Source organism: Simochromis diagramma, unplaced genomic scaffold, assembly GCF_900408965.1.
Source record: "Simochromis diagramma unplaced genomic scaffold, fSimDia1.1 OVJJ01000704.1, whole genome shotgun sequence".
Taxonomy (NCBI): Eukaryota; Metazoa; Chordata; class Actinopteri; order Cichliformes; family Cichlidae; genus Simochromis; species Simochromis diagramma.
The window spans coordinates 1-67144 of NW_024387497.1; the positions used below are offsets into that span (position 1 = coordinate 1).

At 41.4% G+C, this 67144-nt stretch overlaps 2 protein-coding genes and 3 long non-coding RNA genes across 5 annotated transcripts; 2 read left to right on the top strand and 3 right to left on the bottom strand.

Moving 5' to 3' along the window:
• Positions 1–19199: 19199 nt before the first annotated feature.
• LOC120725661 lies at positions 19200–20524 on the bottom strand. The gene is made up of 3 exons (XM_040018640.1): positions 20236–20524; positions 19679–20146; positions 19200–19211 (listed from the first exon to the last, which is right to left on the bottom strand). Exons 1-3 carry the CDS (start codon positions 20419–20421, stop codon positions 19200–19202), a joined length of 666 nt encoding a protein of 221 aa, XP_039874574.1. The 5' UTR covers positions 20422–20524.
• Positions 20525–24346: 3822 nt separating this feature from the next.
• Positions 24347–27798, bottom strand: LOC120725657. Its single transcript, XM_040018638.1, has 2 exons — positions 27711–27798; positions 24347–27024 (listed from the first exon to the last, which is right to left on the bottom strand). The coding sequence occupies exon 2, from the start codon at positions 27020–27022 to the stop codon at positions 25349–25351; it is 1674 nt and encodes a 557-aa protein (XP_039874572.1). The 5' UTR covers positions 27023–27024; positions 27711–27798; the 3' UTR covers positions 24347–25348.
• Positions 27799–29282: 1484 nt separating this feature from the next.
• LOC120725660 lies at positions 29283–41091 on the top strand. The gene is made up of 3 exons (XR_005694169.1): positions 29283–29294; positions 36015–36018; positions 40719–41091. It is a non-coding gene; the product is annotated as an uncharacterized LOC120725660 (long non-coding RNA).
• On the bottom strand, positions 40283–43600 carry LOC120725659. The gene is made up of 3 exons (XR_005694168.1): positions 43554–43600; positions 42815–42947; positions 40283–40933 (listed from the first exon to the last, which is right to left on the bottom strand). It is a non-coding gene; the product is annotated as an uncharacterized LOC120725659 (long non-coding RNA).
• Positions 43601–46094: 2494 nt separating this feature from the next.
• LOC120725658 lies at positions 46095–50062 on the top strand. Its single transcript, XR_005694167.1, has 2 exons — positions 46095–46388; positions 48505–50062. It is a non-coding gene; the product is annotated as an uncharacterized LOC120725658 (long non-coding RNA).
• Positions 50063–67144: the final 17082 nt, after the last annotated feature.

Below are 67144 nucleotides of genomic sequence, written 5' to 3' on the forward strand. Positions count from 1 at the left end.
GCTCCCTGAATGAAAGCAGAACCACCACACTGACATGTTGGTTCTCCAAGCCCTCTGCCCAGTCCAGAGTGAACTTCTGCACTGAGAAGGTTTTTCCAACACCAGCCACGCCGTTGGTCAGAACCACTCTGATGGGTCTCTGTTGGTCAGGTAAGGCTTTAAAGATGTCCTGGCACCTGATTGGAGCGTCATGGAGGGCATCCATCTTGGAAGCTGTCTCCAGCTGCCTCACCTCATGTTGGGTATGAACCTCTTCACTCTGTCCCTCTGTGATGTAGAGCTCAGTGTAGATCCTGTTGAGGAGGGTTCTACTTCCTGTTTCATCACTTCCTTCAGTCACACGTTCACATCTCCTCCTCAGACTGATCTCATGTTCATCTAAAACCTCCTGCAGACCAACATCTGCTGAAAGAAAGAAAAACAATGAGACTAAAGGCAAGGCAAATTTATTTGTATAGCACAATTCAACAACAAGGTGATTCAAAGTGCTTTACAGAGACATTAGAAACAAAAACAAATAAAAAGCATGATTTAAAATTGATTAAAACAAGCAAACAAACTAACTAACTAAATACACACATTTCACACCTGTTCGCGCGATCTGAACCCTTATCGTAAGGGGAGCTACCAGTCCTTCTGTGGACGAGCTACTTTCTATTTTAAATTCCCTGAATTTAAAATACTCTCTAGACCCAGTCTAGACCCAGTTGGGGAGCTACCCAGAGCTCTAATCCCACACCTGTTCGCGCGATCTGAACCCTTATCGTAAGGGGAGCTACCAGTCCTTCTGTGGACGAGCTACTTTCTATTTTAAATTCCCTGAATTTAAAATATTCTCTAGACCCAGTCTAGACCCAGTTGGGGAGCTACCCAGAGCTCTGAACCCTTATCGTAAGGGGAGCTACCAGTCCTTCTGTGGACGAGCTACTTTCTATTTTAAATTCCCTGAATTTAAAATACTCTCTAGACCCAGTCTAGACCCAGCTGGGGAGCTACCCAGAGCTCTAGACTAAAGAGAAAGAAAACTCTTCAATGTCTGAACAACACAAGAAGTCCAGTTTTCAGAAATGAGTCCATCAGCAGACAGATGTTCAGTCTTACTTTGTACACAGCTGCTCTGACTGGCTGTCTGCAGTCCAGCTCTGCTTCTGGATCTTTCTCCACACTGGGGACAGGAGGAGTCTCCTGGTGAAGCAGACTGGTCCCAGTATGAGGAGATGCACTGTTTGCAGAACCAGTGTCCACAGCTGGTAGAGACTGGATCCTTCAGGACGTCCTGACACAAAGCACAGCAGGACAGCTGCTCCTCCTCACAAACACCACTCCTCTTCCTCTCTCTGTGAACACATTTCTTTATCACTAAAACATTTACTGTCAGTGAAAAACATCCAGATGTGACCAAACTGCAGTTCCTCACAGTTCCTTTGATTTCATCAACACTAATGAGCTGCTCTTCCTGTCTGCCTGTCTCATTAAACACTGAGTGATGAATACAAACTCAACACTTCCTGCAGACTTCCTGACTTCACAATAAAAGCTTTCCATCAGAGAGAGACAGTTATGACTTTCACTGTTTTACAGCCGCTGTGTGCAGATTATCTGGGTCAGTTCACTCTGAAGCAGCTTAGAAGTGTCCGTGTAGAGCCGTGGTCTGACACACAGAGACTTCTGATTTTCCCTATTTAAATAAACATGATGAAGATGAGCAGGTTTCTCTTCTAGTATAAACTCTGTGTCTCTCTGGCTGGCTCATGACGGCTTTTCAGGTTTTATGTTTTGCTCTCTCCTGCTAGCGTTTTGTACGGTGGCTGGGAAGTGCAAATCGCAACAAATTAAAAAACCGCAAAAAATTTAAAAAAAAAGCCCACAACAAAATACAAAAAGCCCACAACAAATTACAAAAAGCCCACAACAAAATACAAAAAGCCCACAACAAATTACAAAAAGCCCACAACAAATTACAAAAAGCCCACAACAAAATACAAAAAGCCCACAACAAATTACAAAAAGCCCACAACAAAATACAAAAAGCCCACAACAAAATACAAAAAGCCCACAACAAAAAAAAAACCCCACAACAAAATACAAAAAGCCCACAACAAAATACAAAAAGCCCACAACAAAATACAAAAAGCCCACAACAAATTACAAAAAGCCCACAACAAAATACAAAAAGCCCACAACAAATTACAAAAAGCCCACAACAAAATACAAAAAGCCCACAACAAAATACAAAAAGCCCACAACAAATTACAAAAACCCCACAACAAAATACAAAAACCCCACAACAAAATACAAAAAGCCCACAACAAAATACAAAAACCCCACAACAAAATACAAAAACCCCACAACAAATTACAAAAACCCCACAACAAAATACAAAAACCCCACAACAAATTACAAAAACCCCACAACAAATTACAAAAAGCCCACAACAAAATACAAAAAGCCCACAACAAATTACAAAAAGCCCACAACAAAATACAAAAAGCCCACAACAAATTACAAAAAGCCCACAACAAAATACAAAAAGCCCACAACAAATTACAAAAAGCCCACAACAAATTAAAAATCCTTGACGGAAAGGGATTGTCTGAAATACCGGAAGTGATGTCACGGGGGTGGGCGTGGAAAGGATTTTGGCCCGATCCGCCATTTTGGGGGTCTAAGTGAAAAAGGAGCGAAAGCATAGCCATGGTTCGTTCTTGCTGTGTAGTCCGCTGCAATGTTCGATCGCACGACCGGCAAGAGAATAAGCTTGAAAAGGGTTTGTCTTTTCATTCTTTTCCAACCTGGAAGCACTATGAGGCAGCTCGTGTGTTACCAAACGAAGGCGTCTAGCCTGGATAGCAGCTGTGAGACGAGCTGATATCCTGTTCTCTTCCATCTCCAAATATCTGTTGGTGCTCCAGAAATTTTCATTCCGGTAAGTTCTAAATATGTTCATATCACTCTTTATAGCATATTAGTTTTATTTTCGATGCACTCTGAGGTCATAGCAAATTAGAAAAAAACATCCTACTGAGTGATTTTGCAGAACTACCTTCTATTTATAGACTTGCTAATTATTTGGCATTATTGCAGCAAACCAGCCTATGAAATGGATGACATCGTGACTGGGTTCCAGCGCTACACAAGGGACCTGCTTCAAACATACCACCATGCCAATCAGATTACTTCTTCCATGTGAGGGTGAAGAGGTGACGCTTCTGGATAAGATGGTGAAGGTTTGCTGCGTTTTGGTGAACAGTGTGATAATAAAACCAGGGGAGAATGAAACTTGCTCCTGTTAAATATTCTTAAGTCTTGTGCTGTATAAATAGCAGTAATTTTTCAAAAGATAAATTGAAGAAATTGATAGTAAATAAAGTAACGTTAGTAGTGGGTGATATCGTGTAAATGCTGTCATGATTTTGTGTAAACATTTTGTCCTTTATAAACTATAAATGACATGGATTCTACATTGTAACTGATGTGATGTTCTATAAAGTGGTTTTAATAAAAAAAGAGCAAAAATTAGTTTGTTTCTTTATTCAACTTTTGAACAGTGGGATTCAGTCAGTACAAAATCAGTAAATGCAAATTATTTACATGGCAGTGCACTTCAGGCATAAATCTAGATCCCTATATAAAACATTATGGGTCATTCCCACAACCCACAGCTTTACTGTGCTCCAGCAAAGATTCCAATAGCAGTGACAACTCCTCCACAGTAGCAGGTGGGATTTTTCTTTTTTGAGGACGGCTCCTTTTACCTGTCAATATGGATGGTCTGTTTATGTTTTGATCCAGAGCCGTTTTTGGGCAGCTGAAGAGGAGAAGTCTATCTTATGGCCAACCTCTGGCTGTATCTTGGTGATATTACCCAGCAAATCCCAGTATGCAGGTTCATCTGTAACAGTCCTTGTGCCACGGATCTGCACTGTTGCTTCTACATTAAACAGAAGAGCAGCGCCATGGATGCAGGTCTCCACGACTCCGGCCATACAGGTGCAGTGGGCGGCTTCAACCTTCCCTGTGATGCTCACAATGACCCATGGATGCAATGCTGGTTCATTTAGTCTTTGAGAGTGCAGTACCTGAAACATACAAAGTTAATTTAAAGACAAGGACTCTAATGAGCCAAGGCCGACATAAATGTGTTTTATCTACTTTCAAATCCATTTTATCATAATGTAACAAAGTATTTAGAAAGTTAGCACATACATGTAATTGTTCATTTTTTTTATGTATCCATCTATAGAACGCTGCATGTTATATTCCAAACCTGCCTGTTCTCTTTCAGAAACCTGCCTTCAGAAAATGAACCTAAAGTATGTAATGCAAGGATGTGATCACTTTCAAGATGGAGAAAGCATAAAGTTTGACTTTAGGTGACAATTATGGACACGTAATATGATAAGGAGATTCTGCAGGTCATTAATCAATGTATTATAGTAAAAAAATTATTTTTTGTGACACAGGACACAAACATGGAAGCAAGATGTATAATTAGGATTATTTATAATAAATATGAATAAATAATTGCAATTTCTTTAACCATTGAGAATAACTAAATCCTTCAGGACAATGTCACATCAATGCACTGAACTCACTATGGCTACGTTCACACTGCAGGTCTTAATGCTCAATTCTGATATTTTTTTTATTTAAATCTGATTTTGTGTCTGCTTGTTCACACTACAAATAAAATGTGACAGCAAACGCAGTCCTTTGTGAACCCTCAAAGTGGCCCGCATACGCAAAAGCAGACGTCACACACAACACGCTCTGTTTAGACCCAGACCAAACAGTATTGTTTGACTGCTGGCCCTTAATATAAAGACTTGTTTCAGACTTTACGTTGTCCAATTTTGCTTTAAGTTATTTTGTTATTTATATATGGCCTAATAATTATCCTTATTGTTGTTTTAGAGAGGAACGGTGCTTCAAAGGATAGTTGCAGATTTCTGTCAGAATCTGCAGATTATACAGTATAAATAAAATGTTCACGTTGTCTTCCCAACAGTTTCACTAACATCTGCACGGGATGCACACGAAGCGCTCGTGTGTTCTCAATGTCTTCTCCAGCGCTGATAATTGGCATATGTTTTGTGTCAGTGAAATAAAAGACGGATTTAATGCGACATGACCATTCAAACAGCAGTCGCTTTCTAAAACATCAGATATGTATCGGATTAAGTACCACATACGAAAGTGACTCAGATCGGATTTGAAAATATCGGATTTGTGCTGTTTTTACACCGTCATACCATGATTGGATATGGGTCGCATACGGTCAAAAAAGTCGGATTTGATGCGCTTTCGCGTGCAGTGTGAATGTAGCCAGAGCCTCCGCATGTTCTCACTCTAATTTGCATCTCATGAATGAATTTATGATTGCACTAATTTGAATGTTCGGGAGAAAATCAAACGCATTTTACTCACAGTACCCTACAAACATCACTGGGGTTTAGTTTTCTGTCTTCATTTATGTTGGAAGTGATAGCAGAGCTGTACATTTGAATTTGTTTCCAAAATCCCTCATTTAGATGGAAGCTAGCGAGCTAACTTCCTGCTAATTTCTAACTCTGTTAAATGTCATATATTCCGTTTCGTTTTCATGGTTGCCTGGATGATAAACTCAATTGTTACACATGGTCGAGCAGAACGCTGATCATTTTATTACAGATGAAAGACTTTAGATAGTTTTTCAACTCTCAGTGATGCCACAGTGATCCTGTGATTTATGGACGTGCAGCTGAGTTTGAGCCCAGACACGGCTAGTGACGTCAGACTTAAAGACCGGATAAAGAGTGATATGAACATATCTATAACTTACGGGAATGAAAATGTCTGGAGCACACCAACAGATATTTGGAGATGGAAGAGAACTGGATATCAGCTCATCTCACAGCTGCTATCCAGACTAGACGCATTCTTTTGGTAACATCCGATACATGAGCTGCCTCATGTTGCTTCCAGGTGGGGAAAGAATGAAAAGATAAACCATTTTCAACCTTATTCCCTTGCCGGTCGTGCGATCTAAGTTTACAACCGACCGCACAGCAAGTACGAACCATAGCTGGTGTTATCCGTGTACTTTCGCTCTTTCGCTAGCGCTTTGTTCGGCCCAGAAATGTGGCGCCTCAACCAAAAACCCTGGCCACGCCCCCTCTTGTTAACATCACGCTTGTGTCACTTCCGGTATTTCAGACAATCCCTTTCCGTCAAGGATTTTTAATTTGTTGTGGGCTTTTTGTAATTTGTTGTGGGCTTTTTGTATTTTGTTGTGGGCTTTTTGTATTTTGTTGTGGGCTTTTTGTAATTTGTTGTGGGCTTTTTGTATTTTGTTGTGGGCTTTTTGTAATTTGTTGTGGGCTTTTTGTATTTTGTTGTGGGCTTTTTGTAATTTGTTGTGGGCTTTTTGTATTTTGTTGTGGGCTTTTTGTATTTTGTTGTGGGCTTTTTGTAATTTGTTGTGGGCTTTTTGTATTTTGTTGTGGGCTTTTTGTAATTTGTTGTGGTTTTTTTTTAATTTGTTGCGGTTTTTTAATTTGTTGCGATTTGCACTTCCCAGCCACCGTAGTTTTGCCTGCCTGGGTGGAGCTTGTAATGGCCTCTCGCTCTTGGTCCACACAGTTATGATGATTAGACCACCTGTTGCTGATTCACCTGGGCTTACTGGTAACCATTTAACGCTGCGGCATGGAGCAGTTTGTCGCTGGGACATTGACCCTCCTGTGTTCATGATCTCAGCTCCTTGCTAAGAAATCTCTCTCTAAATTCACCAGTTGGGTTAACTTTGTGTATACTTTGAGTAAATATTTCCCCGGACCTGGTTACAGACGCTTACCTGTGACTCCCGTGTGTGGCTGTGTGAGTGGAGAGCAGGACAAGAGTGACTGAAGAGGAGTGAGTGTGGACTCCCTTCCCTCTTTTCCCTGGAGCCCTGGACCCCCTCCCCAACTCACTGTACATATATAGAGCACTGTGGTTCACCCCTTTGGTGAATAAGCTGTCACCTTTTTGTTTGTCAGAACTCAGTCTGTGCTTGAGTTCCTCTGTTAGCCATGACATTTTGTTGGTTCTCTCTCTTCAGGTCCCTGTAAGTGTTTGATCGGCCTTTCTAAAACATTATATTTATTCTGCTTTGATTGTTTTGTGTGCTGAGGGACATTGTTGCATATCCTGATACTTTCAGAAAGTTGGAGAGCTCTCCTGGCTTGCTTAGTCTTTGCTCTGTACTGCAGTACTTGCACTGGTTTCACTGGACAAGTCTGCATGTGAATCTACAACTGATCTGACATTGTGGCACAAACACAGTAAACAAACACTACGAGCACCTTGTTTCATGTGCAGTGGCTTTCTTCTCATTCTGTTACTGAACACTGTATGAAAAGCCTCTCACTGCCAGCATCCTTCCAGCCCCACGACAACAAGACCAACTCACATCTTCACAACACCAAGAATTTTTCCCCTTTTCTTTGGAGAAACTGAGAAGCCAATAGGATTGTAGCTCAAACGTGCCCACAGTCCTGCTTCATCACTGCTCACTCCTACCTGTGTTGGTGCTCAGTGGACACTCATAGCCTGCTGCTAGCATGAATGCTAAATGTGCTGCTGTGGATGATCAGCAGAAAAAGATGTTGTCAGTTTGACTGTTTGCTGTATTTAAAGTGTTTTTCTCAGTTCATCTGTATTCAAAGTGCATTCGGGGCTTTAGCTGACAGCTCTTTGTGCTAACAAACTAAACTCTTGTAGTTTAAGCCAACAGACTTTACCAAACACAAAGCCTGCTGCTGCCTCCATGGGTTAGCTTGTGTGACTGGTGTTTACACCAATGAAATCTAAATCACACTAATGTGTCCTCCAAGGTGTTTGGTGGGAGCATTGAGTGAAACATAAGAGCTGTGGTAAAATAACAAACTGGGCTGTGAGAGCAACTGAAGTGATAAAAATACTGTTTAAAGATAAAAAACACTTTGATGTTCTCTCACCTAACAAAGTCCAAACCCTGTGAACTATTTTAGCTTTAATAATTGTGGATTCAGGTATCCTGAACCCATCTTTGGACATTTGTAATTAAATATTTTAAAACTCCATCAAAGACTCCTGATGTGGCTGTTTGGAGAAGGAAAAGAGGGACAAAGTGGAGCGTCGAGCTGAGACTTCATTCACTGCAAACCTACAGTTATGTTTTCTTATTTCTGCTGTTTGCATGTTCACAGCTGAAATAAAGCTGCCTCTTTGACTTCATCCTGTTGTGTTTGGGTCCAATCCTGCCTGCCACACAGCGCTACAGGACAAAGTCTAATATTTTTTATCTTTTTATTGAATCTTTGGTTATATTTATCCAGGAAAACACAAACATGTAAAGGAGTCATCACAGATCTCTGACCTCGTTGGTCCAGGTTCACTACTGAAGTCTGGAGGTTGATGTATGGACCAGTCACTCCTCACAGACGGACAGCTGGATCCTGCAGACTGTGACCTCTGACCTCTGCAGACACAAACATGTTTTATTCAATGATCAATTCTCTGATAAAGTGATTGAAGCAGCTGTGATCACACAGACTGCAGATAATGCAGCTGTTTCCTGTCAGTAACAGTCCTCTTAGATTAGAGTTCAGCTTTTTACAGGAAAACAAATGTCCCTGAATGCAACAGTGAGACACAGTCTGCCTGTGTGGCTGTGATAGCTGCCGTTAGGAGCGCTCATGTGTTTGCAGTTAGACGAGGAGATGTTACCATCATGGACACGTTAACAAATCCTGCAGCATCACGTGGCACAAACACTTTGTGTTCCTGTCATCTGCAAGCAACAGGAAGTTCATTAATAAAGGCGGGATGGAGACGTGACTGTGATGGTTCTCCTTCATCCAGCTGTTACACACATCTGGGCTCACACGACGAGCCTTTGTCTAATACAGCAGCTGCTCTCTGAACACTTTTCTGAAGAGGAGCTGCACAAACCTTTGTTTGCTTTCTAGAGCAGCGTATCAAAGTCAAACTACCCACTGCTAGCAGCTGTTTCTATCAGTTTATCAGTTTAGGACCCAGATGTGTGAGGTCTGGATCCTAGATTTACACCTCTGATTAAAATAAATAGTTAAAAACAGCCAACTGTGTCCAAATGTGTCTTAAACCAGATAAACTGACAGTTACAGGTGAGCCTGTGTGTCCTTGGAGACACTGCTCTGCTACAGAGATGCATTTTAGAAACCAGGAAACATCAAAATCATTTAAATCAGAGAGTTCATGTTACTAACAGCTCACCTCTCTGCAGCAGAGACGTTAAACTCAATGATGACATCTTTAGACCAGTCACTCTTGAAGGACACAGAGCTGGGTGGAGGTCCAGGTTGGTTCCTGTGAATAATGATGGAGCAGTGATGTGAGTGCTGAGCTGTGACATGGAGAAGAGTCATGGACAGTTAGAGATGGTCATCTCACCTCTGAGCTTTGGTCTGGCTCTCATGTTCCCCACACAGAGTGCTTTTAGAGGGAGGGACTCCCTCCTCTCTGTCCTCACACTGATCCATGCTGCTCTATTCACATCAGCTCACACACACTTTCTACCTTCACCTGCAGAGGAAACACAAATCATTCATGTGCACATCAACTGAGAGCTGCAGAGGTCGTGTCTGATGTGTTGGACTAACATCCATCTGAGACGCAGCTTTCATCAGTTCACTACAAAAAGTGTCACAGAGCCGAGTTCAGCCTCCAAATCCTCCATTACTGTAGTCCTACAAAGCAGCAGGTCAAACATGGCTGCAGAGAGCAGCTTTATGTCAGTAACAATGTCCAGGACCGAGCTGACTGCTTACAGAGTTCATACTCTAACTGCTAGCTGCTCTGCTAGCTAAGCTAACTCAGTAACAGTGACTCTGACAGCAGTTACTGTGGAACAGCGGCCGAGCTCAGGACACATTCAGTGTGTTTAGTCTGAGTCCTGGACTCTGATTCAATGGATTCAATCCAGCTCAGAGTTTCATGTCTTCATCAGAATAAAATACATCTACTAATATAACAGAAGTAATGCTCTGAATGCAGGACTGTAATGGAGGATAAATAAGGTTTTTACAGCCTGAAAGAAACATTCAGTTCATATATTTGTAGACAGTGAAGCAGTTTTTAATACTGCAGCTGTTTCCTTCACCTGTGTGTGTGTGAGCCACACCTTCATGTGCTGCTTTAGAAATATGTGGTCTGACTGCTCAGACTGAGTCTAGAAGGAAAGTTCACACGCTGGAGAAAGTTTTGTTCCTGACTTTGTCAGAGTTCGGCTCCAAAGACAAAGAAGACGGAGCTCACAGTCTGTAGATGGTCCTCAGTGTGTGTGTGAAGCCAAGAAAGCACACAGGAGTGTGTTTATGTCAGCAAATCAGTGTGTGTGAAGAGTCTGAGGGAGTGTGTGAATGAGACTAAACACTGAAACCAACAGTCCAAGAAAAGCGTCTGGATTTCTTTAAGTTTAACTTAAAGAAATCCAGACGCTTTTCTTTTTGTCTCCATAATGTCTCCATAATGCTGCAATGTTATCTGCCCCAGAAACACACTGTGCAGAAGCTCTGATGGTGACACAGAAAAGTCAAAGTGGAGATACTTCTGTCCACCTTTGATTAGACTCATTATAAAAAGGAAAACAAAGTTTTAACACAGTCATATTTCCAGTTCACTGACTTACATTTATTCCATGGACACTCACTCTAACCTGAACCACAGCTACAACCCAACATTGTTGAGGCCTCATCTCCTCCTTTCCTGACTGTAGAGGTTAAATATGCAACAACCAACAAATAAAAGAATTTGGTTCATTTCAAAGAAATTCACACGGTGACCAAGTAAAGTAACCGTAGTAAAGGAGACAACATCCCGTTGATGGTGGGATTATTTGAAAGATTTGCTTTAGTCACGTCACCAAATGCAGTTGAACCACCCGTGGATCCATGTTTGACCATTCTACCACTTTGAGCTCTGCTTTTCAATCATTTTATTATTATCATCATTCATTTATTCATTCTTTGGAGGGGGGCTATTTCCTAATGCCGCCCTAATAAGGTGATGTTCAAGGGGAAATATAACAGAAACTCTTTCAGTGTTATTCATTAATAAATTAACAGATAAACTGTGAAGAAGAAAAAAAGTGAGATTTAAAGGAGAGAGTGAGAAACTTGATCATCATCCTCATAATACATGTTTATCAGTATCTGCTGTGACCATACTGCAGTAATAACTACAAGTCTACATTTCTGTGACTGTTGATCAATCACAGCAGGAATCTGAGCTCATCTCTGCACACAGAGCAGCTTCAGCTCTGGGATAAACTGCTCGCTTCACGTCCTTCTCAGCTCACAGAAACTCGTCCTGATATTTTCCTTTAACATTTGATGGTATCTGGAATAGTTGGCAGTAATAAGGATGATTTTCTGTAAAATAATATTGATATGACCCGGGAATTATTCGTAGATGAGCGTTAGATTAGTTTGATGGGTTAACTCAGAGAGCTGAAGATATGGTGGACATGCTGACCTCGCTCCGTGGTGTACAGGGCCGTTTACCCTCATGATTAATATTCACAATAAAAAAATGAGGCGAACATCATGAAGTCTGTGTGTGTTTCATAGTGTCGAACCACCTTTGTACAGTTAAACCTAACAGTTACTAGATGACGGAAACACCAACGTTATTTCTTTTATGCGTTTATCAGGTCACGCTGATTATTGAACAAAAACCCAAACATCAGATGTTAATCGAACTTTTTTGCTCTCTCTCCTCCTTAAACATGTTTTTAATGTTAGTTATAATTCAGAATTGGCGACTGGAACAGGTAGGACACATACGAACATCAGGAAATAAAAACTCGATAAATATAACCTCAGTAAATGAAGTCAGTGTCAGCGGGGGTTGTTACAGCTGTGTACCGGGGCCTGTGCTTTGTCGGTGGTAATTACAGCTCGATTGCTTGCGAGGCGAGCGGGTCTGTCCCACTCTTTGCCGTGAGACTGGGCTGGGCAGACATCTCCAAAATCATTGAAGCACTTTTGCAAAGAAGCTGTATCTTGACAAACCGACCAGACATCTGAAGATTAAACCGCTACATTTTCGGCTAAAAAAATATTAAAACGGTATTTGGTGAGACACAAACAGGGTTTTTCAAAGTTCAGTTCTGTTAGTTTCCACATGGCAGTTGTTGGTGTGCAGTAACGCCTTCTAAAGACAATGGCCACCAGGCCAAAGCAATGGTTCTGACTCGATCAGCGTTAACCCCGCCCCCTGGGTTTGATGGGTGAGGTTGACAGATAAAATAAATTTATGGTGAGACCTGAAGGAGTCAACTGTGCCAAAATGAATTAATTAAATACACCATTAAATAATTATTTAAATGTGGCAATAATTAATTAAAACATGAAATAAATAATTAATTAATTAATTAAATGTGTCAAAAAAGTATTTATTTAATTAATTATTTTCCATTTTAATTAATTATTTCTAATTTATTAGAAGACATAGCATAAATTTTCACTGCTATGCAGATGACACCCAGCTCTATCTGTCCATGAAGCCAGATAACACACACCAATGAGTTAAACTGCAGGAATGTCTTAAATTCAAGCCCTGATGGTATAAAATATCTGCTTATGCTTTGATTAGTTGAAGATCAATTGCTGTCTGCGTACGGAGTGATCTTCCCACGCGTGTATTCATTAAAATCAATTGTTTGACCAAGCTCTTCTGGACCATGGTTGTTTGTACTCGCCTTCCTCAATATTTGAACCTTAACATTTGGGGGCTTCGTCCGGTGGTTGAGAAGGGAGAGAGTGTGTAGACGGAGAAATTCGGTGGTCCGTGGTGGTCAGACAGGCAGGCGTGACCCGGCAACCAAACTGAATGGACAGGCGCCTTTATAAAAGAGGTAGGCACAGACCTGTTGATTTTATCCGAAGTGTGCTGAATTGGATGATAAAATTAAATGTCTACTCAGTAAAAATTGCTGGTAAATGTCTGTTTGGATTTTGGTGAAGTTCTCATGAGGTTTGTCAGTTGAAATAAGGATAATGAAGTGTATAAGTAACAGTACTGGGTTGGAGTCCCAAGGAAAAGGAAAACAGTGAAAGTGAGTTCGAGGCTCACGTAGGATTTAGGAAATTTGGTCATTCTGTGGGTTAGAGTCCCGTTGGTCATCAGGTCAGACCTTTGTTGGTCATTTTGTGGGTTAGAGTCCCCATTGTCCATCAGGTTAGATCTGCCTCAGTCATACACTTGTTTTGGGTGTTGACTGTTGTTTCAAAGTAGTATAAATTATTCGAGAACGCCAGTTGGACTGGTAGGAAGCGCATTTCTCGGAGGTAACGCTCCCTACTTGCCTTAGACGTAGGGCATTTTTCTGTGAGGAGAACAGGGATAGTACGGTTGGCAACCGGGGAGAACTTGGGAACATCCAAAATAGCTAGGAGTTAGAGTCTCCTTACCGTTTGGAACGGTAGTCTGCGCTTTTTTGGCCAGCAGAAACCGGGTTTCGGGCGGGAAACCTTAACTTAAAACTTCGGGGAAAGCCTTGGCTGGGTAATGCCAAAAATAGAGCTTCAGGCAAAGTTTGGGTTGGTTGACGCTTTTAAATTGTGTTAGGGCTGTAGAAATCAGGCCACGGTCCGGGACCGAGACTGGTGAATTGAGTGCAAAAAAGTTGGACTTTATCCGCTGGGCGGTTAATTTTAAATTTGTCGAAATTCGGTAGGTGTTAAAAGGGCTAAAAAATCTGTGCAGTTGTAATTATAAGACGTCTTTGTAATATAAAATAAGTGAGTTTGGTGTGAGAGGAGGCTGTGTGTCGAGTCAGCAATGCACTGACTGCCTGCTGCTATTTTTAGAAGGTGTGTGTGAAAATGCAAATTAGTAAGCAGTGAACTGCTTAAACCATAGTTGGTTTTACAAATACTGCTGCAAACATTGTTGAATGCGTGTGTTTAAGACGCCATCTATGTTTATTAGAGGGCTATAAATAAAGTTTTGAGTTGCCGTAGTGGATGTATAGTAATTGACTGAGTTTGGATGTAGATATATAAATATATTGAGTGCATTGTATATACTTAAGACTAACATATTACTTTCAGTAGTAACCTCTCTCCAGCAATAGTTGCTGGTGTGTTTTATTTTTTCAATTTCTTGTGTGTGCTGTGAGAATTAATAGAGGTTTCAATTGTTTTTCTTTGACTTGCTCTTTCTGATTATGAAAAGCATGTCTAAAATGTTCTTAGGAAAGCGTATTTTGAGTTATATTCCTGAACTCCTGCCACAGTTTAAGTGTGTGAATGCTGTGAGTAGTAGGTTTTGAGTGATTGGGTGTGATTTGTACAAAATAATAAATAATGATAACACTATGAAAGTTGATAGTAGAGTGAGTGCAGAAGTGGAAGTGTGAGAGAAAAGGCGGTGTGTGTGAGACGATTTGACAAGCGCAAACAATTTAGTATATTTAAAAGTGTGTGTGTGTGAAATAAGGGTGCATTGTTTTAGATCAAGACTTAGTAAAACAAGAGTTTGATTAGCCTGTAAAAAACAGGAGAGATAGAAACAGAAAATATGGCTCTGAGCAGCTGCATGGGTAACAGGAAATGGTCTGTGTGACAGGAACTTTGCATGCCCATAAAAGGAGACTCACTGTGACAAGTGAGCACCCAGAGAGAAAAACAGAAGAGACAGACTCTAGGCAGATGAAGCAAATGGAGGTTTTAAGAAAATAAATGAAAATGATATTAATTGTATGCTTTAGTGTGTCAATACAGGTTACAAATAAATAAAGGTGGACTTTTCTCAACCTGGAATTTTGAGTACAGCGGCAAAACCATAGATTAACAGAATTGGGAGGAAAACAGGCCAGATTTTGGCTTAAAATGTTACAGCTTGACCTCCCACTTTGTCCCGATCCTGAGAAGAAGCTCAAAGTACAGTTAATCTCCTGATGAAGACCAACAGAACATCGTGGACTTGAAGAATTAACAGCAGGCAAAAGGCAGTGCAACTGAAACCACACTGACGACACCAGCAGCAGCATGGAAGAAAAGCACTGGACACTGATTTTCAGATATGCCATGCTTGGAGTAATCTTGAAAGAGACGACTGAAAGGATCAACAGAGAAGAAGAAATCACGTGATGAAACATGCACGGTGAACTGGAGGCTGGTAAGAACAGTGTGACATAACTGTTTAAAGGCACTAAATGTGATATTTTGCCAGGCTGGGACTTAATCTAAAAGGAAAATACTGAAAAGAAACAGAGAAGAAACAGATTGTGTTTGCTGGAGATTTCAAGACAACAAAGGACACAGGGGCCAGTGGGAAGGTGAAGCCCAGAGGAGTTCGAGTGACTGTAGGGTATAATTGGGTTGAAATTGAAGCCTGAACTCATGATGGTTTAGAGATGTCCACCAGACCACAACAAAGAGGTAAACAAAAATAGAAAACACACAAATACACAAATTGTTACATGTGAAATTATTTTTGGTAAGAATCAGAAGTGAGATAGTTCGAATTAAGAAATCAGGGAAAAGATGCATGAATTAAACCTGATTATAACATACAGAGGCAATGAAGAAAGCAGCTTACACTCACTGAACATTAACATACATAGAAACCACAATGAAGACATGCTTACACTTATACACATGACACAAGTTGGTATTTCTGACCAGAGAGAGGGAAACGGGTAGTTTAAGTACTCATGATAATAATGAAAATGTCTTAGTTGTGTTATTTTCAGGGGCAAAGCAGACCTGGACCAATTCTCCACATGCAGCGGTCGGAAGAAACGTATAGGTTAACATGACTGGACATGGTAAGGCAAGTTTCTGGTTGAATTGTTCACAGCGCCATGTGTCCCTGAACCTGACAAGCAAACTCCGACCTATGTCTGAGGACCAGGAAGGCTGTTATTTCAGGTGGGAACTTAAAATTTGGGTTAGCAAATTTTGGGAAAGAGAAAACTGACTGTTTAAGTGGAGAATTGTGCAGGAGTCTGAAACACTGCAAACAGCAACATATGCAAATTCACATACACTAGCAGAAAATGCATTAACCTTACAAGGACAATCATGAAGATTAATGCATAGACATTGATTAAACCTGGCTAAGAACACAAACATACGCAATAAAGATCAGCTTGCTATTTGTATGAGTGATAGAATGGTGTGAATGTTTAATAAAATATACTTGAGTTTGAAGTTGAGGAATAACTCAAAGAAGCTATATGACAAAGGGAGTGAGTTATGAAAAAAAGAAAAAGTGATTGAAGTAGTTTTAAAAGAGTGACTTAGGAGTGCCCTGGTACTGAGTGATCAAAACCAGTGATCACTGTAGAAAGAAATAAAATAATTTAATAATGTGGTAATGTTTAAACATGTATTTCTCTTGTTACGGCAACTTGTTGAGAGATGACTCAGTATGCAAATTAGCTGGAGTGAGTGGTGACGAAGAAGCTTCCTGTGTGTGTGACTGAGGCTTTCAGGGGAGGAAGCATAGCAGACTGTTCAGAAGTGCAGATTTGGATAGGAAATTTATAGTTTAGTGATGATATGTTGTCGTAAGGGGGTTATATCTTATGCTGAATCTAAGTACGTTAAAGTGCATAAAGGGGGCGATTGTTGTGTGCAAATTATTTGGTTGTAACAAGACCTTCGGTGTATTGAGGAGGTGAAATTATGTGAGTTGACCTGGGAGTGTCAGGACTCTGGTGGCAAAACTTTTGTGTGCTTAAGATTTTTGAGGTTGTTGTGGTGATGGGTTGATTCTGTCAGTTAGGTTCAGGTTGTTTTTGCTTTTGTTTTTAATAGAAGGAGTTTTAGTAAACATGGACATGTCTAAGAGGGGCCCATTATTTTTGTAACAGTGCACTTAGAGAAAACCTGTCAGGTGATTTCGTTTTGTGTCTTGCTGAGCTAATAATCAGCTCTCTTTTTCTCATCTTTGTTCTAAGCAGGCCTGGAACAGTGAATAACTGCGCTGACAAATTCTCGGGAAGAGCAAATATAAGGTGGGCTTTCCAGATTACAACTGGCTGAGGAGAAAGCTACCTGTGGGGACCTGATCAGGTTGTAAGTCCCTGTCTAAAAGGATTGTAGCGATTCAATCCAGTCCAAAAGCATAAAGAAATATTTTCCTATGGAAAATCAAACAAATGAATGAGCTCATTTTGCTGAGGGTGGAGAATCTGATTACTTGCGTGGGAGGCTCCACTATTAGCAAAAAATATGGTGTGAATGCATGTGAGTGAATGTGGGTGATTGGATGAAGGTGGGGATGAATAAATGTGGACAAACAATATGCCAGAAAAAGAAGGGTATACTTTGCTTTGCTTTGATTTTGCCATAAGCAGGAGGAGTGGAAGGCTTAATTCTGGGGATGATGATTTTGGGTTGCTGATGTTTGCTTTGAGAAAATTTCTGTTTTATTGACTGGGGTTAGATTATTGTATTATAGTATATTGTTGGGAGAATGCCAAATGCTAAAGGGGAAACATTTTTGATATCACTCATGTTACCATTAACTGAAGAAACACATGACTGATAACTGTTCTGTTTTAAGTTTATTTTTATGACATAGATTGGATCATGAGTGGGGAAAACTGAGCATTTTTAGTTTTGACACATGAAATGTGTCAAAAAAGGGGGGAATTTAAGGTTTAATTTGAAATGGGTTTTAGGATCATTTTATGACTTTTGGGGTTTTTGATCATTTAGATATGGTAAAACTGAAGCAGAGATTGTTATTTTTATGTTAGGTTAAAGGATTAAAGTGAACTGAATCCTGTTTAGAAGATACAATGCCAGTGTTTTAAAGCTGTATACAAATCTTAGAGGGAAATTGTGGGACACGTTGACAAAAAGATACACAGCAAATCCAGCATGTCCAAATTAACACTGTCGGATTTGATTTCAACACTATTAAAGTGTCTATATGGGTCCACACCAGAGAGTGTTAATTTAACTCTTTTTGGAGAGTTGGTACGTTAACTCTGATTTAGTGTTAAACACCAAATCTGTCTGGAGTTGATAATTTAACACTTGGTGTTAAGAGTTTATATATTAACTCTCAAAGAGTATTTTAGTTTAACTACGTAAGAGTTATCTTCTAATTCATTCTAAAAAGCGGGAATTTTACTGTTCTGAACTTCTAGAAATTTCTTTTGGAAATAAACATTTACTAAAAAGATGCAATGGTTTTTGAAAAACATTTATTCTGAACTGTGCACCACAATTTCAAAACATTTTCTGAAAGATGTAACAGTGTACATGTTCTCACTTTCAGTAGAATTTTGTTTATCAAAAGGTCTGACATAGGTGAGCTGGTAAATGCAAATAACAGCATTCTCATCACTTATTTCTTCAATACAATATGCATGTCCTTCATTCATCACTTTGTGGAACTTCAACGCACTTCTGCTCTCCCCCATATTCCATCTTCACAAGCATATCCTGTGCGGAGATTGAATAAAAATTAGTTGACACTAATTAATGGCACAAATAATCCAGTAAACAATTGCAGCACAGTAAAAAAAAAAAAAAGGAATCCTCTTTGAGCCATTACTTGTGTAAAGTATTTTCCCAAAAGACAAGGACACAGGCAACAGGTAATACTGAACTAAATGTAAAACCTCAACCTTCTTCATTTTTACCTAAACCATGTGGCACAAAACTCTGGAGGGATCTATGCTAACGTAGAATCGAGTCAGGACGCCTGCTACTGCTGTTTGCTCGTTTTTTTTTATGGGCGATCGTTTTCAGGCTTCAAGTAGCACCATTATACCAACATTTCACATTCTAGACATTGTTTTAGGTGTATTTGACCAAAAGTTTGACTGAAAATTCACATGCAAGCTTTTTTTTCAAGGCTGTGGTATTTGCCCGCAAACAATACCTTTCAGCTAGCTAAAACAGAATATTATGCTATCACCAAGCAACATGGCTAATGCCTTTCACACAGCTTTGTCTCAACTCCAAAGAGCCACAGAAGTAAAAGCTAATAGAAATAATTGAAACAATCTTTGAAAAAATGACTTACCAAGCATGGCAAACAACTCAAATATGTAGAGCAAAATGTTCTGAAACGGCTTCACTTCAGCTTCGATTGGAGCCTATGGTGCTGGGGGCGGAGTCTGTGAATTTACTCTATTGGTGTCATAGCCCCTCTAGGAGTTAACACTAGCATCCCCCAGGCTTCTACCTTTCTACCTATAAAACCCGGAGAGCAGTCAAATGGTGGAAGTGGAAGCTAAATTGGCTAGTCATTCATATGTATATTAGGCTGTTACCTGGGAATTCTGGAGGGAGGGGAGTGGGGGTGTGTGATTGAGGGCGTGGGGGAGCTGCTAAAAGCTGTGCACTTCCTTTTGTGTTTCATCTTGATGCATTCTCAATCATCCAGGGAAATAAATCTCCAAAAGTCACCAACTTGGAGTGTTTCAGTTTGCCATCTTAGGGAGAAATCAACACACATGGGTGTAGGTCCTTTGTTGCTGAGATTTATTGATAAAAACAGTACAAAAAACCAACCATTTGCACACATATTTACAAATAATAATAAAAAGCGAGTGAGTACATTACAACATTTTCAGCAATCACTCACAATCCTGGCACTGCCATGGTATCTGTAGTCTGCATTTACCACATGTGTATCTGTAGCAGTGAACACATCGCACAGTGGCCTGATTTCTCTTGCATTTGTGTTTGACCTGACACGTTGCTCTTTTTCCAGGGCTAGGTGTGGAGGGTTGTGTCCGAAGCAACTGTTCTTTTCTTGCCTTCTTCGCAGCTACATGAGAGCGAGCCAACTCTGTTGCAAGCGCCACCAGGAAGTCCACCCGTCTTTCCTTCGTCCCGGTGCATGCTTGATACAGCACATGTGCATTCAGTGCTGCCATGTCAATCATGTTATAAAACACGGCGACTGGCCAGCGCCGTGTTCCTTTGCGGACAGTGTACTCCCGAACCATCTGGTCCATCACATCCACGCCACACTTTGTTTTGTTGTAAAGGGTGACAGTGTTTGGCTTCCTTTTGGTAGTGTTATCAGTCTGAACCACGCTGTGCATGCTGCTAAGAATATAGACTGTCTTCTTCCGTTTGGCCGCATACGCCGTCAGCGTGGCAGCAGAGGTTGAAAACACCTAAGAAATAAGATAAATTGTTATTTCCATAGCCCTTTTACACACAATGAAACACATAAACATAGAACCACAAAAGACCTGTAACATACCTGAGTGGTGAATTCATTGCGATCTGTCTGTCTAGTGGATTGAGGAATTTCCCTGCGAATCCTGTTGACTGTGCCGAGGATGGTGGTTTTCCGTCTAAGAAGCTTTTGTGCAAGTGAAAGCGATGTGAAAAAATTGTCCGTGGTAACATTTCTGCCCTTGTCTAGGAATGGTTCCATCAGCCTCATTACTACATTTTCAGAAAGTCTCTCCCCAGTGGGACGATTGGGGTCCTTGCCAAGATATGGGAAGACATTGCAAATGTACTTGGATTTTAGGTCGCAAGCCACCCAAAACTTGATCCCAAACTTGTCAGGTTTACTTGCAATATACTGCAGGAAACAGCACCGAGTCTTTGATGGGAAAAGCTGTTCATCAACGGTGATATGTAGACCAGGGTTGTAGCATGTGGTCAAGAGTTAATGTTTCCATTGTAACACCTCCAGATTTGACATAGAAACACTCATTTTTAACACTCAATTTTAACTACTATCATTTTACACCTCAGAGTTACATTAAAAGAATGTGACTCTACTTAGAGTAAAATTAACTCTACTTTTGCAAGAAGACTATTAACACCAAAACATTTAACACTTTTGAATTTGCTGTGTATGCTTTGGGGAAAACTAGTGAAGGTTGTAGGAGTAGAAAAGGTTTGATTTCTTTTTGATTTCTAGAAGAAGTGGTTATAATGTAGGCTTACACATACAGAGATTAAAGATTTATTTTTAGGATAAAGGGGAGAGCTTATACGTAGAAATGATTTTTTTATACATATTGCATTTTGTGCCTTTAAAGTTGTGGCTCAATTCGTCTCTTGAGGGTCACGAGCCTTTGGCTAGCGCTATGATTAGCTAATCTACTGTGAGGATGATATGAGCTATTGAAGGATTACACACGCTTACAGACATATAGAGTTCATAAACACACATGACAGTATTGATTCCAGGCAAAAGGCCTCAAATTAATTTAGCTTATAACTGAATTTGAGCTGGTCTAGCAACAAGTGACAGGAAAGAGGAACTGAATAGGAGTTTCTTGCTTTAAAGAAGGACCAAAGGAAGGAAAGCATATATTTTGGTTAAGTCTGATAAACTAGAATTAGAAGGTATTGTTACATTAAAAGGAGCAAAATGAAGTAAAAAGGCTATATCAAAAACAGGTTATAACATAGGAAATGTGAGTTTTAAAATGAAGTTAGTGTTAACACACAGGAGTTGTTTCAAGGCAGCGTTTAGCTATGATAAAATGTATGCATGAGTAATTGCTTATATGCTTAAACTTAATTGATTAAAATGGTTGTTTTCTCTTTGAGCTTTTAGTAGAATAGGCGCTTATAATGATTTGTTTGTGATCTATTGTGAAAGGTGACTTTAGATCAGAGTGGAGGCCTTTGCAGCAGCGACAGTTCTGTGTACAGGATGTTGATGATCAGATAAGGCGAGCAACAGGAAACAAGCAGCGTTTTAAGAGTTTTAAAATGATGAGTAACGTTGAAGAATATATATAAATACAAGTCAATAAGTCAAGAAGATAATTAGGATCATGCTTTTGATTGAAGAGTCCCAAACATGATGAGTTAGGGAGGTGCAGGAAAAGGTGTTTTGTTTCCTTTGCAGAAGATCTCGGCGACCACAGGGGGGTGAGGATCCTGGAGGCCCGAGGCATGATGGACCACAAGAGAGGGACGCAGAAAAAACCTAATCTCACGCATGGAGTGTTCTCGAGTGGGAGCTGGTGTTTATTACTGGACCACTTAGATGACATGAGGTTGTTCTCTGATTTGCTGAGCCAGAGGATGGATTTCAAAGAAATGAAACAAGTGTAGTGACCCTCTTTTTTTTTAGGGAAAAAAGAGGGTCAAGAGAGGAAGTGTGGAGATCAGGGAAATTATAAACCAGTTTATTCATTGTTATCTTTTATTTCATTTATATCTTTTATTAAGCTTTTAGTAGAGGTTTTTGATTAAAACATTTATTGAACATATTACATCTATAGTTTTAGTAAATTGTTGACAGTGGCCTCTGTTTGACTGTGAGCGTTAGTAGGTGAGAGGTGACACAGAGTGCCAAATGAGATCGTGACATATCATGTTTGCTTGTAACTGTGGGCTTGCAGAAGCGCTAGCTCACTGCAAAACATTGTCTGCGGTTTTGGAGAAGCGCTAGTCAAAAAGGTTGACAGGAAACATCTGCCATGAAGACAGAGATAATGTTCTTTTCAAACTGTGTTAAAAGTCATTGTGGTTTTGATCTGACCCATGTATGAAATGTATCTGACGTTGAAGGGGCGTCATTAAATTCAAGCCCTGATGGTATAAAATATCTGCTTATGCTTTGATTAGTCGAAGATCAATTGCTGTCTGCGTACGGAGTGATCTTCCCACGCGTGTATTTCATTAAAATCAATTATTTGACCAAGCTCTTCTGGACCATGGTTGTTTTTACTCTCCTTCCTCAATATTTGAACCTTAACATGTTATTTTTAAAAAATATTATAGATTCGAACCCCCAATACCTATGGGGTTTGTGTCACGGCTGCCGAGGCGAGCCATGTGGAATAAATGAGGATCCAATCGCAGGCAGTCGTGGAGAAGTGAAGGTGATTTATTGAACACAAAAAGAATGTGGACAAACAGCAAACGGGGCTCGAACTAAACTAAACTGGGAAACAACTAAACTACAGAGCACAAACCTGAATGAAAACGAGCAGCGGAGGATGACGATGAACAGCAGGGTGAAGACACGGTGGATACACAGACTGACACTGAGTAATACAGACGAACCGGCAACAGGCAGGAGAACACACAGGGCTTAAATACACACACCAGTAATCAGGGGATGAGAGACAGGAGGGCAACACAGCTGGGAGGAATCTGGGCTGACGGGACAGGGGAAACGTAAACTGATCACACTCACATACGACACGGACCTTCACAATAAAACAGGAAACTCAGACACATGGAACCAGACAAGACATTGAACTAAACAGACAGCTTCACAAACAGATGGGGTGACACCATAGACAGAGAGATACAGACGCAGACTCAGAGGCAGACCGAATATAACACAGAACTTAAACAATCATCATCTAGAAAATGATAACAAACTAAAAGCGCTGGGTCACCGACCCAGGACCATGACAGTTTGCAGATAATCTCATTTTAACAAGCTTCAGATTATTTATTGTCAGATTTTTATGTTTTCATAGATTTTTAGTCACTGTCTGATTATATCTCTGAGGTTGGTGGCACTCATAGCGGTCATGTTCTGTGGAAGGTGAGTCACATGACCCATGAAATTCATGCAAACTAACCTGTCTTCAGATTGCCACTAGATTGCACCGGTCCTCAATAAACACGGAACATAACAGACTACAGAAACAAAACCAGGGCACGGGGCGCTCCGGCTGCATAAAGACGGGAAAACTGATCCCGAGATCCAGGATGGAAAACAGAAGCTGCTCTCTCCCGCCGCTCTGTAATGCCACCGTTATGGTTCCTCAGCCAGCCGGTCCACACGCTAACCCCAACACAGCTCCATCTCTGTGTTTTGGTCAAGTCTCTGTATCTGAATTATATTTAAAGCATAATAAATCTGCTGTAGACATAAAACCAGTTAAACAGTTATTATAGTTTAATACTTTTGAATTATTTTAATTTTGTTTTGATTGACTTTTTGTTTTTCATCACTTTCCAGACTGGATTTACATGTTTCAGTTTAGTTTTTTTTTTTTTAGTTTCAGTGTTTTACTCTTTGTAATAATTAGGATGCTGTTGCTCCGCCTCCATCTGCTCATTGTTCAAATGAATTGGCTGCACCTTTAATCAGAAAGCACCGTGTCAGCCGAAGGTTGGTGTTTTGGGAGTTTTTGATGCACTGTAACCTACAGCTGATTTAGGTGAACTGAACTTTTAAGGGTCCCTTAATCCAAAATAAAAATCAGGATTTCCTCAGAAATCTCTGCTCCCCCAGCCAGGAGGGGGCAGCACAGACTACACTGAAAGTGTGTATTAGTGTGTTTTAGAATGAGCGACTCTACACACTAACAGGATGTAACAGGGTGTAACAGGATGTAAAGTGAGATTCAAACCAGAGACACGCGTATGACAGCGAATCAGAAGCTTTATTCAGAGCAGAAGCTTACAGCAGAAGTATTTCATTGGTTTCAACTCTTTCCAATGAGATCACACGGACAGACAGCAGGTGGTCATGTGACCCAGTGAAGGGGAGAACATCTTAATGAGTACAGATCATATCTGACTTTAATCAAAATCATTCTCACATTATTTCAGTCGTTTCTGTTGGAGGTTCGTTGTCTTTGTTTTTACTTGTTTACATTTTTAAATAAATATAATCCCTCCTGTCTGTGGAAAGAGGCTCTCTTCTCTTAGCGGGTTGCGTTTCAGCTCAGATCTACCTAGCAACTGATGATGTGTGAAGCAGTGTTATTCCTGGTTGGTTTCCAGGTGCAGCTGTATGCAGACGAGACCACGCTGTGTGTGCTGAGCAGGTTATCAGGGAGTGAATCGTGCTCGTTATTGGAGGTGTTTCCACGTAGAGGCTGTGTGCTCAGCTCTTTGCACTGATCCTCACTGAGCTCCTTAAACTCAGCTTCCTGTTGCTGTAAGAGATGCAGGCTGAGGATGTTTGATTCATCAGTGCACAGAGCTTCAGCCTCTCTCTGACGTGCACTTTCTCTCTAAATGTCTTTCATGTATAATTCAGGATTTATGATCTTCAGTCTTTTAGTTTGGCACATGAACACAAACTTTATCTCCATTTCATTCATGTGAGTTTAACACATAGATGTTTCACTGTTATTCAGAGGTTCACACATCATCAGCTGCTGCTCTCAGAAACACGAACAACAGAACATCTCATGAAGTGAACGTGAGCTCGGACACTGGCTTTGGTTGTTCAGAGGAGGTTCAAACCAATCAGAACCCACTCTGGTGCTTTTCTATAACCAGCTTTAGTCTCAGTGACGGTGAGCACATCACAGACATATGTAGACGATCATTTAAAACGTGCTTTAGGTTTCATAGATACTTTGAGTCTGAAAAAATTTTAGAGAACAAGCTCACATCACTTCATGAAGTCTGTTTCTGCTGCTTCACTTCCTGTTTTGCACCCTCGAGTCTTTCACTATTATTATATTTCTGTATTTCGCTGCTTCTCTCTTTAATTCTTCATCATAATAATCATCTATGTTGTTCTCACAGTACTGCCCGTAGTATCGATAATTACACTGACACATTGCGAGGAACATGTCTTCTATTGTAATACAGGTTCCTCTGTCTTGTTGTTCCCCACAGTCTATCTCGGAGCACAGATAGTTTTTCGTCATTTCTTTATCACTTTTAATCAGAACCACAAACTTTCCACCTACTGCACAGTCCCCTGTGTAAATGTAAGGAGTCTGATTTGAAGGCTTTTTAGGACGAGGGTTAGCTTCCTGTGCCTCAATGCTTTGGTGAGGGTTAGCTTTATCAGTATAGGCGTGCACTGCTGTGTAAGTCTTAGACACTGGAATTCCTTTCACCTTTTGTGTACATTTGCTGAGTGTCTCTGCCACCTCATAACATGGAGGAACGCTCTTATTTAAACATGTTTTGATGGCATCGCTGACTTTCCATGCTTCGCTGTGATTCCCTTTTATCTGTCTGGCTACAGCCACAGTAATGCGCTGTGTTGACACATAATGAAATCCTGTCAGCACGTGTTTGTTCAGATGTTTAAGTTTTTTATGGTTTGAGTTTTTGGTTATGAATGCAACAACCATCCAGTCATACCTGTCATATGTCTCCTGCAGAAAAGACCAGACTTCCTTTGCTAAGACATCACGTTTTTCAGATTTATCAATAAGTGGTTTCACATCCTGTAATACATAAGTCATACTGTTGGCAATGCATCGTTTCTGGATGTCAAACATTGCTGTCATTGCTTCATACACACTGTTCATCATCTCATCATCTCTTGCTTTAGACTCTATGTCCTTCAGTGTGTAGTAGTATTCATTCATCATGTTGCCCTTGATGATAAGTGTAAGAATGAGAAACATATATTCTAAGATTTCTTTCTCGTGACATTTAACATGTTCAGCCAGTTCGTCCCCGAGGTTATTAATGAAGCTCTTCCCTGTTTTTTTCAGTAACTCTCCCATTTCCCGAGGAGCCTTTTCATATTTTGAGTAGGCTTCTATAAAGTTTTGTTTGTGTTTTTTCTTTTCAACATCATCCTTTGCCCCAGCGAGACTGCCCAGCAGTGTTTTGTATTCAGTCCAGGCGAGCCTGATGTCCAGCTCTGGCTTGTGGTAGACACCAGCTGCCCAGATATTCCACTTCTGTTCCATATGATACTGGTCAAGCTTAGCATCGAGTTTGTCAAATTCTTCCTTGATATCTTTCAGTACTGATTTATCATTAACATGATTGTCTATCACTATCACTAATGTCATTATTAAGGAAAAAACAGAACCTACTACTGGCACAACATTAACCATAGACTGAGCAACTTTAAATATATCAGAACTAACGTCTGACAAACCTTTCATCAGATCCCCAATGTTTTTGATTAATGTTTGACAAGTTTGACCAACATTTTTGATGTCTTCTGCTTTTTTTAAACCACCCCTTAGTGCACTTGTAAGGTTTTTTTTGTTTTCTTTTAGTTTCTTGAGAAACTCATTCTCACGCTCGCTCTGGTTGGGAGATGTGGAAATGGTCACAGTGGAGATGAGGATGTAGGACATCAGCAGCAGCAGCAGCAGCGGGCCAACAGACTCCATGTCTGAAAATAGACACAAACACAATGCAGAGATCTTCATTCATTAACTCTCCACATGAAACAATCAGGCTCTTAATTTAAATTCACCACTCAAGGTTAAAGTACAAATAGTGTAATAACAGTAGATTATTACTAAACATCATACACGTTGCTATCTTTAATCACGATCTGCTAAATTTTGTTTGAAAAGTCACCATTAGGTGGCAGCGTTTGATGAGAAAGCATTAGTGCATCTGCTTCTACAGTAAGGAACAAGAAACTGGGGCCAACTTTAGCTCAGTGGGAGAGCAGGCACCCACATGGTGCATAGCTGAAGAGCTGTAGCTCATTGCTGCGTGTCTTTCCCCTCTATCTTCACTTTTATCATCCAACAAACAGCCAAAAACATAATATTTAAAAAAGAAAAAAGAAAAGAAATGCAGTATTTGTGAACTGTTACTAAGATGTGTTTAACCCATTTCTGTAATATGAAATGATGATAAATGTACATAAACAATAATAATAATTATAATATTTTTGTTTTATACTGACTATTATCCTATTTGTGACATTAATCATGGATGTGAATTTATAAACAGGTTTAGCAGTTCTAGCAGATAATATAACAGGATTATGGACAGAAAGACAATCGGACAAATAAAACAAATATACTAATAATCCAGTATATAAATTTGGAGATATATATATACCTGATGGAGGCGTGGACAGGTGAAGATCCTGAAGCTGGGATCAGAGAGAGGAGCTGTCAGCTTGGATGTGGTGATGTCTGAGTCTGAGGAGGCGGTCTGGATGCTGCTGTGTGTCAGAGAGAAGCAGACATTTTTATAAGACCCTGAAAAGCCACACCTCTGATGTCATACTCACTTGTGTGAGTTTTATCTCTCAGGTGCTGTGTATAGGTGTGCTTGGTTACAGGTCGTGTCTGTTTGCCCTCCACCCCTTTCTTTCTGTCTGTGTTCTTTTCTTGTTCTTCTCCATCCCACGCATCCGCTCCAGCGTAACATCCACACAGACACTAATGTGAATAATAAAATCAATATTAACAAGAGGAGCCTACAGAAAGTCTACGGTGCTCCTCTTGGGTGTTTGGCACAGCAAAGCATTCAGACCATTATTCCGGAAAGGAAAGGACAGATTTATTAAAAACAAACATTTTCCTCTCGGCTCAACTCAAGGATGGACTCGAGATACAACATTCACTTTATTTATGAACAGGTACGTCACAGAAAGGTAATGCAGTTTGGGAATGTGTGCGATAGGCCATGGCAGACTGGCCACAATTTCTCTCCAAGCTTTCTCACCCAGCTCCCTCCTCTGAGCTTCTCTTCTTCTGTGCAGAGGGATCAAAAACAGGTAAAGAGCATCAAAACACACGACAGTCAGTAACGCAACAACTTAGCACACCTGAGGGATCTCTTTCACCTTAGGTGGCAGACAGGTAATCACCCTTTGCTCACAGATGAGTGGAGTCAAGTGGGCATCCCAGAGGACGGCTGCCCCCAACATGAACAAGAACAGTTAGTTCATTCACACAGACACACACAATAACAGGATGTAACAGAATGTAAGGTGAGACAAATCAGAGACAGAGATCTGACTTTTGGCATCAGCCTTACAAACGGACTGATCACAGCTTTGTTTTTTGAGATTAATACTGCTTTCTACTGGATGATTGCAAAGCCAGCCCAACACTTCATTAGTTATTTAGCTTCTAATGAACAAAATTTGGTGTAAAACATAATTTTAACTAACTTGTACATGACCCTGCATGACCCAGCACTGAACACCAATTTCCTTTTGTAGACATAGTGTGACCCAATAGAACATCTAACCAGAGCATATGAGGCAAATGATAAATTATGAATGAGACAAGTTAACACATGTTTGTGGGTCTCCTGCAACACTCAGGTCTTGCTGTGCTATATACAAGTATCCAGGCTACATAATGGCATCATTATATGTAATATAGATAAGGGGCCTTATATGTACCTGTGTGCCAAATGTGCCAGGAGCTTGTGGGCAGTTTTTGCTGATATGTGATGCAGATTGTTTTACTAATGCTAAGTTTTTGAGGGTGACGTGCTGCTATGTTGATGAGCATAAAATGAGGAGTCACGAGTCTCTAAGAACCCACAACAGAAACCTGTGGGAAAGATTTGAACCAATCAAGCTGCTGCAAGGCAGGAGTTAAACACAGTTTGAGCTGTGTGGTGTCTCATACATTACTCATTGGTAATAAAGATGGAGGAGACTGGCGCTCTTTCAGAGGTGTGGTGAGAGGGACTAGAGACAGGTGGTCATTTCAGTCTCTCAGACATTAATCAAACTGTAATGTTAGGATTTTATATTTATCTGACAGTTTGTAACAGGCAAAATATATGATCGTTAAATAAATGAGTCACTACAGCAAATTAAACAACCCAGAATTATATGTAGGACTTCACCTTAGTGTAACCTTAGTTATGGCATGTATGTTTTATTTGTGTAGATTATAATATGATCTATTATAGATTATAGGCTTTTCAATATTCCTTCATCATTTTACACATTTGAGTTTATATATATATATATATATTATATACTTTATTGTCACTTACCTCACTTTATCATTTTATGTGTAACATTTCGGTTAATTTTTATGGCATTTTGTAAGATCAGTTTGGTTCCTATCTAGTGTTTACAGTGGGACTGTTTATGGTGTGACGAGCACCTGTAGGGAAGTCGAAAAGTAAAAAGTTACAAGTACAATGTCCTGCCATGTTGGTGTTTATCATGGAAGATCATTGTTAAGATGCAATACACCAACAGTCTAAAGAGAGAACACTACAAAAACAAGAAACTCGGGTTACATTAGCTACTCCTTGAGCAGACATCCTAGAATAAATCCAATACTCAATTTCCAGGACAGCACAGCTTTATCTTAGCACTTCATATAATTACACTATCATTAATATAAGTAACAGAAAACATCTATGTAGCGGTACTATCAGTAATTTTTTTGTAATATTAGAGTTATTGCTGGTAGCAGTAGCTCTCAGTAAGTTCACTTTGGTGTGTTTCCCACAATGCAAATTTCTAACTGTAACAATGAGTGAGAAGCTTATCTTCAAACAGCGACAGAAATTGTAGGTGATACCATCACAACTACTCAAATGTGAATATGGTGTTTCCAGTTAAAACTGCAGCTGTTATCACCCTGAGTATATTTTATTCAAATAAGCCATCAGGACGTTACCTACAGGCAGGCCCGGCCCTAACCAATCTGGCGCCCTAGGCAAGATTTTAGGTGGCGCCCCCCTACATCGGCAGTGTAGTGTATGTACTCACAAGAAACCGAATAGCTTTGTCTTTGACCTTTTTTTTTTTACTTAAAGAAAGCAAATTCACAATCAGAATAATTAACAAGATAAAAAAATATATGAATAAATAAATGAATACAAAAAATAAAAAAATGAATATATGAAATACAATAACACCGCTTGATGCTGCTGCAAAACTGGTGGGTTGTGGTGCTGAGGTGGAGGCAACAGGAAGACCGCTTGATGCTGCTGCATCGTGGCTGGGTTGTGCTGCTAAAGCTGCATCACTGGTGGGTTGTGCTGCTGAAGTGGAAGCAGCAGCGGTAGATGTGGTAGATGGCCCAGGGGTGGGATTTAGAAACTTCAACAGTGCATCTGAAGAGAGGAGTATGTGACACCACTGAGTATTAAAGTCTAATAATAAAAACATATGATTCCAGGAATAAAATGAAATGATATAATATAAATGAAAAACCAAAGAGATATATGTATGATGTTAACTGATATGCAAATTAGATTAGATTCAATTTATTGTCATCATTACAGTGAAATGCTGAATAGCAGAATGCAAAGTAACAGTATAATATCATATGAGAATGTTATGTTATGGTTATCTTTGACCGAATCACAGCAGAGCTCATATTAAAAAACAGCATTCCCTCTCATGTGATATTGCTTAATTAACATTAATGATGTGCACTAACAACTAGGCTTACAACTATAATATATACAGGGGTGGAAAAGTGACTATTACCTGCAGGATAAACGTTAGCTAACCAGAAGGCAATAACAATGTAAACAAAAAACACCTGCTTAAAAGATGAATACAAATGAGGAATGGTGGGAAAGGTGGGAGTACTGTAATTACCTAACGTTACATTATTATTTTCCATAACAATTTAGCCCCCTCCACAATATTAACTGACGTTAAAACAGTTAACTAGCTATTTATTGATTAGCAATTAGCGAATCATGTAACATTAGCTTAATGCTAAAAATTTAGGTTACTATCACATTCAGACAAATAATTTCATGTAGGCTAACGTTACCTACCTCTGTCTTTTTCTCGTTTTCTTTTTTCTTCCCTGGGCACCTGACAGTTTTGGCCGTTTTGACATCTTGTGTTGATTTTTTGATGTGGTGACGTCCAAAAGGAACCATGATACGGGAAGGGAGGGGGCGCACCGTGCGGGGAGGGGGGGGGGGGGGGGCGTAATGTTCTAACAAATAATATTTCTATTAAATAAGCTTTACTTTGCATTTTAATTAACGTGGGATTATTTTTTGTATTTAGAAATAATAGTACCAACTTTTTTTTTTTTTTCAACATTTGTGGGACTGGCGTGGCGCCCCCTGATGGACGGCGCCCTTAGCATTTGCCTATACGGCCTATGCCACGGGCCGGCCCTGCCTACAGGACACAGCTGTGTTCACCTGCTGTCTACAAATTTAGTTCCAGCTGACACACACTGCATCATTCTGTGATCACTCATTAATACTTATTATATTATACTAATACTTATTCTTTACCTCCATTAGAAACATGGCAGACAGAAGGAGCAAACTGAATTTATCTCACAGGAGTCACAAACAAACAGGATTAGACTCATAATAAAACATCTTCATTTGGAGGGCAGACTGCAGTGTGTATATGTACACATATATACACACACACGCTTTGCATCTCGGGACCCTCAAACAGCACTATGTACCAGCAGCAGCACGCTGCGGCCACACAGTAGAGATGTGAGGGAGTACGTCACAGTCTGTTCCATCTGCGCCCGGAGTAAAAGCAACACATCGCGAGGTGCAGGGTTGTTGCAACCACTGGCCATGCCCCATCGGCCGTGGGCCCACAACTCATTGGACTTTGTTACAGGTCTACACCCATTAAACGGTAAGACCATCACCCTTTCAGTCAATGAGTGAATGGAAAACATTTTTTTTCTTTCCTAGAAGCCAGGGTGGGCCTAGGTCAAGGTCAAGTTTACTTATATAGCACATTTCCAAACAGTCCATGCCGCACAAAGTGCTCAACAATGTAAAATGCCCCTAAAATAAATAAAATATAAAACAATGCAGTAAAACATAGAAAAATAAATTAATAAATAAAATAAGTCAATAAGAACAACTAAAACAACAACAACAAGGCTGATAAACCAAAATGTTTAGGTCAAACTGTGTTAAAAGCCAGCAAATAAAAATGTGTCTTTATTAACGACTTAACATGTTCAACTGTTTGTGCGGATCTGATATTAAGAGCAAGACTATTCCAGAGTCTGGGATCTGCCACAGAGAAGGCTCGAAGTTTAGTCCGTGGAATAGTTAAGGTTAGTTTTGACAAATAAACAGGAGCACAGACAGATGAGAAAGGGCTCATATGTCTGAGGTGAGCCCCTTCTCACCTTCTGTGTTATTTAAAAACAAAAAGTAAGAGTTTAAATTGGATCCTGTAAGGAACAGGGAGCCAGTGTAGAGAGGCCAACACTGGGGTAATACGCTATGTTTGCCAACCGCCAAAAGGAAAGAATCAGAATCTGTGCTGCGTCATCTCCCAAAATGCTGCCACTCGGTCTGCCCACCTGCTGTGGATCAAATATGGGCACAACACCCTAACTTCCTTGGTTAGAGGTCAGTCTCCATGTAAAGCTTTTTTTGGTTATCAACCACCATTATTCCCATCTACAGAACTAGAACTCACAGTACCGTCCATACAACACCACCTAGAGCATTGCCATCGGGCCTGGACCCAAAGCAGAGAGGACTGCTCAGAACCACAGCCCAAAATAAGAGATACGCTGACCATCATTGCTCTCCGGCACCTGACTGCTCTCCTGGACAGAAGTTATGGCTGACAGCCAGGGACATTCCTCTAAAATCCCTCAACTACAAACTCTCACACCATTACATCGGACCCTTTGAAATAGACAAAATACTCAGTCCAACAGCAGTGAAACTCAAACTCCTTTCCACTCTTTGTATTCACCCCAGCTTTCATGTGTCGTAGATTAAAGCAGTCCATTCAAGCCCATTGTGCCCTCCATCCGACCCCCCACAAACCACCCGGTTCACTGGGTTTCCTGTTTGCAAATAAACATGTGTTAAACCTTATATTTTCTGTGCATTGATTGTGCAAGATCTGGAGAAGAGAATAGAAGAGCATCTTTGAATGTACAACACATCAAACCTGGAAGCAGCAGAAGATCACATATACATATATAGACTACACTGTAGTAGAAATGTTCTCAGTTCTGTCATATCATAATTGAGAGAAGTAGTAGTGGCTTTGTTGAATGTAACGTACCTGTACCTTCTAGAATGCAAATTTTAAAACATGACACAGTGAGAATCTTATCTTTATTATGAAAAACAGTAGCAGTTACTACAGAGGATAAGACCATAACTATTCAAATGTACAGACAGGATTGACACGTCTGCACTCAAACAGTTTTCGTCCAACTTGTTTGGCTCACTCACATATTGAACTTTCTTGGTAAAAATGAATTACTGCTCCCCTCATTCTCAAAAAAAAAAAGGAAAGTATTATTGTTCATCAGAATTCATCTCAGTGGCCACATCAACCTTCCAAAATCCATCTGTCACTTTAGCTCAAGTCCCATCAATCCATTAACAATTATTTAAATTGCACGAGTGCAGATCATCCTATCAGCTTTCCATTACCAAAGCCTGAAGGTGTCACAGGCAGCGTGCGCTGACTGCATGTAGAGTGAATACTGGACCCAAATGTAGACCAAAAAGTGGAGCGTGAAACGTAACTCGAATAGACAAAAAGCGCGCCCTTTATTGTGGCTGATAAAACGGGTACAAAAAACAAGGGGGAAGTGAATGAAAGGGAAGGTAAATGGTCTGCATTTGTATAGCGCTTTACTTAGACCCCAAAGCACTTTACACTACATTCAGTCATTCACACACTGGTGATGGCAAGCTACATTATAGCCACAGCTGCCCTGGAGCGCACTGACAGAGGCGAGGCTGCAGGACACTGGCACCACCAGTAGGCAAACATGGGGTTAGTATCTTGCCCAAGGAGTGCCGCTTCAAGAAGTGTCTGTCTGTGGGCATGAGCCACGACGGTAAGACGCCAGCCCCAAAATGTTCTCTGACACATCCAACGGCGTGTGTGTGTCAGTGTGTGTGTGTGCATCGGGAGTAGAAGAACACTGTAGAAGAATCAGTCCAAAAACAAGCTCCTCCTCTTTGCTTTCTCTTCTTATTCTTGGACTGTGAGCAGCTTTGCATGACTGACAGTTCATAATAATCCTTCTGTATCTGACTCTGGACTGACTCTGCAGGCCCTCATTCATCCTCTGGGATCAGCAAGTTTACTCTCTGTGATGTCATAGAGGTAAAAAAAAAAATTGAAAACCTGTTCAGAGCAGTCTGCAGTCTTGGCTCACACTCAGCTCGTTACGAGAAACTCTAGATTGTTGAATATGAACATCACCATCAGGAAGTGAGGAGGAGGTCACGTTTAAGCTGAAGAATCTTATTTTACTACAGCAGAAAACGCTGCAGATCCGTTTGTGTGTGTGTGTGAGAGAGAGTGAGATATGAATGGCGGGAACGTGAGAGCGTGTGCAGAGGGAGGGTAGGCGTGGGTGTGGGCGGGCCTCTGGCGCTCCAGTCCCATTGCAGAGCCGTCTGAGTGGAGCAGGCACATGTCTCAGGGGCGTGACCACGGAGTACACACAAGCCTCCCGCCGAGGCTGCATGAGGGGGAGGAGGGGAGGAGGAGGGAGGCAGCAGGTTCAGCACAGACATGAGCAGGGCTCGGATGTTTCTGTGGTCAGACGCTCAGAGTCCATGTGCAGCTTTATAAACACGTTACGTGACCTTCAGCAGCACTCGTTTGTGTCTGCATTTCCACGCTGACTCCTCTGTCTGTGTGTCTGTGCTGGTCTGTGAGCTCGCTGTGGTTCCTCGTGTAGTGTGAAGGTGATGGCGGCTGCTCTCCTTGTTCCTGTCTTGGTGACCCAGTTTGTGAACTGGCAGCAGCCTTGCTGTGTGCGAGCACAGACTCACAAACTACACATTCAGCCTGAGTCTGAGCAGCAGAACATGAAGGTGATCACAGCTCGCACTGGTCGTGTGTGTGTGTGTGTGTCACGTGCAGCTCTGACATGTGCAGACAAACATCATCCTCTTATAACAAACAAACAAAGAATCAGGGGTTTCCTCCTGTTAGTGTTTCTGACTCCTCGCCGTGTCCATGAACACATCGTTAGTCAACACTAATGCTCTGTGAAGGTCGCTGCATGTCACGAGGTGAAAGGTCACTGTGTTTGTCCCAACCTCAGTGGGGGTGGGGTCAGGTAGTTAGTGATATTGTATCATACAGGGACACCAGAGGCTGATCAGATAAATTCTAATATTTTGGGAACACTACAAAACAGAGGGCCCGTCTCTCCAGCGTGGTCCTGACATAACGTCAAACGCCATCAAACACGGCGGTAAAAACAGGGCTGTAGCCTCCCACAGAGATCAAACCTGCTGCTGTGCCGATAGTAGTAATATACCTATAGCTTTTTTTGCCCCCCATACCCCCACTTCCCCTATCCCCCTCCGCGTTCATGTGCGTGCACGTGCGCGTGAACGGACTTTTTGCGTTTTATTTAATGAAACCATTATGTGTTTAAATTAAACTCTTTTTAAAGGATTGTATAGGTCTCAGAGCTCTGTTATTTAGACATAGATGATTTAATTTAACTAGTTTAGGGGTATTTTAACTAGTTAGGAGCATTTTGCTTTTTCTTTAGTGCTCTGAAACACACAGAGGCTAATAGTTTCAAACAGAGTGCCACAAATAACAGGTATCCCTTTAGAAATAAACAGTGATACTTCTAAAAACCGTGTATTCCCACACAGCATTTAATTTAGGAAGATTTCACTTTTCTAATCGTTTCACAGGCTAATAGTTTTTAAATAGAATACCACAAACAACATGTATCCCTTTAGAAATAAACTGTGATACTTCTAAAAGCACACATATTCACACCTAGCCACACTAGCACTGTATCAACCCCCAATGTTCCTTGTATAGGTATAGGTATAGGTATATTACTACTCGCGAGTTTCCCTGTGAATTTCCCATTACGTCGTAGCGCACTCGGTGCTTGCTTGGAAGTTTAGGGTTTTTTTTCGCTGTAAAAAGAAGTTTTCTTCCCACGCACAACGAACGCTAATGTTTTTGTCACTTTTTATGGAATCAAACTCAAAATAAGGTCAGTACTTCCACGCTTTAAACGCTGCACGCTCATACTCTCTCCCGCACTTGATATATTATCCATTGTTTATCTGCACACAGCTGTTGTCACGAACGTCGCACTTGCTTACGTCACTGTCATGAGACACTCTCGCAAAAAAATCACGGTTTTAGTAACGCAGTAACACAGCGTTCCTACGGGAAAGTAAGGGTAATCTAATTACCGTTTTTGCAATAGTAATCCCTTACTTTACTCGTTACTTGAAAAAAGTAATCGGATTACAGTAACACGTTACAAGAAACGCGTTACTGCCCATCTCTAGTCATCACTTTGTTGTTCTCCTTCCTGCAGCATTTGAATATTTCAGCACTAAACTGATGTTTCTTCAAAGCTCATTTCAACCTGTTGAAGTAATGAATAAAAGTGCAGACTGAGTGTGAAAGTGAATCTTTATGTTTTGTTTCTTTGTAGTGGTAGCGTAGGTGTTTAGATTTTGTTTTGTACGTGTTTTGGAGTTTTTACGTGCTTCTGAGTTTTTACGTGTTTTGGAGTTTGTACGTGCTTTGGGGTTTTGTACGTGCTTCGGAGTTTGTACATGCTATGGAGTTTTTACGTGTTTTGGAGTTTTTACGTGATTTGGAGTTTGTACGTGCTTTGTCTCTAGGGGCCACCGTAAATATACTTTTATTTATTCACTCCACATAAAATGTAATAAATAAATCATATATTACAATAACCAAGTATTCACAGTTCAGCTTTTAACTATTGAAATTTTCAGCTTTTTCCTTTTAAACAAATTTAAAGTGAAACAACACAAAACACTGCAAACCACAACACAATTAAATATAAATTAAAATATGAAAACAAAAAGAAGATGCACATTCTCTGTCATATGGGCCTGCATGAATAAACTTTCTGAATCCTTTATCATCCGCAACTGAAAATAGTTGTGGATGATTACTATACCTTTCTAATGTGACGTTGTTGTCCCTGGCTCTTTCTCTCTCTCTCCCTCCCGCTCTGTTCCTCTACTACTGCGAGTGTAACTACCACCCCTCCCCCCTCTTCCCAGCGCAAAGCACAAGGCTCGTGTGCGGAGTGAAGCGGAAAAAAAGTGCGAGAGAGAGGGTGAGAGAAAGAAAAAAAAAAAAACACGGCTCGCGATAAGCCGTGTTTCACGTCACATCGTTCACGTCAAAGAGTTGGCTCTAAGAGCCATTTCGTTCGCGACCGACACATCACTACATGTCATGCCTGCTGCTAATGTACAAAGTCATTTACTGGACATTAATGTTTGCACTAAATTACCAGACTGTAAATACTGTTATATTATATTATACCTTTTGCCCTCAAACTACCATAGGGTAAATACTATTTTTTATTTACTGTGCTACGTGCCTTCTTTTTACTTTATACTTTTATTACGTTTACTATGGTTATTATGTTACTATGCTGCTTCTTGTTTTATTGCTGCTGGCCTCTGTGAGCTACCAAGCAAATTTCATTGTATAACTACAAGGACAATAAAGTTCTTCTTTATCTTATCTTTATCTTTTACATCAGGGGATATGACGGGTGAAACTCAAAACATAGCTCTCAGCTCTCCAAGCAAGATGTCAGTATTAAATAAAACGGTCCAGTTATGAAGCTGAACAAACCGATTTACTCAGGAACAAATCAAACACTGAAATAAACCAAACAGTAACATTTTAAGTTATCTTAGTGATTTGCCATGTTTAACCTGAGTAGCTAAAGACCGCGGGGGTTTGAAAATGATGTGCCGGGAGTTCGCTGTTCCCACCGGCTCTAGTGAGGCTTGAACCCCAGCTAGCTATCACGCTGGTGGGTAACAGACGTCTCCGAAAACATCGGAGCACTTTTGCAAATATGTGGTGTCTTGATAAACCGAGCAGATATTTGAAGTTTACACAGCTACATTCTCACCTGAAAATATCTTAAAAGTTTATTTTGTGACCCAGGAAGAGTAATATTTAAAAGTTTTTAGCCGCAGTCCTCCACCATTGACGCGTCTGAGTTTTGGACAAAATGCATTCTGGGATATATAGCATGCTCGATAAAAAAGGAGGAGCGAGACCACATCCGGGAATTTTGAGCGTACTTGGCTTGATGGGTACTTTGAATTGGAACAGTACTTGGTCTGTAACTGATGATGTATCACAAGTCCACAAGAACACAAGTACGCATATTGAGAAACAGCCTCGAAGTTCAGTTTGTGCCAGTATAATTTTGTTTTGGTTGTCAGTGAATTATCAACTAGTAAAAAGCTGCCGCACCAGACAAACCAGTGTTCCATGTTAACTGGTTTTTATTCATGTTTTTCACTCTCTGTGTTCCAGATGTTGGCTCTGCAGATTCCTCATTTTTATTGAACGTTTGTCTCTGTTTGTCAGTGTTTCTGATATTTGATTAAAGACCTTGGCAAAAAAAGCTTTCCAGTTTGTGCACTGTAAAACCAAATAAGTTCACAGAACTCAAAAATTGTTGTGTAACAGATTACACAACAATTTTTTAGTGATGTTTTTAAAAGTTTTAAGTTTAACTAAAATAAAAATTATAGCTGCAGTTGCCTTAAATTACCTCAATGTTAACTCATAAATGTTGATATTCCTCAACTTATAATTAGGAAGTAATAAACTCAAAATGTTCAATATTTTTCAACTTAATTAAGGTGGGAAATACACTCAAAATATTTTACATATTGCAACTCATACAATGTGGGAAATAAACTCAAACTTTTTCATATTTTCTAACTTATAATATGGGAAATAACACTTAAAATCTTCAATGTTTTTAAAATACTGTGGGAAATACACTTACAAATAATTCTAAACTGTTTGCCCAGTAAATTATAATCAGCTAAAAGTGTTAGAAAACATGAAAGTAACAACACTAACAATTTAACAACTTTTTATTAAACACAATGTGCTTTTAAAAAGGCACAAACAACAGAGCTCACTCATAAAAAAGTGCTTCATAAATAAAACGAGAAAAAGACTCCAAGGGTCTCCATCTCAATTCTAAAATTCAATAACATTTTCAGTATTAACAGCAATTGCAGCTATTAGAACATTGAGGCATTTAACACTTACTGTACCTTGACAGCTGCAGCTCACTTTCTTTTTTAAAAATACATAAAAAACAGTACTGTTTCCACTGCTGTACTTATAGGGAACAAACATCAAGGCAGTGCATTTATGTATTAGGCAACAGAACATTAAATATGAATAGTGCATGAACTGAACAGTTATTCATCTTAAATGTGAGGTAGAAGAGGCAAATGGTAAAAAATGGTTTAAAAAAATGGTATAAATAAAACAAAACAAAACAAGAAAAACCTTCAATACTTAGCTTAACGAGTTGTCTATTCCAAGTGATTCACTTGAACAAATTCTTCTGCATCAGTAAGCGACCTAACAGTGGTTTGTTGTATTCAAGGCACATCACAACCTTCTGGATACATGTTAATAAAAGCTCGAGAGTCTGCGTATTGTAGGTCTAGTACACAGAACTACCCAAAAAGCAGGAGAAATGAGGCATCCAGATTTGTACTGGTTTATACAACTGTACATAATTGGGAACAAACATCAGGTAGTGCATTAAGGTATTAGGCAACACAACGTTAAACATGAATAGTATTTCATCCTCAACGACAATGCAGATGCTTTCGGGACTGAAGAGGGCCGAATCAGTAGTGTCATCCGTGACAACTGTCTGCAAAACAAAAATAATACAAGAATGAGTTCAGCCCCACAAGGACACAAATCATGCTATTGATTAGAGGTGTGAATCTTCATAAGTCGCACGTTTCTTTTAGGATTATAATGTCAACGATTTAATTTGATATGGCGATACATCATGATGCATTACAATAATCTTAATTTGGGTTTGGTTTCAAAACATATGTTTAAATAAATGTTTTCAGTAATGAATATATGCCAAGATATTTGTTTTTGTTATTTACCAAACATTTCTCTGACCACAACATGGCACCTCCAAAAAAATAGAACACTTGAATTTTAAAAGGGAGATAGTTTTTATCTGTGGATTTGTTTTTGTTTAATAATCTTTCGACTATTTTCATGTTTTCTGGTTTATGCGTAACAATCTTCTTGCAATCTTATTCAACAATAGTTGATATATGGGAGAAAACAAGTCAGATGTGTTGAACCTCCTTCCTGATATACACCCTGGTTCTCCTTGAGTTCTGAGCGATGTCATATGTTCGACTGAACAGCTAGGCAAAGGGGTTGATGCTGAGGCCAGTACACTTACATCACAAGTCCTGAATAACGTGGAGGCATCTTCACGCAGGTACACAGGAAGTGCACAAAGGACGAGGGCCCGTCTTGTATTTACATCATGCTGTTCCTAGATGAACATACAATATCTATTAGAATAGTATTTACACAAATGCAGAGTAAAAACAAAGTGTTGGATAGCCATGTTCTGATTGTCATTGTTATAGATCAGGGGTGTCCAAACTTTTTGTGTAACGGGCTAAACTTGTCAATCTAGAAGGGTAACCCTACCCTACCCTAGCCATAGATGTAGGGTAGGTAATCCAGTATTTTGGATTTTTTTTGGATATTTTGATAGGATAGATTTTGTCAAGATGTCCTTCTCCTAAAATGACAACCTTGTATCCATGGCATAATCACCGAGTTCGACCAGTGTGTAATGTTAGGCTGAATCAGGCGATGCATTTTTCCGCAAGCCTTGACTTGTAGAGCTCGCTTAGTGGAATACCCCTGTAAACTGTTAACCCTTTAAGACCTACCATAGAACCAAGTCCGCCAGAGCTTATATTATATTTTTACATGTTGTGGAGCCATTTTTGGGAGCATTTCAAGTTGCTATACATCAACACAACCATTATAGCCCAGATTTTAATAATATGTATTCATTAAGTGCATAGTAATTACATAAATTGCAAAAAAGTGCAATAAACTACAAAAAATTTTTTAAATCGTTTTTGTTTTTTTAACATATATTTCTAGTTAGAGAAATTTAAGAGGCTTATCCCTCAAAACTGTAAATACAAAAAAGTTGCACAAAATAGTTTCCTACCACAGGAAATTTATTTTGAGTGTCTTCATAGTTTTATTTTTGAAATACACAAATTTTTATACACTGCAGGAAAAACGAAAATAAATATTATACTGCAAATTTGCAAAAAAGCAGCATATGCATCAAAATAAACTATTTCCAGCAGTGCAATATGAGTCCTAAGCATCCCAGAAAAGACACAGAAAGTCATAAAGTCAAAAATAACTTTTAAAAACAGCAGTATAGGCCATGAGGCCCTGATGGTAAAAAAAAAAAACTACATTTCCGCGAAAATGACGTCACTTCCGGTTTCAGGCAGGTAATGGCGGACATGCAAAAGTTCGCGCTGACGTCTATTCCATCGTGGGAAGTGTTATGAACAGCTGATCGGATCGGCAAAGCGTGTTTCTGGAATATTATGTTTGTGTTGCTGCAAGTGGTTTTTATGCAGTTTTTGCAAAGCTATATGTGGAAGGAAACTGTGACCTAGGACAAGCTGATGGCATAAGATGTAAGTACAACTCCTCCGGTTTCATATGCAAAAAAAATTATTGCGCTAGCTTATGTGGTTGCAGAGCTACCGGGATTTAAAAATAGTTACGCAAAACAGAGCGTGCCCGCTCCGACCGGCTCTAAAGGGTTAAAAGGATTTCGAGATTATCTCACAACCACACATTTGAGACTACGAAAAAATACAAACATGTGTCTAATTACCATCATGATAACACACTCATGTTGTTTATTATTGTTCGCTTCATGCTAGCACACACACACACATAGCTCAACAGCGTAAACTACTGACTGTGTAACACGGACACTTACTGAAATAAGTATACTCACAATACGCACGTGCATTACCGGCGAATACGACAACCGGTAGAAACGGACAGTAGAAAGTTTTAGTAGAAAGTTCAAACGCAAGGAGCTAGAACTGCCACCGTCAACTTCCCGGGCAAGAATACAATGCATTATGGGAGATGTTGTCCCCCACGGAAAACCGCCAAAACGTTACACCGTTCTAATTTGAAATAACATTACATATTTGTCACATTCGAAAACTTCTAAAATTACAATTACTTGGATTCGAATTTATTTATAACAAACATTCACTGTGCACAAAGTACGAATATATTTCCAGTAAAAAATAAAAAATAATGTTTATCGAAATTAAATTTAAACAAAACAAAAACACGTTAGACTTACCAAATTTAGGGCAGTTGATGAAAAAAAATAAGGTGGTAGTCGTGGTGGGTTGAAGTTGGGGACTCTTAATCCACACGGGCTGGCCAAATCTTCCCCGCATCAAGGTAAATTCAAGATGGCTGACTCAGCTTTCCTGAGGGAGCGACAAGACACCACCCACCAGAACGTCACTAATATATGCTTCTTAAACAAATTAGCTAAAAAATATTGAGCCCTATTCAATTAAAGTTGCATAAAAGCCAACAGAGCTCAATACTTTATAATTTGCTCAACTTCAAAACGACATTTGAGTGTTATGAGCTTATTAGTTATGAGCTAGAACAACTGTTAGGGATTACAGTGTGCTAGTGCAAATGCAGACACATATCATTATGTTTTTCAGACCACAATTATTTTAATTAACTCAGATTAACTGGTGATGGTCGCAGACAGTTGATGGATATTGTGAAAAAATAAATCATCTTAAATAATCAATCTCAGGTAATATCAAATGTCACCACTGTGTATTTGTAATGTTTTATTAAACCTGGGAATTTAATTCTGGGAATGAGAGTCATTTAGCAATTCACTACAGAGACCTCAAACAATAAATATACTTATCATCTCTACCTTCATTTTAGTCCAATGATTGTCTCAAAGAAACGTACTAGTACACATAGATGAGTCAAATTGACCATCCCAGCCTTGCCGTGATGGTCCATTTGATTCACCTTTTATTGTTTATTTTATTTTCACTTACTGAATACGGGACAGACTTGACTGGGGGAAAGAAGGGGAGAAAGAAAGAGGGAAAGAGAAACAGCTGAGAAGAGGGACGGGGAGAAGGGCAAAAGACAAAAACCAACAGAATGAGCAGAAAAAAAAGAAAAAAAATGCATATATCAATCACCTGGATCACCTGCTGAGAAAGAAAAAAGAAAACAAGCAGAAGAGAACAAGAGTAATAGAATAAACAACATCACAATGATATATGGGAATATGACAGTAAATACTAAATATTAAACATTATTGTGCAGCACATAAGATCAACAGAACACAGTGTGCTTTGAGGTAGGAGCCAAAAAGGGTGTAGTTTGTGGGTGTGATCACCCGTGTGTACACCTGTGAGCATGGACGCGCTTGTTTTTTTTTTTTAAAAGGTTCCTTCATGTAATGATCTGCTAGAGGGTGTGGGGGGGCCACAGCCCCGTCCTCCAGGGCATGAAGCAGGTATGGAGGAGATCAAAACTCCAGACATCCAGAGGCCCCCAGAACACAAGAGACCAAGGAAGACCAACAGAGGGGCAGCCGCGCCACTGTCCCAGAAAGAGCTGAGGAGAGTCCCAGATGAGGGCTCACTCAGCAGCCGCGGAGCAGAAGCCAGGGGGAGTTGCAGTGACGCGCCCGTGAGCTCCGACGGCAGCCAGCCGTGCCTGAGTGACCGAGCCCCAGGCCGAGAGGCCGGGGGCACCCCACCTCCGAAGTGGCCCGAGCGAGCCCCAGGCTCCAGGCCCCGATAAGCGGCTGCCAAGGAGTGAGCCGGTGTGTACCTGGATCACACTGATAAATAAAGCACTTAGCATTAGATGAGTCAGATTGGATACAATTTTAAGGAACCTGGATGAAATCATGTGTTTCTTGTAGGCTGACAGGTGAGCAGAGTGTATGCAGGTAAAATGAGGGTCTGTTGAGCTGATCGTTGGTGTCAGGAGGAAAATGTCAGCTTGTTATTACGTTCTGGGTTATGTTACAGAGACACAAGACCAGGCAGAATTTTAATGAAAGTTGTTTCTTGAAAAGGGGGATTTAGACACAGACATACTGAAACACTGAGGACAAGACAGACCATGTAATATACTACCAACAGACTCATAACTAACAATACATAGAATAACCTAAACTAGACTTAAAGGCAACCTGTTAATAATACTAAAACTTAACATCCTTTAAATATACCTAAGAAATCACAAATACAACAATAAACTCTTAATGCTGGGTCACATGACCCAGGACCGTGACAAACATCTGGAGCCACATGTTGTATTTGGTACAGATTTGATGACAGATGCATAAAACTGCTCTTCCTGGCACAAACACTGAGGCACTGTAACTTCTCCTTAACATGAAAACATTATGAAGCTGACTTCTCTCTGAGTAGAGATGTTAGTGCTGATCAGTAATCAATAAATAATTAGTGTTTTTTAATAGTAATGTGCCATCTGTTAGAAAAAACAAACAAACATGTGGTGTACATCTGAACATGTAGTATAGAGAGTATCGGGGAAAAGCATCTACACTGCTGCCTGATGCTTCTTTACTTGTTTGACTGCAGGGGAAGGATCTCCCAATATTTCTGATAGCTGATGGAATTTGTTGAAGCTCGTACCAACATGTGCTTTGGCTCTTTCGTCCACTCACCTTTTCATCTCCTCCAGTTTCTGGACCTTCTCTGTGTCTCCTTTCTGCTTCATCTTCTCAATCAGGAAGTCCAAGTGGACAATAGTGGATGCTGAATCAGCTTTCAGAGCGATCTGCTCCACTCTGACAACATGCTGGTAGGACTCGTCCAGGAACTGTGACTTCTCGGCTGTCACCTGTTTCATTTCATTTTCAAGATTTTCTGAAAGACTCAATATTTTCTTAATGTCCATTTTATTTCCTGCCTGTTTTAGGGCTTCTTTCATGTTTCTGGTTTCTCTCTTTTTTACTTCAGCCAGCTTGATTCTCTCTTTCAGGTTTTGGATGGAGGCTTTCAGTCTTATCTGTTCATTTAACACTTCAACTGTTGTCATCAGTTTTTGAGGATGTCGGGATGAAATATTATTTTACTGTTACTATTCATAATCATTATTATTATTGTTGCATCACTTATGATTTATCATTATGATTTCATTAGAGCATTTATTGAAACTGTTGATGTTACATTAAAGTCTGTATTTCAGGTGGGAGCATAGTTATGTAATAATCTTTCACATATTAAAGGCCTGTGTGCATTCGGCAGCCTGCTGCATTGGAGTTTGCCTGGTAACAGATGACTCAAACGGAGTCAGGAAGTATACTTTTAAAATGTCTTTGTTTGTTGAGTGAGGTCATGCACTGAGGTCAAGACACACATAAGTCTGCTTGAATATACAGTATTTAGAAACTGACTCCAAAAGTTGTTTACCTGCATACGTGACAGTTTAGTTCTGATAAGCCCAGAGAGTGGAATAACAGGAAGCATCTGGCGGGTGGTAGAGGAAGTAACTGTTCTTTTTTAGAATATGTCCAGGCTGGAGTTACTGGAACATGTATCTGCGGTGACACATATTACTTGTCATCATATGTATAAATATCACACCCATTTATTGTTCTGGGGAGATCGAAGCTGATGTTTTGCAGAGCCCATCTTCACCACATATATGTGTTTTAATAAAATCATTGTTTTGACGCACTATGGACCTTCAGTTGTATGCCTCTTCCTCAAAATACAAATCGGGACAGTTTTGGTGCCGAAAACCTGGTTTGAGGAGGGACTTGGGTTTGGCTGAGGTCTAGTGGTGTCAAACGGACGGACAGCCAGCAGGTCGACTGAGTGATGTGCCCAAAATAGGAGGTAAGCACCACCTGATTATTGAAGTAATATCCAAAGGTGCTGAATTGGAAATTAAGCTAAATTAAATGTTCACTCAGTAGAGCTTCTGGTCCGTGTCCGTGGTGATTTTGGGTAATTAGTGATAAAAGTTTGGGGAATATTTGACTGACAAAATTTATTGCTGTTAATTCTGGGGTGATTGTTAACTTAATAGGTTGTGTGTTTAAGTTAATATGTTATGTGTTTAAATTGATGTGTTCTATTTGTTGACTGTGACGCCAGCCAAGCAAGGCGTAGGTTAGGGTATTTGGCTAAGGGATTTTATTCCCAGATTGATCAGCAGAACTGGGTTCGGGCATCACATTAGAAAAGATTGTTGGGGGGCTTGGAGCCCACAATGATGCTTTTAAAACGTAAATAAATTAGTCTAGGACCGGGATTGGACCCCGAGGAACGCAGTTCTGTTCAGCGTGTGGCAGCGACCAATAACCGTGGACGCGTGGTTATTTTTAGCCCGGGGTGGCCTCCCGCAGGGATTCGGACTCCCGTTAAAAGGCCAGGTAGTCAGGGATTACCTTTTTACTGCTTTGTTTGGGTGAAAGGGTTGGACCCGGCCGTGACCATTCAACGTGACTGACCTGTGAGCTCTAAGTAAAGTGGAAAGGCGTGAGTGTGATACTTAGACGCTGGACGTGGAGTTCCCTGTCAAGGCGCGGGGAGCGGTTATAAATTAATTAGGGCTTAGAAATCTGACCGCTGTTGGTGACGGCGTTCCCGAAGCGGGTTCATTGACCAGCAAGGTTGGACCTGGGCCTGGGCTTAGAGGGTTTTAAATTAGTCAAAAAGTTAGGTGTAATGCTACAGAGGCTTTGAAGAAGAATAAAGATAAGAAGTGACAAGAATAAAATAAGAAGTGACAAGAATAAGGATAAGAATAAGAGTAAGGAAATGTTGAATAACTTGTCTTGGCATCTGGTGTCTTTTTTTGTGTTGATACAGGCCTGAGTATATAAAATAAAGTGTAAATCGGCTGTGTACATTGCTTATATTGATTATGACTGCGTGTGCTGTGAAAATGATTTAATACAGAAGCTGAGTGGATGAGGATTAAACAAAATAGTGTGTGTTTGTGGTGTGTAGAAATCGCGGCAGGAGGCCGTGTCACGAGTTGTTGCAAACTGTGAAGTCAATTGGGGGGTTGAGTTTAGTTTTATATTTTTTAAAGGAAGAGAAACTGCGGTATACAGTCCGTGGCGCAGTTTGAAAATTTGTGAGGTGCAGGAGAACGGATGGCACCCACTCTGTGTGTCTGGGAGAGAGAAAGAGACAAGGTGGGGGCCGAGTGCCCAGGCTGTGAGTGTGTGTGAATTCCTGGATGACAGAAGAGGGAGGAAAAGTAGATCAGTTGATTTTCTGTGAAATAATAATAGTCAAGAAATCCTAGTGATCAAATAGGAGAAAGTGAACTGAAAATAAATAAATAAAACTAAAACAGTGGATTAGTGTTAAGGTAATGATAAATTGATAAAAATTAACAGTGACATATAGAGGTGATCAAGTACGCAAGGATGAATGGAGGATTTGATTGCTGACTGCATGAGAGCTGTTTGGGTGAAAGGAAAATGAGGTTGGAAGAGTGAGTTAACAGGTTAATGTGTGCGTGTAAACAAAAAAAAGGACAAAAGTGAAAGAGAGTGATGAAAGCAAAGAAAATAAAAAGTGTGGAAGTGTGAGCGAGAGATTGTCTCCAACTGGGGAAGCAGTGACGCTACAGTTCACCTTCTTCCCCTGCTGGACACAAAAAGAAAACATAATTTGGAGTGCTATGGATGAAAATAATTAACAACAACATCAAGAAGATTTTTGTGTTTGCGGTTAAGAACAAATAAAATTTCACATTTGGGGTGTAAAGTCAGCAGAGTTCAAAACAAAATAAGTAGAGATGTGTTGCTTTAGGAGTGATTAAAACATCTGGAGTCACAGTGAATAATGAAAGTCTCTCAGTCTGTCGTTTACAGGTGGGGAACGGACCTGGATCAATTCTCCACGGGCAGCAGTCGGAAGAAAATTATAGGTTAAAATCCTTAGAAAAAAATAAAAACACCCAGCCAGAATTTTTGGCTGAACTGTTTTGCAGCTCCCCGTCCTCATCCTGAACAAGCAAGCTCCAAGGAAACTAATCTCTCCCTGAAGACACAGAGTGCAGTTTTAGAAGCACGAGGATGAACATCAACGGTGGACAGGAGTCCAAGAGACAATACCAGAGTTCTGAGCAGAGAGGTCCAGCAGCGCTGTGGGTAAACGGCATCAGAAAGAGAAGATCCACCATCTTGATTGGATGGATGGAGATGCGTTTCCAGCAAGCTGCAACCTCACTGTGTGTGAAGGACTTTTGAGAAGACTGTCTGAGTTTGACACTTGCCATGTTTGGAGCGAGATGGCAATGAAAGAGACAGTGGGACAAAGAGAGACATGGGACAAAGCTGAAGAAAACTGACTGCCATTGGACTGAAAAGTGGGAGAGAAGAACGGAGAGAAAGGAGCAGAAGAGGACTGAGGCGGCTGTTTTAGTGTGGGGAATCAAATTGGGTTAAGGAATCCAGGGAGACAGACGACTGCCTGGAAGTGGAGGGTTGAGACAGTCCCCGGACCACCACAAAAGGGGGAGGAAGACAAGAACTGAGGTATGCAAGAGTACTGTTAGAACAATGGAAAGTGACACCACGCACGCACATAATATGCACTAGAGATGACACAAAATCATACATAAAGTGTGACACATTAAAAGAGGGCATTTGTAGAAGGGGTTAACAACACTCAGTGTGGTTGCCTATGGTAACCTGCAAGCATTTGGGGTTTAGCTGTGCCTGACTATGACAGAGTTTTTCATTTCGATGTTTCTGGAACAAAATTTGGAGGAAACAGAGTTTTGTTTCAGAAAAAAGGGGGAAGGTACATAAAAGGACACACAGAAATAGAAGATGTATTAACCTTACTAACACACATACACACACACACATGTAATGGAGCTCATTAGGAACAGCTCATTAGGATCAAACACAATTTTAAGTAGGTAATACTGTTACCATCATCCTGTCTGGTTTATTGAGTGGGTTGAGAAGTGATACATAGACGACTGAATTAGTATTATTTTGGGGAACATGATAGCAGGGGTGAACAGAATCCTGCAGCCAGAGTTTAAATGAGTGAAACTAGCAGATTTTTTGTTTTGTTTTTGTTTCTGAAGTATGGGGAAGGTTTTACCATGGCACCAAGTTTTAGTGTTGGTATTTTTTCACTTACAAGAGAAAGAATATTCGGTGACAAGTCCTAAGACCGGGCTTGTGTATTTTTATTTAATTTTGTTTTACAGTTTTATCTTTTATTTTTCATTTTATATTTTTTGAACAGTGCACTGATTTTTGTTTGTGAATTTCTTTTCTTTAAGCAGATCTGCACGACGGGAATTAAAAGTGCTACACGTCGTCGAGAAAATTGTTGCAAGTGAGTTTCTCCACGTTAAAATGGGCTCTGGAGAAAGCCACTTATTTGGGACAATTAGAAAATGAGAGTCCCTGCCTAAGAAGGATTCAGCGAGGTAATCCGATCTAAAGTTCTTGTTTTTCTTTTTGAAATGACGTCATTTTGCTGAGGGCGGAAATCTAAATGCGGCGATGGTTTCCACTATCAGCAAAGAAAGAAAGAATGGATGAATGAATGAAAGACTGGAAATAAAAACAAACTGACTGACTGGTAAAAGCTGACAAAAGCTGACAAGACTTGACCACGACTCAAGGTTAACCTCCACCTAAATAGGACAAAAGGGTGGATGAATTTATGTGTGTTTCTTTTACAGGAGCAGAAGGATGACAGCAACATCTGAGGTTGCGTGAGCTTTGGCCGTACCGATTTAACTTTTAAATGCCTCTTTTGTGTTTGTGAATCTACCAGGGGTGTGTGATTCATGGGTTTGTGTTGTGTGTTGCTCACAGAGATAACTGTGAGAAAGGGTGTATACACCTGCACAGCATTAACATTTGCATCTTCTTCTCTACAGCATTACAGTTCTTAATGTGATTTGATCATGTGATATATAACAGGACAACTGGTTAATGTTTTTCTACTACAGGATTTCTGGGCTCATGTGTGAAGAAACTGTGTTTATAGGTTATGAGTTGGTGATGCTATTACACGGTGTTCTTGGGAAAATGTTGAATACTACAGGGAAGTGAATATGGTGTGAGAACACATCATGTGTTGAGAACAGTGTGTCATTCTTTTTACAGGAGGTCTTTTTATAGCACCTCTGGAATGTGGATGGCCGACGCCTGACCCCCGGGATGGTCAATGTGTGTTGCTAACGTTTGTTTTGCTTTTGTTAAGAGTGCATGTGAAGGATTCGGTACAAAACAGACAAGGGACATGAGAAAACAAATAAGAGATGCAGTTTTTATGGAACAGTTTAATATGGGGCTCATAGTGATAAAACAAGTGGAGTGACATTGCTTAAGGAAAGTCACTGATTAAATTGTGGAATAAATTGGGATGAGTCATGATTGGGGACAAATTATGGTAATAATAGTGATTTAATGATTGGAGAAACCCTGCACATGATACTTGTCTGTTATGCTGAATACTTTATTACTCTCATGATTTATAGTTGGTTGTAAATAAGATGTTTGATTTAACAGATTTGTTTTCCAGGATACAGGTTCCAGGTGGAGCTGGGAGTTAGATGAGCTTAACATGTAACTGCTGACTAATGTTTTTACACAAGGTTACAGGTTGGCGGGAGATTGTTTTAGAGAGAATGTGTAACATTCTTATACAGGTCTCAGTAGGGAGTTGACACACGGCGGAAGCCAGGTGCAAGAGGAGGGTCATTTTTAATTTGTAGGTGTCGTGAGGTGCCAGGACGAGAAGTGAGTGAGGAAGGGCGCCTACAGGATGGAAGCGGAGGCCAGGATAGAGGCTTGAGGAGGATCAGTGATCATCTTGAGGAACGGCAGAAATAGTACAGGCAGCTGTGCTACTGAGCTTCCAGGAGATTGAGAGGAGTCTTCCCACAGCAACGTTTTAAATAAAAATGAGTGAATAAAATGAGAGATTCATCGTGGACATTGAGGAAGACAACTAAGGTGTACGACGTGCTCTGCCTTAAATCATCACCTTAAATCAGGAACATGAGAACCTGAGGGATGAAGGGAGCGTGCCAAGCTCCATAAGTGACGGCTCGTACCACAACAGCGGTCCAGTTGAAGGGGACAGGCGAAACCTGGTTCCCTTGGTCTCAATGTGCAGTAGCAGATGAGAGCTTGGTGGAGACAAGCTCATCTCCAAATAACACGGGTGGCAAAACAGAGGCAGAATAAACCCTCTGACCCGTGCAACGACTAACCAGTAGTCTACCTGGGAAGTTGAAGAAAGAACAGGAGGATCGTAGAGCATCACTTCACTCAAAGAGGAGGTGGCTGAGTGGCCCGAGGAGTGTTGGCCCTTTTCAAAGGCCAAAGAGGAGGAGTGTAGAGATGAAATATTATTTTACTGTTACTATTCATAATCATTATTATTACTGTTGCATCATTTATGATTTATCATTATGATTTCATTAGAGCATTTATTGAAACGGTTGCTGTTACATTAAAGTCTGTATTTCAGGTGGGAGCATAGTTATGTAATAATCTTTCACATATTAAAGGCCTGTGTGCATTCAGCAGCCTGCTGCATTGAAGTTTGCCTGGTAACAGATGACTCAAACAGAGTCAGGAAGTATACTTTTAAAATGTCTTTGTTTGTTGAGTGAGGTCATGCACTGAGGTCAAGACACACATAAGTCTGCTTGACTATACAGTATTTAGAAACTGACTCCAAAAGTTGTTTACCTGCATACGTGACAGTTTAGTTCTGATAAGCCCAGAGAGTGGAATAACAGGAAGCATCTGGCGGGTGGTAGAGGAAGTAACTGTTCTTTTTTAGAATATGTCCAGGCTGGAGTTACTGGAACATGCATCTGCGGTGACACATATTACTTGTCATCATATGTATAAATATCACACCCATTTATTGTTCTGGGGAGATCGAAGCTGATGTTTTGCAGAGCCCATCTTCACCACATATATGTGTTTTAATAAAATCATTGTTTTGACGCACTATGGACCTTCAGTCGTATGTCTCTTCCTCAAAATACGAATCAGGACAAGGACTAGATTTTTCTAAGAAGTCTGTGACCTGATACATGTTTTTCTGTGTGAGTTCCCATGTATTATTTGAAATTGTGTTTTCCTCTCTTCGCTCTTCATGCTGGCAGTTATCAAACAGGAAGTAAACTGGCTGATTCTTCCCTTTTTTGGCACATTTAATATTTCCAACTTCAAGAGCTTTAAAAGCATTTTCAGGTCTGCTTCCATTTGAGTGTGTGATCACAGCTACAATGTTTTTCTCCATGTTTTTTCCAAACAGAGACATCACTGAATCAAAGACCCGATTGAACAACAACGCGTCAACAACGTGCTGAGCTGTGACTCTTCTTCCCTCTAAAGTCCTGGTGTTAACACTCACCCTGCATCAGCTTCACCTTTTTTAAATTGTTTTTACTTTTCAAACCGACGGATCATTTGAAGCCAACCATCCAAAAACTGCTTCGGCTGTGTTTGATGTTTATGCTACAGCCTGTTTACCAATATAATCAATATCAGATATCAGAGCAACAGAAACCTCGGTGATCAGGATGCTGGGACTGAGAACAGGATGCGGCTCAAACGTCACAGTTTCATAACGTCACCCTGAACTCCACTCACGGAGTTTCAGTCGCCATTGTAGTTTTTAAAGTCCCGTGATAAAGGCGGGTCTTTCTGTGAATCCGCACGCTCATTGGCTAATAACTTGAGATTGACACATCGTTATCCAATGAGCGTGCGGGAACTTCCGACATAAAGTTGTTTCCTTTGAAAAACCAAAGTCTGATTATTTTTGCCTCCACTGACGGAGCCTGTTGTTCCCGCCACAGAGACACAGTAATGTCAGAGCGGTGTTAACACTCACCCTGCCTCAGCACAGCTCTCACGCTCCTCCTGCTCTCTCACACTAAACGGAGGCTCAGCTAAACTCACTTCCTCTCTACTTACAGGAAACCAGCGCTCAGAGGAGCCGACCGGCCTCACATTTCACCCACAGACACGAACAGCGTGGAATTATTTTATGTCATAAGAAGAAACATATTCATGTAAACACTCACCTGCCTCAGCTTCCTCCTTCCTCCTCCTGCTTTCACTGCTGCTCCCTAAACACAGAGGATGCTGGGACTTGTAGTTGTTTCCTTCCGGTGCGGTCTTCCTCTTTGTTTGTGTTTGTGTTCAAGTTATTTCGATCATGTAAACATCAACAGAACACGTGAAGCCACACAGAGTTTGTATGTCGAGGTGGGTAGGAGGGTTTGAGGGTTTGGGGAGGGGTCAGAGGGAAGAGGTCTCTCAGTCTGGACAATCCACACTGATGGCATTGCATCTTTCAACGTCTTTGTGGGTCATTTGGATGCTCCAGGTGTGAGAGCAGCCACTCAGCCTCTACTGCAGATGTGTGTCACAAGTTCATCTAGTAGTAGGCTATGGCACTTGACCACAGGTGGCGCTAATTGACTCCATTTGAGTGCACACAAAGTAAACTGCACACTTTAGTTGTGAAGCGAAAACGCTGAAATTGCAGTAATAACACGTACGAGGGGAACGATAACGAAGACAAGATGCTCCTGATCGTTACTCTTGCTGTCCTGTGAACAGCATCGGCATGGTGTTAATTGTTTGCTTTTGTTTTGGCGATCGCCCCGTGAAAGAGAATATGACCAGGTAAACCGGCGACATTTTTAAATAGTTTGTCGTTCAACAGCAACAAGACTGACGGAGTGTGTTTGAGGAAACCTCACAAATGTCACAGATGAAATATTTGGTGTTTATTTGCTGGTTTGTCGGTAGCAGCTCCTTCAAAGTAAGTCTACCACACATCTGTTTGACCAACGCCAGTTGATTTGGATCACCGGTCCAAACAATTTGAACGATTGTTGTGTTACCTTTTGTGTTGAGTTTGACTGATATTTGCTGGATAGCAAATGTTTTAAAGCTGTGCAGCCTTTATCTGCACATAGCAGTTAAACTGTTTAGATCAATCTTTATTGATAATATACATTATTTATTTATGAATTACTGTGTACACAAGAATAAGTTAATGTATTAAGCTAAACTGGCTGAAATTTTTGTATTATTCTTGTGATTTTTTTTTTATTGGCCCTGTTTATTTACAGGCCAGGTGACCCTTTAGGGGTTTAAAATGCCGAGCCAATGAACGGCTGGGAGCAGGAATCTTTCTTCACTGAAGCTTCCACTTCCACGGGTCTGGTAGGAAGTTGTCCAAGCCAAAAAAACAAACAGACAAAAAAATCCATCTATCAATCACCTGGATCACCTGTTGAGAAAGAAAAAAGAGAAAACAAGCAAACAAAAGAGAGCAATATAATAAACAACATCATCGAGATGATCTATGTGAATATAACTGTAAATATTAAATATTGAATATTATTGTGCAGCACGTAAGATCGACAGCGCACAGTGTGCTTTGAGGTAGCAGCCAAAATGCAAGGCAAGTTTATTTATATCGCACAATTCAACAACAAGGTGATCCCAAGTTCCTTACAGAACATTAAAAAACAAAAACGGATAAAAAGCATGATTTAAACGTGACGTGCCCGTGAGCTCCGCCGGCAGCCAGCTGTGCCAGAGTGACCGAGCCCCAGGCTGAGAGGCCAAAGTCACCCCACCCCCGAAGGAGCCCGAGCGAGCCCCAGGCTCCAGGCCCCGACAAGCAGTACCTGGACGCCCATCCCCGGACACAAAGAACCACCAATGCACCGATGTCTGAGGGCGTCTGCCACTGGCAGGGGGAGTGGTGGGGGGAGATAGGCCTCCATACCTTGGAGGGCCTGAGATGTCCCCAGAGAGGTGGCGTCTGATACCCGACCTGACATATGGACACAGACATACAGGCACACACAGATACAAACATCCATTCCCACCCTCATGCTCTCATATGCAATTACTCAGCAGCAGGTAAGCGCATAGCCCCTCCTGGTAGCCCTCAATGTCTACGTGTATTTAAAATTGAGAGGTGGGCAACGGCGCCAGGGGTGAGGTTGTACACCCTGATGTGATTCTGATCTTGGAAACATTAAAGACATTCATAGCCAGACTGCTGACTTTGTGTTTTTATTCAGTCGCCTAACAGAAGTGCAGTGAGAAACGATTTACCCCGTCCTGATTTCTTAGCTATTTGCATATTTGCCACACTTACGTGTTTCAGATCGTGAAGCAAATTTTTATGATAGATAAAGATGACCAGAGTCAGTATAAAATAAAGCTTTTACATGTATTGCTGGGAGGTCGGCAGCTCCCTCCACTGCTTGGCCCTCTGCGAAAAACAACTGGGATCCAGCTTCCCTGTGATGCTGAATTATATAAGTGGACAAAAATAAATAGATAGAAGGATGGATGATTGTATTTTGTGTACAATCATTGAAGTGTAAAAAGGGTTGGCCCTCCGTGGTGCCCTAAGCAAAGTTTGATTTTTGGGGCCCTTTAATAGTGCCAATAATAGTGATTAATGATCACCTACTATAAATGTATTTCATTTTCTAATGTTGATGTTGTTGTAATCCACAGTGAAAAATGTCATAAAAACAGATAACAAATTTGCAACTTTCATGAAAAATGTTTTCATTAATATTTTAAAAAAAAACAACTAAGCAAAACACCTCCCCCTGCTGGCCACACAGAGAAACAATAGATAAAACCTGAGAGCTGCACAGTTGCAGCAGTGTGGTTTACGTCATTCTGTTGTCAGCCTGTTTTACACATCGGTGGTTTCTTATTGACGTGTAAAAAGATCTGAAATCGTAGTAAATTCAGCTGCTATTGTGGGCTGGGGATGATTTACACTTAACATTTTAATAACTGGGTACTGAATGTCATAGGCCCAATGTTCCCTCTAATTTTTCACGTGTCTGAGCGAACACACAAATTCCCTGAGCGGTTCCTTGGACCACTGTGAGCGACATCAGACGTGTGCACTGTGGTCACTGAAAGAAACTCCGTCCCGGGTCTGGTCCGTGGATCGGGTTTCCCCGAGGCCTGGGCGTCTATAAGCAGAGTTTTGTCTTTACCCTATAAGATTCAAAATTATTCTTAAGTAACACTCAGCAATATATTCTCAAGTAGCACTCAGATATGCCGTCAGCGGGTTAGTTACGACGTCGGGAGCAGTTAGGAGAACAAAATGATACAGAGACTATTCAGGTTGCTTTCCCAAAATCAACTCAAAGTTTTATTCTTTTGTGCAGCAGTATTTATAGGCAGAAAGTTCGTGTGTCAACAAGTTTCAAGTTAAAACCATATAAGGAAGGTCCCCCAGCTCTGAAAGAGGCCTTCTACAATCGTATCTCAACATACCTTTGACAGGTCCGTTAAACACTAGACAGTTAGAATCCTTTGTTCTACAATTGCAGTAAGATGCACTCTCAAGGCCTATAAATCTTATACAGAGGTCTCCTACATCCGTGAGTTCTGACACAACCCGGATGGTCTTCACATAAACATCCTCTGCAAGGGAGTGATAAGTAAAAGAGTGATTTGTTGGTGTTTTCCCTCCAACCTTAGTATCTACTTTCACACCATAAAATCTTGAGTTGACAAAGCAAGAGAAAATGACGGTTAACATAAAGAGCCTTGTTGAGTCACAGAATCTTCTGTCTAATATCCATCCATCCATCCATCTTCATCCGCTTTGTCCGGGACCGGGTCGCAGGGGCAGCAGCCTAAGCAAAGAGGCCCAGACCTCCCTCTCCCCAGCCACCTCCTCCAGCTTATCCGGGGGAATACCAAGGCGTTCCCAGGCCAGCCGAGAGATATAATCTCTCCAGCGTGTCCTGGGTCTGCCCCGGGGCCTCCTCCCGGTGGGACATGCCTGGAACACCTCACCCAGGAGGCGCCCAGGGGGCATCCTTGTCAGATGCCCGAACCACCTCAGCTGGCTCCTTTCGATGTGGAGCAGCAGCTGCTCTACTCTGAGCCCCTCCCGGATGGCCGAACTTCTCAGCCTATCTCTAAGGGAGAGGCCAGCCACCCTTCGGAGGAAGCTCATTTCTGCCGCTTGTATCCGCGATCTCGTTCTTTCGGTCACTACCCACAGCTCGTGGCCATAGGTGAGGGTAGGGACGTAGATCGACCAGTAAATTGAGAGCTTCGCTTTTACACTCAGCTCCCTCTTCACCACGACGGACCGGTGCAGCGTCCGCATTACTGCAGCTGCAGCCCCAATCCGTCTGTCGATCTCCGGCTCCCTTCTCCCATCACTCGCGAACAAGACCCCGAGATACTTGAACTCCTCCACTTGGGGCAGGAACTCATCCCCGACCCGGAGTGGGCACTCCACCCTTTTCCGGCTGAGAACCATGGCCTCAGATTTGGAGGTGCTGATCCTCATTCCCGCTGCTTCACACTCGGCTGCGAACCGTTCCAGTGCGAGCTGGAGGCCCCCACCCGATGAAGCCAACAGAACCACATCATCTGCAAAAATCAGAGATGAGATTCTGAGGCCACCAAAGCGAAAGCCCTCCGCCACTTGGCTGCGCCTAGAAATCCTGTCCATAAAAATTATGAACAGAACCGGAGACAAAGGGCAGCCCTGGCGGAGCCCATCACCCACCGGGAACGAGTCCGACTTATTGCCGGCAATGCGAACCAAGCTCTTGCAACGGTTGTATAGGGATCGAATGGCCCGTAGCAATGGGCCAGACACCCCATATTCCCGCAACACCTCCCACAGGACACCCCGAGGGACACGGTCGAATGCCTTCTCCAAGTCCACAAAACGCATGTAGACTGGTTGGGCAAACTCCCATGCACCCTCAAGTATCCTGGAGAGGATAAAGAGCTGGTCCAGTGTTCCGCGACCAGGACGAAAACCGCATTGTTCCTCCTGTATCCGAGGTTCAATTAACGGACGAACTCTCCTTTCCAGCACCCTGGCATAGACTTTCCCAGGGAGGCTGAGGAGTGTGATCCCCCTGTAGTTGGAACACACCCTCCGGTCCCCTTTCTTAAAGATGGGGACCACCACCCCGGTCTGCCAGTCCATAGGTACTGCCCCTGATCTTCACACAACATTGCAGAGGCGTGTCAACCAGGACAGCCCTACAACGTCCAGAGCCTTCAGGAACTCGGGGCGGACCTCATCAACACCAGGGGCTCTGCCACCAAGGAGTTGTTTAACTGCCTCAGTGACCTCGCCCCCGGAAATTGGCGGGTAATTCCCCTCATCCCCAGACTCTGCTTCCTCCTCGGAAGACGTGTCAGTGGGATTAAGGAGGTCCTCGAAGTATTCCTTCCACCGCCTGACAATTTTCTCAGTCGACGTCAGCAGCGCTCCGCCAGCACTATACACAGTGCAGGTAGAGCACCGCTTTCCCCTCCTGAGACGTCTGACGGTTTGCCAGAATCTCTTCGAGGCAGTCCGAAAGTCTTTTTCCATGGCCTCTCCGAACTCCTCCCACACCCGAGTTTTTGCTTCAGCCACTGCCCGAGCCGCATTCCGCTTGGCCTGTCGATACCTGTCGGCTGCCTCCGGAGTCCCACAGGCTAACCAAGCCCGATAGGACTCCTTCTTCAGCCTGGTGGCTCCCTTCACCTCTGGTGTCCACCATTTGGTTCGGGGATTACCACCACGGCAGGCACCAACCACCTTGCGGCCGCAGCTCAATGCAGCAGCTTCGGCAATGGAGACGCTGAACATGGTCCATTCGGACTCAATGTCCCCAGTCTCCCTCGGAATGCTGTTGAAGCTCTGCCGGAGGTGTGCGTTGAAGATCTCGCGGACTGGGGCCTCTGCTAGACGTTCCCAGCACACCCTCACTACGCGTTTAGGTGCACCAGGTCTGTCCAGCGTCTTCCCCCGCCACCTGATCCAACTCACCACCAGGTGGTGATCAGTTGACAGCTCAGCCCCTCTCTTTACCCGAGTGTCCAGAACATATGGTCGCAGGTCTGCTGATACGATTACAAAATCGATCATCGACCTACGGCCTAGAGCGTCCTGGTGCCACGTGCACTTATGGACACTCTTATGTTCGAACAGGGTGTTCGTTATGGCCAAACTGTGATTAGCACAGAAGTCCAATAACAGAGCACCGCTCGGGTTCAGATCAGGGAGGCCGGGTATTTTTGTCTAATATCATCAAAAAGAATACCCAGTACATGCTCCCATAATACTAAAATATCTAACAGTTCCCTTCTTTATTATCACACAATAATAACACAATATAAAGGCAAAATGTAATAACATAATCTAAAGGAAAATCATAAATGTAACTTGTCCTCCGAGCAAACTTGATATCAAAATTCTAAGAAAAAAAAAAGGAGGAAAAACTTCATTCCCTTCTTGGATAACTGAGTAGTTCACAACCTAATGCTCAATATATACATCAGGATCATCATTGGCGACATCTGGCACATCATCTGGGTCAATTTGTGTCAATTGTAAATACATTGAGGTAGCTGTAATAGTAGCTATACGGGTCATCATTGAGCGTATACATGGCATCACACAACAGGCAATAATCATCAAAAACAAAATAATACATGCTACAGCTGTTACAAAGGCTACAATTAGTTCCTTCCATCTTCCAAACGTGTCCTGTATCCACTTGTCTAGCCACTGACCGTGACCTGCATTGGTTCTCAGTTCTATCTGCAATGTTTCAAGTTTATTCATAGCTCATGTAAATGAACCGTTAGGGGCGGTATTATTGGGAATGAAGGTACAGCATACATCTCCAAACATCGCGCAAACACCTCCTTTCTCAGCTAACAGCATATCTAAGGCCATTCTATTTTGCATGGTCATTAAAGAGGTAGCAGACATCTGTTCTCCTAGGGCTGTAAGGGCCGTATTGGTCAGATTAATATGTCTTTGCTGATGGTAATAAACATAATTAATCCAGGCTACATTTTTGTTTATCTGTATCCACGGTAGTATTGAGGCAAACCCTGCAGAGGTTTCTCCTTGTGCCTTTAATTCATTTGGTATCCCGCGTGGAACTCCTATAGCATCTACGTAAACGTCATGTGAGTAAGCGGAGCGTTTTGTACGTCTGTTGGATACAGGCAGATCCGAGGTTTGTTGTATTAGTAGTTCTTGGGCTAAAGTTACTAGACCACAGGTACCGGTCCAATTAACAGGTAAGGCTAATCTAAGAGTATTGTTGCACAACCAATAACCGTTAGGGATTGCTCTAGTTAGGCGTGTGACCATGTGTGATTTAACTAACTTCCCCCAGTCAGTGTCATTTAAGACACCCTCTGGGGGAACAATGATCGAGTCTCCGCTCGAACTTGAACTGTGTGTGTGTTCCTCCAGATATGATAAAACTTCAGCCACAGAGACAGCTAGCCATGTCTCATTACAGCGTGCACCTGGGGAGTCAGAGAAGAATGTATAGTTATCCTTTGTATAATCTATGTGGGTGTCTGGGCCAGTTAACTTTAGTCTGCGCAGACATATCATACTAGTATTAAAATGGAAAGGGATCTGTCCTAGGGGCAGTGAGGGTTTTAACCTATTCTTGGGGCGTTTCATTGGGGCGCAGGTCCCTGCGGTGTCATTAGACAACTTCAATAATTCGCCTAATGGAGTCTCAGGGTTAGTTGGTGTGTGTGTGTGTCTAAGTAGGCAGTCAAGAGGGCTCAGAGTCAACTGTAAAGTGTCTTTGAGGAAAGCATTATCTCCGCCGATTTTCTCTAGTCCCTCAGTGAGGGGGAAACCGGATATGGGGTATCCTACTATTACCTGATCTGGATTACCCTTTGAACAGTTACTGTTTCTTAAATCACGAGCAGCTGTTCTAGCATTTTCATACCAGGAGTTAACTCCTGCTCTAGGGGATGCATAAAAGGGTTTATTAGTGGCATCTGTGTTGCTATTTACTGATTTTAGGGAATGTAAGGAGCGTACTAGGTGGGTGTCTTGCCAAATGGAGCATGAGGTATTGTCAGCAAAATACGACCTGCAAAAATGTGAACATGGTTGCAGTCTACAATACAAAATAGCAAAGAAAAATCCTAAAGTTAATGCGATAGATATGATAAATAACCTAAATATATAAGAAAAAACACAGTTCTTCAGTCGTCTCCTGGCCTGGTCCCAGGTTCGAGAGACATCGAATAAGCGTCGTATGATGACAATGGGCATTTCATTTTCTCCATGATCAGGATGGAATGAGTCTATCTTTATCAAGTTAGACATTGTGTGGTACTCTCGGCTTTCTGTTCCTGCTGGATGTTCGAGTACCTTGTTGTTGTTCATGTGGAGGATCAAAGAGCTCTCTGAGTCTTGGCTCTTTCAGGCGTTGTGTGTTAATCAGTGATTGCGTGTGTGTATGTATATTGGCTCCGGGCGCTGGCTCGCCTGAGTCGTCGTCTGCTTGATCCGACGCCTGTGATGGTTCAGTGTGGCTGCTCCTAACCCTGCTGGCGTGTATCCACTGCGGTTGTCCGTCTGTAAGGATGCTGGTTCTCGTCACTGCAAGTACAGTCTGGGGGCTGGAATACACGGCCTCCCCGAGTGCCCTTGGTTTTAGCGACTTCACCAACACCGCGTCTCCTGTTTTCCACGGATGGGTTGGATCTGTAGAAGGGAGAGGCTGAGAGAGACAAACTTTCTGATAGTTATTATTCAGTGTTTCTACCAGATTGTGAACATAGTCAGACAATGCAGTGTCTACATCCCCTTCCAATAGCGGTGCCCCTCTGGAGGCTGACCATGGTGTTGGAAATGGTCTTCCCATGATTATTTCAAATAGATAATTTGGTTGCTGCGGATGGAGTCATTCTAATCTCGCAGAGGACTTGAGGAAGTAATTTGACCCAGGTCATTCCTGTTTCTCCACCGTTGCTCGACACTGCATGTATAGAGCAGGTAGTGCAACAATAGAAAAATAGTTGCGAGACGGCACTGTGTAGCGTTTGTCTAGGGTGTTGATCATTTTCCTAAATCCCTCGTTTTGCACAGTGTTGATGGGAGCCATATCTTTGGTCAGGTGATAAGTGATGGCCTCCGTAATTTCTTTGTGCCTGCGGGAGTTCGACGTGTATAGGGAAGCGCTGTACAAGGTTCCTGTTATTGATGTTTGGGTGGTTGACCGGGACGGATTTTCTCCTGTCACTTTCTCGTCATCCCTGACGTGTTCTCCGTTGTTTTTTCCCTGCTAATTTTAGCATCACACCGCACAGCTTCTGTATCACGTGGTGTAAGGCTCCGCCCTTGTCATTTGTTGAGCAGGAAGAGTGAGCGCTTGTTTTCATGCAGAGTACGTCCCGGATCAAAATGCGGTACAATCGTCGTCGTCCTCTTTTTTTTTTTTTTTTTTTTTTTTAATCGTTGTCATTTGGAAATGAGATCACACATAAGTATGAATCGAGATCGCGATTTTCTAACGATTAATCGTGCAGCCCTACTATAGGATGTATATATAATTATATTTAAACATTGCACTTTCTATTGTGCTTGGAGCATGTTACCTGACTGTTGTACACTAATATTGTATATAACAGCAGCTTACTATCTCACCTGATTCCTCCTTCCATGACTCGATTGAGCCTTGGTCTGGTGGTGACCATTTTAATAGCTGGCCCTGGTTCCAATCCCTGAAAAAAAGCAATAACAAATATTTTTTAAAAAAAAATACTTATCAAACAAGCATATAACATATTATTTATTGCAGGTTAGATAAGATAAGATAAGATAAGATAAGATAAGATAACCTTTATTAGTCCCACACGTGGGAAATTTGTTTTGTCACAGCAGGAAGTGGACAGTGCAAAAGTTATGAGGAAAAAATTAGAATACAATAAGAATAAATACAGTACACAACTGTACAGAATAGAATAAAATACTATATACAGTAGAATAAAATAAAATAAATATACAATAAGATAAAAATAGAATACAAATACAAATACTATATACAACTGAGTAAAAATACAACGATGACAGAAAGGATTATTGCACTTAGTATTATTGCATATGTATGGATGTGTGTGCTTGATCAGTTAAAGTCTTTATTATGGAGTCTGACAGCAGTGGGGAGGAAAGACCTGCGAAATCTCTCCGTCCCACACCGTGGGTGCCGCAGTCTCCCACTGAAGGAGCTGCTCAGTGCTGTCACAGTCTGCTGCATGGGGTGGGAGATGTTGTCCAACAGGGATGACAGCTTAGCCGCCGTTCTCCTGTCACTCACCACCTCCACTGGGTCCAGAGGGCATCCTAGAACAGAGCTGGCCCTTCGGATCACCCTGTTCAGTCTCTTCCTGTCCGCAGCAGAGATGCTGCCGCCCCAGCAGACCACGCCATAAAAGATAGCAGAAGCCACAACAGAGTCATAGAAGGTCTTCAGGAGTGGGCCCTCCACTCCAAACGACCTGAGTCTCCGCAGCAGGTACAGCCTGCTCTGCCCTTTCCTGTAGAGGGCGTCTGAGTTATGAGTCCAGTCCAGTCTATTGTTCAGATGAACACCAAGGTACCTGTAGCTGTCCACAGCCTCTATGTCCATACCTTGGATGTTCAGTGGTTGCAGTGGAGAATGCTTGTGCCTGCGGAAGTCTACCACCAGTTCCTTGGTTTTACTGGCGTTGATCTGGAGGTAGTTCAGCTGGCACCAGTCCACAAAGTCTTGGGTCAGTCCTCTGTACTCCTTGTCGTCCCCATCAGTGATGAGGCCGACTATTGCAGAGTCATCAGAGAACTTCTGCAGGAAGCACTGGGTGGAATTGTGGGAGAAGTCTGCAGTGTAGATGGTGAAGAGGAACGGAGCCAGAACCGTTCCCTGTGGGGCCCCCGTACTGCAGACGACCCTGTCCGACACACAGCCCTGAGTCCTCACATACTGTGGTCGGTCGGTGAGGTAGTCCAGGATCCAGGTAGTGAGGTGATGGTCCACTCCAGAGTTCACCAGCTTGTCCTTTAGAACCGTGGGAAGAATGGTGTTGAAGGCACTGGAGAAATCAAAGAACATGATTCTCACAGTGCTCCCAGCGGTCTCCAGGTGAGCGAGGGAACGATGTAGGAAAAGAACATTAAAGGGTCAGGCCTGAATATGAATCTCAGTGCTGTTTGGGTTTGTCCCACTGTTGCTCTGTCTCAGTGTAGGTGTGAAGAGACAACCTGCAGCTTCATTTCTGATTGAAAGAGCAAGGCTCACACTGTGCGATTTTGGCAGTCGCGCGATGCAGCTCCTGCTCAAACTGCACGATTGACTCGCAGGGGTTAGAAGTTCGTAGGTCACGATGCAGGGTCTCACACTATACGACCCGATGCTTTGATGCGACCCGAGTGCTCACACTGTGCGTCCATGAAATGAAGGTTATAACAGAAATTCTGTCGCTCGCTCTCCCTCTTTGTCTTTCACTCACACAGACACGCACACCACCGCCATCAACTTTGCTAAATTGCTAATGAAAAACATTGATCAGGCAGCTGTGATTGAGCAGCAGTGTAAATCCAACTATTTTCACGGTTGTTGTGGTCGTGATAATTTTGTGAGGCCACATCGAATAGGCTCGGATGAGCTTTCCAAAGTTCTACAAGTTGTGCCTCCATCGCTTGTGTCCAGATCACACGCTGCACTGCCGTGCTGCGCCATCTTTTTCGCTGACATATGTGCTTGCGCGTGCGCAGTGTGAGAAGCTGCGATGACACCCTCACGACGGTCGCGGATTTCAAACAGGTTTGAAATCCTCAGGACCAAGCGATTGATGATCGGGAGCTGGTCGTGAGGTGTTAATCGCTTCTCGTTACCCCACGTATACTACACGATGCACGATGAAGGCAAAAATCGGGCCGATCACTCAAAAATCGGCTCAAAATGGGCCAAAAATCACACAGTGTCTGCCCAGCATAAGCCCAGACAACACTGCCAGCTACACACCAACACCGATCAGAAATAAGGATGACAGGGTCCCGAACCTCTGGTCTGTCTGCACTAAAGCACATAGAGAGGCAGTCTTACACACAATGGCTATACAATAATTGAGAGGCAGAGGCCTGTGACATCCACCAGGTACAAAGAGGGCTAGATGATGGCACTCAAAATGAAGCTGAGTTAGTCAGAGTCATTTATAATTCTGTGAATTCATCGTTTTACAAGTAGACAAACAGCAACACTGAACTGAATTGAACAACCATGCATGCATTGTTTACCAAGTCTCTCAGAGTATAATTTCTCTGACCTTTCTCAGTGTCCAACAGAGTACCCAAATAGCATACCTTTATTAAAATGTAATTTTAATAAATAGAACTAGAATACAGGTAACTGATATTCAATTACCCTACGTTTTAAAAGTTATTTCTGGAAATAAATTTAATTCAAGTGTCAAAATGATAATAAAACCTTTTTTCAATGTGGCATTTTGTGTATGATTTATAAGACAACACATAAAGTTCAACTTAAGTGACGATCAAAGACTGCAGGTCATTAATCAATGTATAAAACTAAAATAAATGTATTTTAGTTACACAGCACACAAACACGGAAGCAAGACATGTAATTAGAATTACATATAATAAATATGGATTCATTAGTGCAATTTCTTTAACCATAGAGAATGACTAAATCCTTCAGGACAATGGTCATATCAGTGCACTGAACTCACTATGTTATCCATCTAACAGAGCCTCAACATGTTCTCACTGTAATTTCCCCTCATGAATGAATTTATGCTGCACTAATCTGAATGTTCGGAGGGAAATCAAACGCATTTTACTGGCAGTACTCAAGCTGTCTAAAAATAGCCAAACCTTGTAACCAACCATTGGTTAATCGGATGTGCACCTCCAGACATTATAATTGCGAAACTGGTTCGCTGTGTATGCGCTGACTCCACAGGTACGGAAATATATCAGGCTTCGAGGTTTCTGCTCCACTGCCGTTTTTTCATACGGGTCCACATTTCCAATGCACGCTATTTTTTGCAAGTACCGTCTCTTCGCATCCGACACAATCTGAGTCTATAAAGTTCTTTTTGTTTTGAGCTGCTTTTAAGTACGGTTTGTATCTTCCTTCCAAATGAGTGTGTTTGTTTTGATTCGTGGCCTGATAAAATGGTGGCATGCTCCCACAATGCATTGCGGCGTGACGTCAACTCCAAAGCCCTATAACAGATTTTATAAATCTCAAATTTTACGTTTGAGACTTATAAAATAGTAATGATAATTCCATAATTAAAATTAGACGAGTTAACAAACAAAAACAAAACAAAACAGTGATAACATGAAATCAACACAAGGAAACACAATCGTAGTTAGCCAATCAGGGCGGGTAACAACAGATTACATCACAAGTTGTAACTTAAAGACCGGCGGGAACCTTATTTGATCTTTCTGGATCTTTCTAAGATACTTCGAGGGACACAGACGGCTCTTACTGTTCTTAACAACTTCATAAAACGTAAGTATTGAATTTTGAGGGTGGTTTTTTTACTACCCTTATAATATGTATAATACAATATAGGGCAAGACACAAGATCTAGCCATTTAACTTGCTGTCAATATAAAGAGTGTCAAAGTACCAAAATTTAATCTGGCTTTTCTTTCTTTTTCCTATGTTACGTTTCTATTGCAGAGAAATTCATTATCGATAAATTCACATTGACAGTAATGTATTAGTGGGTTTCATAGGTTAGGAGTGT

Bases quoted from the DNA above. Each gene is read 5' to 3' on its own strand.
- LOC120725661 (XM_040018640.1), bottom strand. From the start codon at position 20,421: ATGAGGCTGATGGAACCATTCCTAGACAAGGGCAGAAATGTTACCACG. The intron at 20,147-20,235 runs GTATGTTACAGG...CTTATTTCTTAG, and splicing joins GCAATGAATTCACCACTCAG to GTGTTTTCAACCTCTGCTGC.
- LOC120725657 (XM_040018638.1), bottom strand. From the start codon at position 27,022: ATGGAGTCTGTTGGCCCGCTGCTGCTGCTGCTGCTGATGTCCTACATC.